Below are 62,080 nucleotides of genomic sequence, written 5' to 3'. Positions count from 1 at the left end.
ACTGGTAAGTTACTGTGTTTAAACAAGATATCAAATGTTTAAATAATTATTAGAAAATTATTTTATTTTTGTAAAGTGTTATTTTCCACTTTAATTCACTAGTTATTTTTTATATTCATATGTTCAGCAGATATGCTTAAAATGTAGATAAATTTGCAATGAAACTATTTATAGAAATCAATTTTAAAGATAAACTGCTCAACATATATTTGCTTCAAACTTTCTTTGTTTCACAAGTTGTTCTGTCCCTGCCATCTGGCTCAGGTTAATTTGTTTTATTTTCATCTTCCAACACGCTCTCTTGGACTCTTCCTAAACCAGGGATCAGGTTTTTGTGCTAGTCAATTTCTAGTACTTGCTCTGAGCCAGGCAGTGGAGGCCCAGTCCCGTGTGTTCCCGTTACCCAACGCAAGTTCATCTCGGAGGCCTTGGAGGCAAAACATTTAAGGGTGAGGGTAAGGGAACCTCTAAGATGTGAGGGTTGAGTGGACTGTGCCGGGAGCATGATAACTGGAGTGCTTGTTCCAGCTCTATAATATTTTGTTTGGCAATAGGAATAGAGGGCACCTTTGCTTGGGAAGGTGCAGGCGTCAATGATAATCCTATACAAGGCTTTGGCCCCTCTTACTCCCAAGCCAAATGATTAATTAAATAGGCTCATGTTTTTTATTTCTATTCCTGCTTTCTATAAAGAAAGCACTCTTAACAAGACTCACAGGGCATCATCTATAAATGTGTATGTGTATGTGTATCTTCTTTCCTAAAGACCGCAGGATGCATGAGGCTCTCTAAGGTTTTCAGGATGCAAACAATTTAAGAAATGTTGCTATAAAGAAGGTTGATGCTCTGGTTTTTAATAAGAGTAGCTATGTAAATAAACCTTTGTCTCACCTTTCTGTAATTGGTTTAAAAGTCCAACAGACAAGCGCACTCAGTAAAGACACTGATAAAGGGGCCTGACCAGGCGGTGGCGCAGTGGATAGAGCGTTGGACTGGGATGCCGAGGACCCAGGTTCGAGACCCCGAGGTCGCCAGCTTGAGCGCGGGCTCATCTGGCTTGAGCAAATAAAAAATGCTCACCAGCTTAGACCCAAGGTTGCTGGCTCAAGCAAGGGGTTACTCGGTCTGCTGAAGGCCCGCGGTCAAGGCACATATGAGAAAGCAATCAATGAACAACTAAGGTGTCGCAACGAAAAACTGATGATCGATGCTTCTCATCTCTCTCCATTCCTGTCTGTCTGTCCCTATCTATCCCTCTCTCTGACTCTCTCTCTCTGTCCCTGCAAATAAATAAAAAAATAAAAAAAACCATTTAAAAAAAATTAAAAAAAAAAAAAAGACACTGATAAAGGGTGGAAGGATAGTTTGAGAATAAACATTTAGAGATGAGGTCTAGAACAACCGGGAAATAGCTCCCATTGACAAAGTGGTTTGATTTGAACAGAGGGCACTGAATCTTTTTTCTGTTAGTGCTGATGTTTATTTTTAATTATTACAGAAATACAATTTGCACCATGAATGGTGCCAGTGAAAAAGAGATGTGTGCTGAATCTCACCCACCAGTCAGCTGAGCCTTAGAGCTGCCATTCTGCCTGTGAGTTACAATAATCACCAGCAATGAAGACGCAGACCTCCTCCTGCTATCTTGTCTCTTCTCCCAGGAAGACCAAGAAGAATTGGCTACATATCAAATTATCGCCTTACTTTTTACCTTCTTGCCTTTTCAGTTTTTATCCTCTCTTAGTTTACAGAATTTTCATAGTAAAAGGCGGGAAAAAAATAAGGATTTGCTTCTAAAGCTAGTTATGAAAAGATTGTGTCTAAATCTGGATAGGAGAACGGATGCTGTAAAAAGCTGTAGTGAGCCTGACCAGGCGGTGGCGCAGTGGATAGAGCGTTGGACTGGAATGCGAAGGACCAAGGTTCGAGACCCGGGGGTTGCCAGCTTGAGCGCGGGCTCATCTGGCTTGAGCAAAAAGTTCAATAGCATGGACCCAAGGTCACTGGCTCGAGCAGGGGGTCGCTTGGTCTGCTGAAGGCCCGCGGTCAAGGCACATATGAGAAAGCAATCAATGAACAACTAAGGTGTCACAATGAGAAACCGATGATTGGTGCTTCTCGTCTCTCTCCGTTCCTGTCTGTCTGTCCCTATCTGTCCCTCTCTTTGACTCTATCTCTGTCCCTGTAAAAAAAAACAACTAAAAAAAAAAAAAAAAAAAAAGCTGTAGTGATACTCATGAAGTCTGGACAAAGAAGTCTCATTGCTGAAGGTTTAGAAGATTCTCATGTAGCAAGCAAGCTACCAGCTGGATCATGATAAAAGGGACGGGCAGCAAGCATGTTTCAAAAAACAAAGAAGAAATTTAACAAAAAAAGAGACACATCTACTGTACAAACTGATTTTTTTTTAAATGGAGCTATATTATTGTAGTATGAGTAGTATAAATTACAAGATTCAAAGCAGTAGTGTAAGTAGACTGTAAAACATGCATGAAATTAGTGACTTGGGTAGAAATCTGTCAGTGCTACAAAAATACATATAAACAAAAATTTTTCTTCCTTTGATAAGTCTACAAGCTATAACATTAAGAGTATTTACATAATTTTATACTACATATGTGAAAAATATACCAAGCTAGAACAACATTGTTCTAAAGTTTGAAACATAATTCTGTCAAATAAAAACATTCTTCATATAATATTTGAAGTTAACAATAAGTTTCTGTGACAGTCAAATGAGTATCCCTCTAAATTTAATTTTGATTAGAATTTCGTTTCAATTGGTACCTGGAAGAAGATAGAAAGTTCTTGTTTTAAAAAATGTGTTAAATTCTATCCCTTTCAACAATCATATCTTGCATTTAAAATATCATCAATCTGATTAAAACTAGGAGCTAGAATTTGCCATAGTCATCAACAAATTTTTGTCTTGAACTTTAATAGTCAAATACCTTTCATTGCTACTTGTTTAACATAAAACCATGTGACACCAGGTTGTAAAATAAATATATTTTGAAGGCCTAATTTAACTTAAAGTAACAATGTCATTTCACATAGCAGTGTATTCATTCACATTTGTTCCATGTGGCACCCAAGCTCCAAGGGGCTGTGCGTGTCCATCAGGCACACTCGGTTGTCACATAAGCCACTCTGGTGGCTCACCCATGACTGCTCATCTGTCTTCCTCTCAGTAGTGCAAGGAGTGGGGGTTAAATGTGTCATATGGAGAAACGAGTATAAAATGGTGCTGACTACATTCTATTAGTTGGTTCTAAAGCTTTAATCAGGCATCAGGTTTAAATTCTGTTCTTATACTTTATCTTCTAAAACTTGGTGATGATTCTGAATCCAGCTCTTAGGCAGAGGGTTCTTGGGAAGGCTGTCTGCATGGGGGTTTAGGCAGGTGCTAAATTTGGGTTTCTTGGAAACCCCACCTTGGGAAATAAACACTGCTCATTCATTCTCAGCTCTCTGCTCATTTCACACCTGTCTGACTTTCTGGACTAGCTCTTTATCCAACCTTTTTTTATTTAATGTAACTCTTACCATTTCTTCTTTATTTCTAATCTAAATTCCATTTGCTATTTCTCTTAGACCTTTCTTCAAATAAGAGAAATACCACCAGCCACCTCCCATGCTTGAAGGCCATCATTAGATTCTTTCTCAGGACCCTTACTTTGATCTTCCATCAAAGGAACAGAGCACAGGTCTTGGCATCAAATCCTGTTGATCGATCTTGGTTCAAATCCTGTTGCTGTCGCTATTGTGTGTGACCTTAATCAAACTGGTTAAGTTCTCTAAGCCCTCCTAATTTCCTCATTTGTGAATTGAAGATATCTTCTTTGAATATTGTAAGGATTGAGATAACAAATATAATGCACCATCATGTACCTATCCTGCAGCAGATACCTGTCTTGTGGTTCTGCTTTTCCCAAACTATAGATATTCTCTTAGAGGACTGAATATTCTAAAAATAAATGTTCTAGAATGGAATGGGACTGTCCAGTTAAATGATAACTTGGCAGTTTTTTCCTAGTCAGGAAAGGAAGAAACTTAACTTGCTTTGCTGGAGTAGGTAGACATTGTGCGAGGGCCTTCCCATGTACCTGGGAGGCAGGAGGTATGTGTTAGTGTCTCAGCTCCATGACTAATTTGTCTATAAATAAAAAGAGCAATACTTTCCTACCTCATGGATCATTACAAGACCAAAAAAAGATGTTGGTTGTAAGTACTTTGAAGATATAAAAGTTTTCTTTGTGTATGCTCAATATTGCATTAGTTGAGATCTAGAATCCCTGTTTTTCATCCTGTCCTGGTTTGAGTCGTTTCTCCCAAAGCCTGTGTGAGATTGGTGTTGCTTCAGTTTTCTCAGCACGAGGCCCAGGGGCTCGAATAGTGCTGGACTCTCTGCAGCACGTGGAGCAGGCCTCAGTGCTCCCATGCTTGATTGTGTTGTGATGTCTACCGCTGGAGACTCATCTTACCTTACATTCCCAATTATGTAATCCTCCATATGTATTTGTGGTACAATCCAACTTTATTCCTGTTCCCTGAAAAAATAATCATAATAGAATAATGGATTAGGAACAATATTTTTAAATATTGGAAAATAAAGGGAAATTTAAGAAGCAAAGATATTTGGTTATACAAATGTGAATGTTATAATAAAGCTACTACCTGACTGGAATTAAACTTTGCAGTACTATAATCTTTTTTCATCAAAATATGCAAGACAGCATCATGGATTGTTAAGAAAAATATTGAGTCCTTGACTTCATCATCAAAAAATTCACACCGTACAAGCTTCTCAATGAAATCATCTGAAGAGAGAAAAGAAAGAATAGTTAGGAGGAAGTACTTGAGGCCGGGGATTTAATTTTCATTTGCAAATGTATATTTCATCAGTGTTTGGCTGTGTTTGGGGTCTGCAAAGGATACTGTCAGCACAGTCTTCTGAAACTAAAGGATATCTTTCTAATAAAAGTATATATATTGCCTGACCAGGCGGTGGTGCAGTGGATAGAGCGTCGGACTGGGATGCAGAGGACCCAGGTTCGAGACCCTGAGGTTGCCAGCTTGAGCGCTGGCTCATCTGGTTTAAGCAAAAGCCCACCAGCTTGAACCCAAGATCGCTGGCTCCAGCAACCTTGGTTGGTCTGCTGAAGGCCCACGGTCAAGGCACATATGAGAGAGCAATCAATGAACAACTGGGGTGTTGCAATGCGCAATGAAAAACTAATGATTGATGCTTCTCATCTCTCTCTGTTCCTGTTTGTCTGTCTCTGTCTATCCCTCTCTCTGACTCACTCTCTGTCTCTGTAAAAAGTAAATAAATAAATAAATAAAAGTATATATTTAATGCCCTAGGGTAAAATGTCTGAAGGAAAAGGTATAAATGAAAAAAATTTTCAGCAGTTCTTGAAAGCCTAGTGAGTTACTTGCCCCAGTTAATGATTGGCACATCACATGTGGCTTATTCGCAAAAACTGGGATTCTGCCAGAATAGGACACATGCTCACAAAGCAGTGCTCCACTGTCATTCTGGATCGCCAGACCTACTATTTGCCAGTTACTTCTGTAGTCCATTTCCCGAAGCTGCTGGCCACCCCACATTCCATCTCCAGCCACCTTGGAGGAATCTCTTTCTTGTAGGTGCGGCACTTGTTTGCACAGATCACTCAAAAAATATTACCTCAAAGCCCTGGCTGGGTAATATGAGGGGTCAGAAGATAAATTATGCATGAATCTTGCCCTCAGGATAAAGACCATTTATGTATACCTATAGTAATGAAAGGAGAAGTGTAGAATAAGAAAGGTGGGAAGCAATCTGATCTTTATCATCAGTGTTTTCTTAGTTCTTAAATTGATGACTAGCGCATACTCATCATTTTGCTGGATCAATAAGAGAGGTACAGATTATGTGCTATGACCGCTCAGAGGATGTAAGGTAAAGATTGTTTTCTCCTGGTGGGTGTCTGGGAAAACTTGACCAAGCAGATACCATTTAAAAGTGACTAAGATTTGGAGAAAAATGGAGGAAGAGAGAGTATGAAAACATGGAAGTGGAAAAGTCTGTTCACAGGCAAGCTTTCAACACTGACAGGACCGAGCAGTGACTGAAGGAAGGCGAGAGAGGGGCTTCAGTCTCCAGAACCCAGGACGAAGGTGGGTGGCACGTGGGGGGAAGAAGGTGACAGTTTTTGTTGAGAACTGAGAGGGATGCCAGGCAGCAGAGGCAGCAGGAAGAGGGACTTTGAAAAAGATGTGGGATGATGGAGGACTAAAATTGTTTACCAGATTATAGGGCTACTGAGATCAAGAGGATATTTTTAAGTGGAAGGAAGCCTTGAATCTAGATTTTAGGGACAGGAGCCAGTAGAAAGGGAAAATTAGAGATGCCACTTTCACACCTCCTCAGGACCTGTACCCCCAGGACCCTGTCAGGGCTGACTCCCTCACTCAGTCCAGGCCCTGTGCAAATGTCACACTGGCGGTCATACTTGCCTACCTGTCTAAAATAGCACCATCCTTGTTGCTCTGTCTCTCAACCAGCATCGTCCTTCACTGAACTTACTACCTGAAATATGTTTTCGTTTACTTATTATCTAGCTTTTCCTCTAGACTGTAGGATTCACGAGGGCAGGGGCTTGTCTTATTTGCAGCTGTGTTCTAGCACCTAGAACCTTCCCTGGGAGAGAAAGTCACCTAGTGAGATAGCATAGAGCTGCAGAATAATGTGATGTGTGTGTCCTACAGGTGCAAAAAGTCCGAAGGCCATGGTGCTCTGCCTGAGGAAGCAAGGAAGTCCTCACAGTTGCTGAGAGATAAACTTTTGAAGGAGTTGTCTAGTCAGAAAGTGGGATTGGAAGTCATTCTAGAGACAAGGACACTAGTTAGAAACTTCTTCCCCAGGGCCTAGATGAGAAATGATAAAGGTCTGGATTAAGGTTTGGAAAGTGGAGAGGAAGAGACTGAGTCAGGAGGCAATGTCTACAGGTGACTCATTGAATGTAGAAGGAAGGGGAGAAGGAGATATTAAAGATGGCTCCAGGGTTTCTACTTTGGGCAACTGGGTGTGTGGTGATGGCATGACTGAGATTGGAAAGGAGAAGGATAGTTTCTGGGGGGAGAATGATATGTTTAGTTTTGAACATGTGATTCTGAGGTGCCTGGGAGACACCCAGACAATTGAATACATGGATCTGCAGCTCAAAAAAGGGCTGGGAAATCATTAACAAAAGTCATAAGCATGTAGCAGACTGACTAGAAAGAGTCCACAGGATTAAGGTTTAAGGGTGAAGCCTGGGAAAGACGGACAGAGTGGGAGAGGACCACGTCAGACCCCAAGGAGCTGTGAGAGTGGCGGAGTGAATCATGATGGCCTTGCAGAAGCCGTGGAGAGACTTTCAAAGACAAATACTAAAGAAAGGGCCAAATGTTACAGCTTGATGAAAATGAGGCTGGGATGGAGGCAATCCGGACATTACTGATGACATCATCAGAGAGGTGAAGCAGAAACCAGGTTAGCATGGGCTGAAGAACAAAGGAGGCCAGGAAGACAAAACAAGCCTACTTTCCAGGAAGGTTAGAGTAGAAAATGGTTACATATTCACTTTTTACTGCCTATTAAACTAGGATTCAAATTGTAAGGTTAATTTAATTTAATCGACACAACTAAAATATAAAGAAACTATTTCCAGAGGGACTTCTATAGGCTCAACTACAAATTAGATTCCCTTCTTGGTGATCATAAAAACCAGCTGTTCTTGGAGAGACTCTCTAGATTGAGAGTTGGCAATAAACCTGAAGGGATTGTCAGAATATAAAAATAAAACAACTTACCATCAGTTCCAACGATATACACATCTACTTTGATCCTGATAAATTCTTGTAAAATCTGTCAAAAAGAAAGTAGACCCTTCTTGTGAAACAGTTTCACTTGTCAGAAATGTGAAGAAAACTGTCTTAATTATACCTAATGGATCACATATTGATTTCAGAACCTGTTATATTTTGAAAAGAGATAATGGTACAAAGACACTAAAGTTAAAAACAAGACTTTGTGACAGAAAGAAATAAATCCAAATGAAAGAACTCTCCTGATGAAAAAGTTAAAAGGGAAAAATGTTCTGCCTAAACTCTGATTTAATTTTAAATTTAGGGAAAAACAAAGGAGTCTTTTCAGTATGCCAGGATGCTGATGTCACTCCCTAATTTTAAAAGGTTTTTTCTATGAGATGATCTTGACTAGAGCTTTGTATATACATAAACATAAGAGAACCCTAGGACCCAGAAGCTGTTCATTATTCCTGTCCACAGTGATTGGATGTGTCTACTATCAACAAATCTTTATCCAACTTCTTGGTCTCTAGGCTAAGAGCAAATACCAGTAGTGATATCATTAAGGTCATGTAAGATGAGAAAAGGAGTTTATATTGTTGATATATGAGACATTGAGCTAAAAATTAGAGCTTTAGAGAAACACAACACACAACACTTAAAGAGTCCCTGTCCTTTGCGCTATCCTACTAGAATAAAAAGTAAATTATTATGTGTGTATTTTTTCCTTTAAAGATGACACAAACACAAAAATAAAGCAAGGAAAGAAAAAGCAAGCAGTCTTGAGTATTATGTGATGTTCTGATTCTCTTTTTAGCTTGACCTGTGGTGGCGCAGTGCATAAAGCGTCAACCTGGAATGCTGAGACCACTGATTCAAAACCCTGGGCTTGCCCAGTCAAGGCACATATGGGAGTTGATGCTTCCTGCTCCTCCCCTACCTTTTCTCTCTCTTCCTCTTCCTCTCCTCTCTATAAAATGAATAAATTAAAAAAATAAGGATTATTTTTTTCACATGTTTATTTATTTATTTACTTATTTTTATTACTATTATATTTTTTTGAGAGAGGAAGGGAGAGAGAGCGACAGGAACATCGAGCTGCTCCTGTGTGTGCCCTGATCGGGGAATCAAACTGGCAATCGCGTTCTAGGACGACACTCCAACCAACTGAATCATCAGATCAGGGCTTAATGTTTTGTTGATTTTTAGAGAGATAGAAGAGGAAGGGAGAGAGAGGGGAGGGAGAAGGGAAGCATTTGTTGTTCTACTAGGTCATACATTTTTTGGTTGCTTGCCGTGTGTGCCATGACCGGGGAACAAATCCACAACCTTGTCGTTTTGGGATGACACTCAACTGACTGAGCTAACAGGCCAGGGCCTAAGATTCTTTTTAAAGAGTTAGAATAAACTGAAGTTGATCCTATTTTCTAATTTTGTGTCCAGTTGACCCACACTTAATAGCTCTTATCTTAGTTCAGTTCTTATGTAGGCAGATTTATGTGAAAAACTAAGCAAAAAAGGAAAGTGTGGAATTTCTTAAATTTTCTTTTTATCTATTTCTGAAATTTTATTAGAAAATAATTTATTTTAGAAATGCAGACAAAACTGTGGAAAGAAAACAGACTGCAACCTGAAACCTGATTGTTTCAGTCCTGCTTTTAAGTGATATGTGACATTGTGACATTTATTCTTTCACATAGCTCCTTTTTTTTTGGGAAACAGACTGTTATTTAGCCAAATGAAATTTCATCAGTTTATAATAAAAGCCCCTATTTCACTTTCTCCCAAGAACTTTTTAAATCTTCTCGTCTTTTAGGACAATTTAGATTCAATGTCCATAAGGCTATGAGGGTGCCATAGGATTGGAATTTCAAAGGAGTGTGAGCAGTTGTCTACTAGCAGGTTCAACATACATTAGAATGTAGGTTTGATTGCCTTCAAAACTGACTGCCAGTCTCATGGGACATGCACTTTTAAAGAGTTCACTGAAAATGTCCACTTGCTCTCCCACTTTTTCCATGAAGTATGCTGAGATTAAAATGTACTTCTACTTAAGGGTATATGGTCTAAAGGAGTATCCTTCCACAAATACAATTTTCACCTTTTGTCACCGATTGATTGTTTCCATTAAGAAAAAAAGTTACCGTTTTGAGACCCCTCATTGAAGAAACATCAAGAAATGACACTGCTGAAAAATCAAGAATGAGACTATGCAGTTCAATTTTCGGGACCGTGATATTGAGAGGAAGATCAGCATTCCAGTCTATCTGGAAGGGTAGGTCTGCAGTATTGATGGGCTGATCCAGTTCTTCTATCTGATTGTTGTCCAGCTCCTCATCGAAATCTTTCAAGCCAGCAATGGTGCATATAAATCCTTTCTGCAAGAGAGGACAGTAACATGCATGATCATCCTGACCAAGAAATACATCTGTAGGCCGAAGATGACCAGTGATTTTCTGAAGCACAGATTCAAAGTTGGGTCAAGCAAATAAGATTGTAAATTTTTTTCTTTGGAGAAAAAAAATTGTTTCAAGAGAATAAAATTTTAAGAAGACCCCCAAAGATACCACTTTAAAATACCACACTAATTGACACATAAAATACCTTATTTATCTGGCATTTTATATAAAAGAATAGAACCAACATCTTGACCTGCATTTAACTAAGCCTTAGCTCTAACGCACAGAACGTGGTCAGGAAACTCACTGGCGTCACTTGCAGCAGGCCTTCCTTCTGCAGTTTTCGGATTTTCTTCACAGCTTTGTTGCGCTTGCGTAGAATTCGAAGTGGACTAAAGCCAACCTGAAAAAGGTCACTGCTGTGTTACAGTGTACTGGATATTTTGATAATTATATAGCATAATTCTAATAACTTTAAGGGGAGAGGCTGAGGGATTGAGACACATAATAGAGATATTTGGAATAAAGTGTAAGTGGTTCAAACAACATCAGTGAGAGCATTGTGCCAGACCTATGGTTTACGCAGTTATCGACACTTATAAACCTCTGTACCATCCAGGATTTATCCACAAATTATCCACAAAAGGGCCTAAACTCTAATTTGAACCTGTTTGTGAGTCCTTAAGGGATTTTATTTCATTTATTGAATATTGGTGGCATCTAATTAGTATTCTGCTCCTATGTAATTTTATTTTATTATAATGTATATTTTATGATATCTATTATAATATATTTTATTTTATAATTTTAGTATTAGATCTGAGGATAACCTTCATTTTCCCCTTTTCCAAGAGAAAGGTGTTTTTATGTGGCAATATGTAGCTCCAGAGTAACAGCTAAGGAGAATTATATTAAGTAATAAAAAAAAATCCTTGACAAAAAAAATGTAATTAGATTGAAAGATACTAGCTTAAGTGAAAAGGACAGTATATAAAGCCATACACACACACACACACACACACACACACAATATGATCCATTATTATAAAAAAATTGGGTAGAGAAATATTTGATGCATAGCAAACTACTACTACTAATAATCAGGGTTAAGGCAGAAGCACTATGCAAGGGACAGAGTTGCCCAGAATGCAGGTTCCGAAGGAAGTGTCAAGCTTGTGTTTCTTAACCTTAAAGATTGCTTCTTTGTCACCTTCTCTCCAGGCCACCGGGGACACTAAGTTGTTATTTTGTGTTAAATATTCATTTATATTATATTTATTAATTTCATTTATATTACAAAATTTGTTTGTTATTCTGAATCTCTTCAATGATAGTCAAATATTAAGTACTCTTGCTGTTTCTGAAGTTGGTTCCTCAAGAAAATCTGTAGGATAATATCTATTAAAAACCAGTAGCCCCAAATCTTGTCTTTTTACTTCAACAGCAGAATTTAATGAAAGATGACTGTATATTAGACACTGTCTGAAGACTCATTTTTCAACATATCGATGGAGCCCTTCTAAGGTAGTTTTTCACCTGCTCTGGGAACGGGGATACAAAGACACTAACCACTGAGCCCCAACATGTGTGTGGCCAATGTCCTTCTCCTGTCACAAAACAAACATTGTGTTTCTATATAGATATTCAGTGGAATTACAAGAAGGAATTGATAGTCTCTAAACTTACTGCATCAATAAGTTTCTGCTTAAAGAAATTAATGTTTGCAAAGTAAATAGGAGATGGGCATCTGAAGATTTTCACGCCTTCCAGTTCATACAGCTGTAAGGCAGAGAAGCAGTGTTAGATGGTGCCCAGCAGATTCATATCAGCATCAGTCAGCAAATCAATGTAAGAAATGGAGCTTCCTTACATCAGAGTAATCTTTTTTATTCTTGTAGATGTTGCTCCTTCCAACATTAGCCAGTGTGCTGCATTTTGGACTGTAGAAAAAATCAACACCATGTGAATCACTCATACACATTTGGGAGGTTTGTGAGGCTAACACTGATGTTTCTAGCATACCAAAACAGGGTCACTTTTCAAAATGTAAAGATTCATCATGTCATCAGAGACCCTGCAGGCCAAGCAGGTCTTGTTTTACTGATTCTTCCACAGCTCCTAAGACAGTGCCTCCCATCGACCATACTCCAGTTCACAAAGTGCTTCTATATGCCTCTGCCGTTTTGATTCTGAATATCAGTTATTTGGTGACATAAGGCAGATATGATTACCCAGCTGAATAGATGAGGACATAGAGAAGTATAATGATTTGCCTATCACCACTTAGTTTGTCCCTATGTTTGGTGAACCCCCACAAAATGAGTGAAGATATAAATGAGTAAATGAATGCGGAAACATCGCAATGTAAGTGTATTCCATCGGTCAATACATTATACAGAACTATGATAACCCTCTGTTTTAGAATTCCTTAGGCTCCTTAGAAGCCTTATTTTTCTGTCACATAACTAATCTACATAGGCTGAGTGACCACATAGTGGTAACATTATATGCAGTGGTTTAAAGAGTTGGGACTGGATGACTATTAAGAATCAATCATTCTAAGTGGCTTTTGTGAAATTCTAGGATGAGAGGGGCCTTTCAGAAATTTTCTTAATTCAGCTCTATGTTTTTCAGGTGGGAGTACAAGGTTACAACCTGTAAAGAGAAACAGCTCTCCACCAGATGTGGAGAATTTTACAATCTTCTCAGTAACATGTTCCTGTGGTTAAAAAGTCTAAGGCAAAGAAATTTACATGATTTTGTTGAATGGAGTGCAGCAGGGAGCAGACCATCAGCAGGTGGGACTGGGCTGATGCTCTAAGCTCAGGCCATTCTATTGCCCTTCATGGGTGAACAGCCTGAGGAAGAACTGACTGGCCAATCTTGATAAATTTGCATGCCTAACAGCTCAACTACTTTTCCCTTAACTAGTAACAAGTTTTTTCTCTTTCTGACACTGGTTGGTCAAAGTCTGCCAAGATACAGAGTGTGACAATCACTCACAATTGGGTCCTGAACACGATGGTCAGGAGCTGAAATGCCACGCTAGCTGCCAGGCCTAAAGCAAGTCCCAGGACAATGACAAAGATGAAGGTCATGATCCAAATTAGCTGCAAAAAGAAGACAACATATACACTACAATTGAGTCTGGTTCAAGTACAACGTCTTAGGTCCATTGCTATGAGAAAGCATGAATTTCTACAGACCACAGTGGAGACTGAAAGTGCTCAGGAGAATGGACCTGCCTCCAGAGGTCATTTCTGCTGGTTTAGGTTCTGAACCACAGAAACACATGCAGATATTTTAAAAATCCAAAGAGAGTGTATCCATTGCTAATCCCATCCTGATCCAAGTAAGGAAATGGATGAGTCTATCACAGTTAAAATTCCAAAACCATCCTGACCAGGTGGTGGTGCAGTGGATAGAGTTCCAAACTGGGATGCCAAGGACCCAGATTTGAAACCCCGAGGTCACTGGCTTGAGTGTGGGATCATAGACATGACCTCATGGTCACTGGCTTGAGACCAAAAGGTCACTGGCTTGAAGCCCAAAGTTGCTGGCTTGAGCCCAGGTCACTGGCTTGAGCAAGGGGCCACTGAAATACCTGGGGCCTCCCAGTCAAGGCACATATGAGAAAGCAATGAACAACTAAAGTGCTGCAATGAAGAACTGATGCTTCTCATCTCTCTCCCTTCTGGTCTGTCTGTCTGTCCCTATCTTCCCTCTGACTCTCTCTTTGTCTTTGTCTCTCTTGCTAAAATAAAATAAAATTCCAGAACCAGCTGCTGTTCCTTAAAATGAGGAAATAGTTGGTGTATAATATACTAATCTCTTACTCTTGTACTGCTGATTTCATTAATGGCTATGATCTCTATAAGAATTTTAGTATGCCAAAGGGGTGTGAAGACCCCCCAACAATTATCTATCAGGAATAAAAAAGTAAACCAAATGTAGTTTATTACTTTATGCTTGTAAAGTACTACAGTATATGTTAAGCATTTTTATGCCACAGACTTTGACCCTAATATAATTATGCATTCTGCTTCTCACAGCAAGTCATGTTGAGAGCAATGAGAGCCTTTATAGAGTATTTCCAAAAGTAATGCTTGTAATTTAAGTTTTTCACAGATTCTCTGGTAACTCACATAAGATGTAATGAAGAAAAGATCAAAGGAAGTTGTTTACTATTGTTTCCTGGAACATTTCCTACTTGCAAGAAGCCCATCTTTTTAAATTAAAATCCCAGAGAATGATCATTAGAGTATGCAGTTTAATGATAGTAAATAAAACAAAGGTCACTTTAACAGGTATACTGAAATAAAATTTCTCTTAGTTTACAATAACATAATCATGCATTTTACATCAGCATTTCGCTGCCTCTACTTACACAATCATACTTATCCTTCCGCCATAGTCTCCGTATTTCCGTGAACTGCATCAGCATTCCCTTTAAGTTCCCGAGAGCCAGAGCTGCCAACACAGACTGTGAAAACATAAACTGCAGATGTGCTTTCAGATAACCAGACACACCAGGCAGAAGCAAAGGTGAAGGCTGAAGATAAGCAAGTCCTTCAGAGGGCCTCCGAACAAAGGGCACGCCCTGTTCCGGTGTGCAGTGCCCAGGTCTGAGACGCTGACCTGTTGCCATGCATGACCTTGTCCCCACCACAATGACAGTGACATGCCATCGATGAGCTGACAACACACACTAGCCTGTACCTGGGGACAGGGAAAGGCAGATCTTAAGATATATGGTGGAAATAAAGTCTTCTCAATCAGAGATCGTCTAACGTGGGTCTTAGAGGTGGAAAGGGGGGTGCTCCTTGTTTAAAAAAAAGGTTTAGGGAGTTTGGGGTCCTAGAATAAGAATGAAAAACTTTGATGCTGTTCAGCAATTGTGCCATTTTGGAAGAAGCCGAAGATCACAGGGAATTTGACAAAGGTTTGAGGCATGCTCTCTGGGACAGCATGACCCATATCTGTCACATTCTCTGTTAGATATATACAGCAGGGGCTTAGTATATGAATGAGCACATGAGCTAATGAATTAATATTTCCAAAGCCCTGATGTTGAAACCACTGGAGAGTAGATTCACTGAGAGATCTGGGCAAAGAACTCGGCTCTGCTGCAGCAACACCGGAGGCTCCTGATTCCCCACCGCTCCCAGTGAGGTCCTAAGTCTCAGAGGCACAATGATGGTCAAGGTGAGAAATGCTGACTGGACAAGAATGCTCCCTTTCTTATCTGGATTTTAACACAATGATAGAAACATATCCCTAGCCCTGGCCCCCTGTTCAAGCTGTCCCATTCCAAATGGACTTGGAATTTGCATGCTGATTGCTTTCATACCACAAAAGCACAGTGTACAAAGAAACACCAAACAAGTTTTTATTTTTATATCTAAAGATCACTTAACTGGCCCTGGCAAGTTGGCTCAGTGGTAGAGAGTCGGCCTGGCGTGCAGGAGTCCCGGGTTCGATTCCCGGCCAGGGCACACAGGAGAGGAGCCCATCTGCTTCTCCACTTCTCCCCCTCTCCTTCCTCTCTGTCTCTCTCTTCCCCTCCCGCAGCCAAGGCTCCATTGGAGCAAAGTTAGCCTGGGTGCTGAGGATGGCTCTGTGGCCTCTGCCTCAGGCGCTAGAATGGCTCTGGTTGCAACAGAGCGGTGCCCCAGATGGGCAGAGCATTGCCCCTTGCTGGGCGTGCTGGGTGGATCCCGGTCGAGCGCATGCGGGAGTCTGTCTGACTGCCTCCCCATTTCCAACTTCAGAAAAATTTAAAAAAAAATCACTTAACTGATCTGGGCATTTTTTATTTTTACCAGTAACACAATTTAATACCTAACTAGTTCATTTTACTCACTGTGAATACAGGAAATTGTTTAGAAGACTACCTATGGTGTTTTAAATAACCTTAAAAAGAAATTGTACACAAATAAATGTTAATTAGAATAGTGAGCTTGGCCTGTGGTGGCACAGTGGATAGAGTGCTTACCTAGAATGCTGACGTCACTGGTTTGAAACCCTGGGCTTGCCTGGTCAAGGCATGTATGACAAGCAATCAATGAATAACTAAAGTGAAGCAACTATAAGTTGTCACTTCTCACTCTCATCCCCTTTCTCTCTCTGTAAAATCAATAAATAAAATCTTAAAACAAAAAAGAAATGATGAAACCTGGAAAAAGTCTGTAATCTAGTTAACAGAACTATAGCAATGTCAATGTACAGTTTTGATTATCATACTATACCTACTGAAATGTAGAAAAGAAGGCTCTTAGCACAAGTGACTTTTAGCAGAACTCACTTTCCCTAAAACAAAGACTTTTAGCAGAACTTACTTTTTTCTGAAAGACTCCCTACCCCTGGCTTTGAGGCGGCTTTCCCAGGCTGTGGCCTTGGGCTGGTTCTGCAAGGTTGCAGGTGTTCCCAGAATGTTTCTCCCTGAATTAATCTTATAGATAAACATTGTAAGAAAGCTTGTTTCACTGCTTTGTTTTACTGCTAGGCTTCCCCTCCTCCCCATACCCCAATCAGTATGTAATTTTGTCTTTAAAAGCTAGCCCTAAACTGTGTTTGGGGCCGCATGATTTGAACAACTTAGGTCTCCGTGTGGTCGCTGGCTTTAAAATAAAGACTCGTTAATTTGGCTGCTTAATTGTATGGCAAAACATCTGTTTCTTGCTGTTCTGATACAACACTATAGAATATGTCATCACTATGGTGGCTGGGGGAGGGTTCCATAAGACTCTATAATGAACCTTTTGCATTGGGGGACTTTAGCATAAAGTATGTCCAGTACCAACAGCAGAAGACACAATTTTCTTTTTATTAGGCATCATTTCCTACCTGGTCAGTATTCCATGGAAAACAATTTGAAACTATTTAAAATGAAATACATACACAATAGAGCCCTTAAAAAATAAAGATGCAGATCACTGAGAAGCCATAGAGAGGAATTTTACTGGTATCTCACTGTTATTAATATAAAGGATTAAATACATGTAAAATACTTAGAACTCTAATGATGGTTAGTTAGTAAGTGCCCAGGAAACATTCATTATTAGCTATCATTGTGGGTTATTTTGTCCCCCATAATGTTGGGTGAAACAAGGTCATTATAGACACATGGTCTAAGAAGATTTTGTCACATGAATCATTTATGGAAAGAGTTTTGATTTACATCCTGGACAATGTCCTTGCGTATTGTTTATTCACAAGAGAGATGAGATTCTATATGGCAATGGTTTCTTTAGTTTCTCCCAGTTGATGTGGGTGAGGGAGAGCCCAGTGCACACTTGGAAGAAATATAAGAGGGCAGAATTCTCTCTGTATGGGGGCTGTATATGCATTTATTTTACTGACATACACATTATTCTATTTTTTATAAAATAGAATATTTTATAAAAATATTCCATTTATGCCATTCCTTTGGAAATCAGGTTAGCATATGGAGAATTCCTATTTTTGGCAAACAGTACTCTGCACTGTTAAAGACAGATTTGGCTAGTGAGGCTTTCTTTTTTGGGTGACTGCACCGGGAATCCAGAAACCCAGGATGAAATTCATATTCCTGCTACCAACCCACAAGAAAAAAGATCTAGATATCAACCAATAAACCCTGGTTGGCTGTCATATTTTTATGTTCTTTGTAGTCACAAGCATAATAGAATGCTCATTGACTAATAATAAACAATAAGCTATTAAGGTTTATCATGTGCCACACCATGAGCTAAGTACTTTACCTACTTATTTTATTTGATTTTTGCAGCAACTCTGTGATGTGGGTGCTATTTCCCTCCCTATTTTACAAATGGGGAACTTAAAGTTGAGAGAAGTTAAGTGCTTTGCCCAAAAGCCCACAGATACTTGGCAGAGCCCGGATCAGAAGCAGGTCCACAGGACTCTAGAGCCGGTTCTACATCCTGCTTCACAATCATATCAACACCACAAAGAACAATGTGTTTAACTGTTGGTTGGTTTTCCTAGAGATCCTGTGCTTTCCAGAGTCTGATGTTAGGTTTGTCATCTGGGTGTGGCAGCAGTTTATAAAACATTCACCTAAAGTTCAGAGATTTCAGTTCAGGAATGGACAGAGGAGCCAAGGACAGAGCATGTCTGTGATCAGCTATATGTTCCCATCTGCCATCCGACAGCTTTGGTCTTGGAGTCAAGCCAAGCTCTGGGAACTGCAGGGTGGATTCCTGAGAACGGGTTGTGTAGCTGATAGCACCGTTCTCTGATTTGATCACCTCAGCCTTTCAAAAACCTCCACTTCAGTCAATTTGTACTGAAGCCACAGTGCTGTGATAAGGTGCCAAAGAACTGTAAAACTTAGCATTAGCAATGCCATTTTAAAGAAGAAAAGTCAGGCCTCTTACCCCCTCCTTTCTGTGGAGAAAGGAAAGAGAAGAATACAGGAGCTTCCTAGCTTAAAAGAACGTCTCGTCACAGTTTAGCTGATTCCTAGAATTCTCTGAAAAGGTGCCTGGGGCCACTTGCCACACAGAGCAAAGAAGTTAGAACTTATCTGAAAACCTTAGAAAACAATGTTTATGTACCTTAATCAAGAATTCCTATCTCAGACTCACCCTAAAGTCATGAGAGTAACGTATACCTCTAGACAAAGGGATCAAAAACCCCTCTTTACCCACTCCAACCTGTACTTAATTTTATATAAAAGCAGGCTCAGAACTGTATTAGGCCCTACATGATTTGGGATTGTGCCCAATGTAGCTAGCCAGCTAACTAACAAACTCCTCAAAAATTCATCTGGACTTGGTGTCTTTATGGAACTCGCAGGTTACATGACAACATCTGGAGGCCCCAGCGAGATTCTGGTGTTCCGCGTCACTGGATAGAGACACCTGGACCGGCTGGCCTCTCTGGAAGGTTGCCTGATCTCGCTGAATCTCTAGGAGAGGCGCCCCCTGAGACGTTCCAGAGCTCCAGTTTCCCTGTGAGTCTCAAACAATTTCTTGGCAGACACCTCCCAGTCCCTAAAATTTGATGATTTGGCACAGAAATCAAGGATTGTAAATTTTACCTCTGGAGGTAGGTAAAGCAAATATTTTGCTTTATTAAATTCTAGATTTCTGTCTGTTTTGAATTCTAGCTTTTCTGTTTGTGACTAGTCAATCTGGAACTATTGTGAAAAAAGATTGGACATGATTGGACTTACGCAATAGGCTCTCCAGGCCAAGATGTTGGCAGAGAGTTAAGTCCTACTTCAAACTTCCTGGGACATGTCTGTTTGTGTTCTCAGAGAAGACATTAGTGGGACTGAGTTAAGTCCTTCCTCGAACTTCCTGGGATACCTTTGGACTGTCTGTCCATTTTGAGATCTCTTTCTTCGCTCTTATTATTTCTGTTTAAAAACCCCTGAGTGATTGGTGTGTAAATGCAGATCTCTGGTGCCTGCACCTGAGTTTCCAGTTTGTGGCTCCACCAATACTATGAGATGCTTAAGCTCCCATGAGGGACACTGCCAGGCAGACACCTGAGTGACTCCTCACGAGGCATTCCCTGTTTCTTGTTTGTCTTGTTCATCAGACTGTGTCTAAAAGGTCAGGTGTTAATATAAATATACGTGGTAAATGGCCTGTTCTGAAGTTTCTCTTTGTTCGTCAGAGAAATCTCTTGTGTCATTTTCTAGTTTGAGCCACCTTCCTTGGATTTGCTAGATCTCTTTTCTTGGATCTAAGACCTCTAGTTTTAAGGCTCTCTGTCCCATTTTCCCCAGAGGAAATTGCTTTTTCTGTTAGCTCCTATCTCTCTTTTGTGTGAGGCACTTAGTCTTAAAGAGGCGATTTCAATTGGAAATTTGTGGCTTAAAATGAGAGGACAAAGTGAAAGGAAATTTGTAAACTCCATATGGTTTAGTGGCCGTCTGCCAGAAGCTGAGGGAAACCTTGTCCATCTCCAGGTCTGACCTAGTCAGGGGTGTATACTGACTGGCCTATACTAAGGAGAGTGAATATCCCAAGGTGGACTCAGCAGATGGTTGTCACTTTTGAAAATCAACTCTGAGAAAACTATTCTAAAGCTCCAAATTATAAAAAATAGCAAAGCAAAATTTATAGAAATATTATATTGCTTAAAGCTAAAACTAACTAAAGACCTAAGAGAGTGCTGGAGGAAGTATAGAGAAGAAAAGATTAGAACTTTTCTTTAGAAGAATCTTAGAGAAAGAAAAGAAAACAAGGCCAGATGGAAATGTTTGGAAGATAACAAACCATAGATGTGGACCTTGCTGGTTATCAGTTCCTTGAAATGAACTAAAGCTTCAGGAAGGAGATTGGGTAATGGGATCATGAGTGATAGGATTATGCGTGATAAGATCATGAGAGATGGGATTATCAAAACCAGACCCCCTGGCTGCTTCTCTCATTCCCCTCCCTAAGACATGAAAGTCACATAGGCCCTCCATAGGTTAGGAGTAGTGACTTGTCGCCCTCCACTGGTGTGTGAGAAGTTGTGTGAAAGAGAATGAATGCGGAATAAATGAGACTGACACTAGGAGAGGGTTCTGACTCTCTCCCACAGGGCCAAAGAGAGCATTGGATCCCCTCCAAATTTCCCCTACCCTTCCCCAATTCCTTCGTGTGGTATAATTGTTGTCTGACATGGGAGGCATGAGGTTCACAGGGGAAACCCACTGCTTTAACCATGATTGTCAAGAATTGTAAGAAAGGGTTCTCAGGGGATTATGGGGTTACTATGTCCCCGTGGAAATTGAGGACCTCATGTGAACTAGAATAGCCTGCTATTGGGAAAATGAGTTTGTAAAATTTGTGTTTTTTGAGTTTGCTACTTTTATTGTTAAAAATAGTGCTGGGCAGTCACTCAGAGCAGGGCAATTGATTGAAAGTGGCAGATTGATTTACATTCCTGCTTTGGATTGAATTACATTCCTGCTTGGGAGGGGCCATTTTTTTGCTAATGTCTTCTGGAGATGAGGCAGAGAAAGAAGCCAAGTTTGCAAAAAGAAAAAAAAAAAAAAAGGGAAAAAGCAGCAGGGATAGTGCCGCCTCCATAGTGTTCAAGACCCCTGCTGTGCTCACTTATGCTCCAAGGAGTGGTGCCAAGTGGCGACTCCTCGCACAGCTCCCGGCGCCTGCTCCCCCTTACACACCAGGAATCCCAGGCACCCCAGCCGGCCGTTATATTGACTTGATGGTGTAAAGCACTGTAGGTCAAAAAGAGTGTTAGCATCTCTTATGCCAGCTGGATAGCTATGAAATAGTGAGTGCATTTTGACCATTCCTTATTTTTCTCAGTAAATTAGTGGTTCATTGAGGGGTGGTAGTTTACAATCCACTATTGTAAATTGTAATAAATTTGAACTATGAGGCATATAAAATTGTATACTCTGCCAAATATGAAGATTTCCTTTTGTACCAAGGATCCATTGTTGTGGAAAAAATATTTTCTATGTTAGAAATGCATACTATTTCAAAAGTCTTTTGTTAATTCTCCCTTTTATTTGCAATTTCATAGCCCTGTGATGTTAAAATCTTGGTTTAAATATTAGGAGCTATGTAATGATTATTAATAATATCTTTTTATACAGTGTATAAATGTTCAGCTTATTATCATTTCTGAAGCAGTTAAAGGGGTAAGGTCCAGTCTGCTCATGAGCATGTAGACCATGGAAGCACTATTGTTCAATATTAAGTAACCAAACCCAGAGTGACAAATATTACTATTGATTAATGGTAGAATTCTCAACATAGTAGGTGGAAAGGAGAAAATAGATGACTAATTGTGGTAGTAGGAAACATTTAACTTTTGTGCCCATATTAAAAGGGCTAAGGGATATGAACAGAAATCTGTTTCTCTTGAGCTTTTTGGACATTTTCTGTTAGGGTGCATAAAGTTACAGCATAAATAAGGTATGTTTTCTTAGAATGTAAAAGGGATTTATGATGAAGTAGAGTATAAGATTTATTTTATGAAGTACTGGTCATTCAGTTGATGGTTTTAACTAGATCTTTAGAATTAGAGGCATGGATGTAATAGGACATAGTTTAAATCCCTTTCTCCCAAGTGACCTATAGAATTAGAAAGTTCAGAATCCCCTTTCTAGGGGAAGCCTCAAGCCCTAACAGGACTGTTAGAATCTGTACTGTACATATACTTCCCCACTTAGGACAACCAAGACCACCTCAAGAAAATGTTTCTGGTTGCCTGGCCTAAGCGGGACCCTAACACCCAAGCAAGAGAGGGAATTTTGGACACTTTCCACCAGTTTCTGTTGTCCAGGATCAGGGAAGATACTAAGAAAAAGAACCATAAAGTTGTCTAAGGTGTCAGAAGTTATTCAGGATCCTGAAAAGACCCCTGCAACTTTCTTAGACTATGGAAAGCTTACAGAGTCTATGCACCTCTAGATCCAGAGGCACCAGAAAATGCTAAGGCAGTCTACTTAGCCTTTAGATAGCATTCAGCTCTAGAAATTAGAAAGAAAATGTATTATAAGTTTTTTAAAAAGGAAGAAACATCAGCTGCTAAAAAAAACTAAGCATTTTGGAAGGGACATTGCTCCTCCCTCACTCACATAACTCTTTTTGGCCCCTAAGATGGCTGATTAGTCAAAGACTGGTAAGATTCCTGAAGGCAGGAACAACCTAAGACAGACACAGTTGAAGAGGGGCCATCAAGAGAAGGCTTAAGAACTAACAAAAGTGAGGCTCAAACCCTTACCCCAACAATGCAAGAAGTCTGCTCCCCTGAAATAGTGGCCATCATTCACTGTCCAGGGCACCAAAAGAGGGGGACTCCCTAGAAACTCAAGAAAAACCAAGCAGCTGATGATACTACCAATAAGATAGCCCTAAAACCAGTAGAGTTTTTAGGAAATTTTAGTAACTTTACTAGAACCCTTGTTACAAAAGGTTTTTTTTGCAACCAATTAGAAAAAGATTTTGCCAGCAGGAAAGACACAACTAAAAATAAGAAGAAATAATTAGAAAAGTTAGACTTAGAATCTACTGCAGATTGTTCGAGTGTTTAGTGTTGTGCCCAAATAAATACTAAGCAAAGTAAAGAAATTATAAAGAGAAACAAGAAGAGAGGAACTTTTCCAGGTGAACATTTAGAAATAAATTTTATGAAGTAATTGACACCTTTCTAGAATAGATAAAAGCTTTTCCTACTAGAAATGAGACCACAGTAACAGTTATTAAGAAATTGCTATATTAAATTATTCCCAGATTTAGCTTGCCCATTAATATTGGGTCTAATAATGGGCCTGTATTTGTATCCAAGATCTCACAACTAGTAGAAAAGGCACTCAATATTAATTGGAAATTACATTGTGCCTACAGGCCCCAAAGTTCAGGGCAGGTATAATGCATGAATTGGATCTTAAAGGAAACATTAACCAAATTTGTTTTTGAAATTGATGAAAAGAGGCCCACCTTACCCTCCTTAGGGCAAGGTACACCCCCTAAAGGGAAGGATTCACTCCTTTTGAAATAATGTTTGGGAGACCCCCCTCCCTTATCACCAAAACCCAGAGAAGAAATAAAAGCTGAGTTAAGTAACCACTTCTTCCTTAAATATGATACTTACAGGGTCTGCAGATTACTCAGCAGGCTGTCCAAAAGACTGTCTAAGAGGCACCTCCAGCACTGCCAGGAGATCCAGTATATCCCTTCCAGTCTGGGTAAAGAAGTACACTACCCAAGGACTGACTCTCACGTGGATGGGTCCACACACTGTGATCCTGACCACTCCCATTGCTGCCAAGGTAGAAGGCATACCTGCCTGGATTCATCACAGCCGGTTGAAGCCTGCAGCCCCAGCGGAGATGCCCTCATGGACAGCAGAGACTGACCCTACCTACCCTTGTAAGTTGACCCTGAGAAGGACAACATGCCTTGCTCCAGCCACGAACCGAGAGCTGGCTGGTCCACTTATGACCGAAGCCTGAGGAACCTCCCCATAGGGCTCCTTATAATTAGACTCTGGGGAGGGTGGGGAACTAGGACAGAGGACTGTGAACTGTGTATTCATATCACAAAGGAAGGCCAAAAGGTCTCCACCACCTTGCTTTTCTATAGCTTCTATGAGTGTGAGGGAACTCAGAAAGGGACCTGTACCTATAATCAGACTCAATATTCATTATGTGACCCAGGGAATGACCAACCAATATCTGTTATAGCTCCACAGACCCTCCTACTGAAGTAGTGTTTGAGGGAAAAATAGCAAAAGGAGGAGGAGTTTGGGGATGGAAGGTTGGGCCAACCATGACTCAAACTAGGGTCTAAGGAAAGCCAGAACAATTCACCTTATGTTTTGATGCATGTGCTGCTATAAATCACACAGAAAAGGGGTGCAGGTCTCCCAGGTAAGAGAGAGCTATAGTGTAAATGAAAAGTATATATGTGCTCATAGCTACTCCTGTGGAATAAGCTGTTACTATTGGTCATGTGTCTGATGGAGTACTTGGGAAAAGTCACCTCTAAAAAGAAAGAAGTATATTTTAAGAGAGGGGTAGCTCTGTCAAACTGCACCACACAGGGGTGTAATCCTTAGAGCTGATCCTAACCAATCCTCTAACCCCCCACTGGAAGGCTGGAGAAGTGCTAACACTTGGCATTGATGGGACAGGGCTGGCTAGATCCCATTGTTCCAATTGTTATTAGAGGTCAGATACTGGACCATCCTGCACAAGCCTTCCAAGTATATGTCTTTTTATAAGGAAGCAACTGAACCTCTACCTCCACCCCCACAGTCAACTAAGAACTTATTCCTAAGGACAGCTGAGGGGATAGCCCATTCCCTAAATGTCACCTCTTTCTATGTATGTAGAGAACTCTTATGGGGGACAAATGGACGTGGGAAACCAAGGAACTAGTTCCCACAGAGGCTAGGCCAAATGTAACGACCCCCTGCACCTCTGATGACAGCCAATGGTATCATAGGGCAGCATAGTATCATATCATTTAAAACATAGTATCATAGGGCAGCACTTATTAGCCAGAGGAGGAGGAGATCTGACTGGATCAGTTGGAGAACTGACTTGCCTTGGACACGGTATTATAATGCCACCTCCAAGCAGAGTGTGTGGTGAGGAAACCAGACAAAGAGAAATCCATTGGCCAGGTTCCCTGAGCTAACTGGAGCCTAGTGGGACCCAGGCAGGGCCAGAGACTGGATGGCACCATGTGGACTTTACTGGATCTGTGGGAACAGAGCTTATACCTGTCTCCCCAAGAATTGGGAAGGAAGCTGTGTAATAGGTATGATAAAGCCTCCTTTTTCGTCTTGCCTCTGAAAACAGGGGAACTTCTTGGCTACCCAGCTCCACAGCCCTTACAATGGGTAAAAAGAGAACTCCAGATAGGAGACTGGAAAAATGTTGAGTGGCCCCCAGAGCAGATAATCCAATACTATGGACCTGCCACCTGGGCAAAGGATGGATCTTGGGGGCACCACACCCCCATTTACATGTTTAACTGGATTATCTGATTGCAGGCAGTTTTGGAAGTTATTACCAATGAGACTGGGAGAGCCCTAACCCTCCTTGCACATCAGCAAACTCAGATGAGAAACACCATTTATCAAAACAGATTAGCACTAGATCAGTGGTTCTCAACCTTTCTAATGCCGTGACCCTGCAATACAGTTCCTCATGTTGCGGTGACCCCAAACCAAAAAATAATTTTGGTGGCTACTTCATAACTGTAATTTTGCTACAGTTATGATTCGGAATGTAAATACCTGATATGCATTATGTATTCTCATTGCTACAAATCAAACATAATTTAAACATAGTGATTAATCACAAAACAATATTTAATTATATATTGAGAAATATTTATTACTAATGGACCTCCTTACCTAGTGTATTGGGGCTACCATTCCGTAAATAGCTGCTTAACTAATGGATCTGTTTTTTCCAGATTAGTGGCAAGTTTTCTATATAGAACAGTGTGAACTACATCATAGGATACACTGCAGTTTCTGCACAGCATGGTATCTTTCAGGGCTCTTTCACACTAAAAAGCAGCGGTTTCTGCGGTGGAATCCACATCTCATTTACTTCAATGAGAGACCCGTGGATTCTGCAGAAGAGAGATCCCCTGTACAGCAGAAATGACAGTTTCCGATACATTTCTTCCTCTCCTATTCAAGTCAATGGGAGGCCGCAGCAGATTCCGCTCAAATATAGAGCATGTTGCTTAATTTTTTTCCACGCTAGAACTTTTCCTAGAGCAGAAAAATTCCAAAGGTGGAATCCGCCACCCCCAATAAACTTCTATAGGAGGCAGATCTTTTACATTGCAGAATCCGCACAGCAGATTCCTCAGTGTGAGGCCTCTTTCAGTCTATTGGGGGTGGTGAATTCCACCTTTGGAATTTTTCTGCTCTAGGAAAAGTTCTAGCGTGAAAAAAATTGAGCAACATGCTCTATATTTGAGCGGAATCTGCTGCGGCCTCCCATTGACTTGGAGAGGAAGAAATGTGTCAGAAACTGTCATTTCTCTGCCTCTTATTGAAATCAAAAGGAGGCTGTGCAGGCGCTAGAGTGGCTCTGGTTGCAGCAGAGCGACACCCCGGAGGGGTAGAGCATCGCCCCCTGGTAGGCAGAGCTTCGCCCCTGGTGGGCTGCCGGGTGGATCCCAGTCAGGCGCATGCGGGAGTCTGTCTGACTGTCTCTCCCCGTTTCCAGCTTCAGAAAAATACAAAAAAAAAAAAAAAAAAAAAAAAAAAAAAAAAGGAGGCTGTGGCGGATTGTGTGGTAACCCGAGATTCTCAGGAGCTCTCTTCCACAAAATTCGCCACACTCCCAATGAAATCAATAGAAGGCAGATTCAATGCCGGAAACCGCTGATTTCAGCAGTTTCCTCATTCAGAATATGGGAAAATAGTGGGAGATATGGGAGATAATTATACATTGGGGAACAGTGTGAACTACATCTGATAGTGGTCTCTTATAGTATAAGACCGATGTAGTTCACTCTGTGTAAATGTATGGTGCTTTGTGTAAGTGTAAGCTGCTTTGTGTACTGTGTAATGATTACACACAAAGCACCTTACACTTACACAGTATTGTGTGTATGGTGTGTGTACTGTTTTTACATTATTAACCTTTTTTACACCAGCAGGCTCTCTTGGCTCTCCACCTCTTGCCTCTCCGCCGGCGCTTGCTGCACCCGCCCACTGATGACGTCAGCAAGCGCCGGACACACGTAATGCGCTGCTATGGACGAGCGGCCACGCTGTGGAGCATTCTCCCCGCTTCCCCCACCCCTTAGGCCCCGGATGGATGATGCAATCACATCACCTCTGCGCATGACCGCAGGCATTCAGTTTGGAACGCACGTCCATAACAGCGTGTGTTCAAGCTGAATAGCGCTGCTGCAGACGGTAGCGTGGCTTCTCAGTGGCTAAAGCCATCGGAAATATGTATTTTCCGATGGCTTTAGGTGACCCCTGTGTTTTGGTCATTTGACCCCCGCCGGGATTGCGACCCACAGGTTGAGAACCGCTGCACTAGACTATCTGTTAGCAGCAGAAGGAGGAGTGTATAGAAAATTCAATCTCACTAGATTGTTGCCTGAAAATAGATGACCAGGGCCAGGCATCTATTAAGGACCTTGTCAAGGTTAAGGACCTTGTCAAGAAGATGACAAAACTGGCACATGTGCCTGTGCGGATAGAACCCCGATAACCTTTTTTGGGGGGTGTTTCTCAGCCTTTGGTGGGTTCAAAACCCTAATAGAAGCAGTCTTACTGCTTATAGGAACTTGCCTGATAGTTCTGTGTCTGTTGCCCCTGCTAGTGAACAGCATAAAGAGCATGATAGAGATCACTGTGCAGCTACAAACTACAAATTAATGATCCTCCAAGGCACTTACACCCCACCTCCACCTCGTAGAGGTGAATGAGTCAAGGATTTGACCCATGATATAAAACCAGTGGGGAATGTGAAAGGTGCCAAAGAACTGTACAACTTAGCATTAGCAACGCCATTTTAAAGAGGAAAAGTCAGGCCTCTTACCCCTCCTTTTTGTGGAGAAAGGCAAGAGAAAAGTGCAGGAGCTTTCTAGCTTACAAGGGCAACTGAGTGATCTAGTCATGGTTAGATAATTCCTAGAATTCTCAGAAAGGGTGCCTGGGGCCACTTGCCACAGAGCAAAGAAGATAGAACTTATCTGAAAACCTTAGAAAACAATGTTTATGTACCTTAATCAAGAATTCCTATCTCAGACTCACCCTAAAGTCATGAGAGTAACATATACCTCTAGACAAAGGGATCACAAGCCCCTCCTTAGCCACTGCAACCAGTACTTGATTTTGTATAAAAGCAGGCTCAGAACTGTATTAGGCCCGACATGATTTGGGATTGTATCCCATGTAGCTAGCTGGCTAATAGCCCCATGTAGCTAGCTGGCTAATAAACTCCTCAAAAATTCATCTGGACTTGGAGTCTTTATGAAACTCGCAGGTTACATTGCAACAGTACCAGGTGTCTTTATGTCTAAACATTAATCAGACTCTGGGCTACGGATAGGAGAAGAGTAAAGTAGATAAGGTCTTTTGGGCATGTACATTCCTAACATTCATAAAATGCCCCCAAGAAAAAAATAAGTTTTTTTGGCCCATAGTGTATTGGCTGAGAAGAGTACTTGAGAGTTTGCAGTTACCTCATTTTCCCACTGAGTTTATGTTTCCAGAGTTTGGGAACCAGGGCCTTTGATTCATCACCCAAAGGAGAGAAACAGCACCCAAAGGAGGGTGTTACCTTTTGTAGCGGCTCCAGAAGACTTCCGAGGGCTACAATGACAATCAGCACAATGGAGGCAGAGAGAATGCCAGCAACCTGTGTGGATAAGAACATTCCCGTCACAAGCCTACTTTCCTCAGCTCGCATTCCCTAGGGACTGGTGCTGGACCCCCTGCCCCACAAGGATCCCAAGATAACTGCATACCTGTGTTTTGCCTCCAGTACTCTCCTGAATCGCTGATCTGGAGAGCGCAGTGCTCGAGGCAAAACCTCTGAATGACCCAGTGACTATGTTACTCAGTCCCAAGGCTATTAATTCCTGAAGAGGGAACAGAAGCCGCATCACTGATATTGTGCACACAGAATATTATCTAAAGTGGCCGAGTTAGACCAGCATGGGCTGCAGATTTACCTGATTGCCATCAATTGGGTAATCGTGTTTGAGGGAATAGACACTGGCCACGGAGAAGGCCACTGCGAAGCCAACGATGGCGATGCTGAAGCTGTCCCCAATGGTTTCCTCAATAATCTTTATGTCAGGTGTGATAGGTGGCTGAAATCTGAAATTAAAGTAAAGCAAGCCTGAATGTTACCAGCCTACCTATAAACCTTCCATAGCATCTATTTGCTCCCAGAAAAAGCCCAAATTCCTTAGCAAAGGCCCAGTCTATCCCCTCTCCCCATTGCTATTTAATCACTATCTTCCCCAGAATTTACACTCCAACCACACCCAGCTTTATTTGTTTGCTTCTCAGAGGCATCACCCATTCTCTTACCTTGGAAGCTTCTAATTTGCTGTTCCCTCTGCCTGAACCATTCCCCTCATCCTCATTTTTTTTTTTTTTTGTATTTTCTGAAGTTGGAAACAGGGAGGCAGTCAGACAGACTCCCGCATGCACCCGACCGGGATCCACCCAGCACGCCCACCAGGGGGCGATGTTCTGCCCATCTGGGGCGTTGCTCTGTTGCAACCAGAGCCATTCTAGCACCTGAGGCAGAGACCACAGAGCCATCCTCAGTGCCTGGGGCCAACTTTGCTCCAATGGAGCCTTGGCTGTGGGAGGGGAAGAGAGAGACAGAGAGGAAGGAGAGGAGGAGGGGTGGAGAAGCAGATGGGCGCTTCTCCTGTGTACCCTGGCCAGGAATCAAACCCGGGACTCTTGCACGCCAGGCTGACACTCTACCACTGAGCCAACCGGCCAGGGCCCTCATCTTTTATTCTAGAAACTCCTCCCTCGCCACCAAGGTAAAGGAAAGAGAGATTCTCTGTGTTTCCCTCACTCTTAATACCTGCCAATCTGCACCCACCCTCAGCCAACTCTCCACCCAGACACTGAGTGGAGACTGTGGCTGCTTTATTATTCTGTGAGCAGAACTGACCCTCCTCATGGTATATATCAGGTGGTCAATAATTGTTGGGAAAAATCAATGAATAAATGCCATCTAGGATGAACCGGGCCTCACTTTGGAGCATGACTAGCAAGAATTTAGCACAAAAGAAAATGCTGGAATCTGTTATCTTATTGTTGAAAAACAACACTGCTTGAATTTGATATAAGATTGTAAATACAGTCCAATGACAGTGGTACACCAGATATAATTTTGTTAGTGTAAACATATTATAATGTACACTTATATCCCCATAAACCTCTTGCAAAATATCTTAGGTAGCACTTGCACTGTTACACCGGGTGGCAAAACATTGCCTATGATGCTTCTACTAGTTACCCATGGATAAAGGCTTTTGAGGAAACACAATCAGGAAGCAATGCAAGAAAGAAAGTCTTTTTCCCTTGAATAACAACCTTTTGTGGAAAACCCTTAGCAAACGGAAGGGCCTTGGACTCTGTGGGGCTCCACAGGACTGTGGGAGCTGGCAGTGGCCTGGTGGGGAGAGGCTTCCATTTAAAATGATGTTGCGTCAGGGTCAAGTTCAACTCACAAAGGACACTTTTATACTTATGCCTCATGAACTTAGAACTGTTAAATGATATTTGTTAATTATAAGTGGTACATACATCTCAAACTCAACAGCAACTTATTCGAATGCACAGCTCGTGTATACATCTAAAGCTTTTTGGAGGTGGGTTAATTGGCTCCATTCAACTCTCTCTCTTTTTTTTTGCAAGAGAAAGAAAGAGAGAGAGATAGACAGAAAGGGGGAAAGATGAGAAGAATCAACTCGTAGTAGCGACACCTTAGTTGTTCATCGATTGCTTCTCATACATCGGAGGGGTGGGAGGGGAGGGGCTCCAGCCAAGTCAGTGACCCCTTGGTCAAGACAATGACCTTTAGGCTCAAGCCAGCAACTATATGATCCCATGCTCAAGCCAGTGACCCTGGGGTTTCGAACTAGGGACCTGATGCATCCCAGGTTGACACTATCCACTCCACCACCACCGGCAAGGCTCCATTCAACTCGTTTTAATTGTTGTTTGCGCTTTGTGACTATCTATGCTAAAAAAATCTTCAGCTTTACTTTGAAGAAGTACTATTATTTCATATTCTACAACTACCATGAATCAGAATGTCAGCTTGGAATACTATTTACTAAGTAAATCTAAAATTAGTAATATAATTAAAATTAAAATTTGTATTTTGTATAAAAATAACCAGAAATCAGCTATTACTCATTTGTTCTAGCCTCTAAACACCCTAGACAGAGTGTTCTTAAAAAGTGAGTTCATTTCTTGGTTCTGTTATTTACCAAACTCCCTGAGCCCAAGGTGATGAAGTGAGTCAGAAGTAAGTCCTAGGCCCTCTGCCGCTAGAACGTGTGAGCTTGCCTACCAAGCTACACTGCCTCTCTGTAGAATATAATGATTAATAAATGTGAATCCCCTCTTCCCCACCCCCATGCACTGTGGAGTGATGTCTATTGAGATTTAAAATATATTCCTGAAGTAAAGTCTCTAAGATTGTAACAGAGCTGCTAATTTTATCTTTTATTTCCAAAACCCTTCTGACAAGATCTCCTTTAATTTAAAAGAGTAATTACTTGAAAACTGCAGTGTGGAAAGAAACCCTGGAAATAGTCTTTCAGCTTCAACCTAATTCTTACTTTAAAGTATTTTAAATTAAAAGTGATGTTTCAGATTCACTAAGTGTAACACATGAATATCTGCTGATAAAAACATGTTTTTGCTTGAAAAAATGTAAACTTGATTTTAAAAGAAGTTGACTATTTTTAAGTCAACAATGCATATATGTATAGAATCTGATTCGTGGCATTCTTAAGCTTGGGAAGGGAGGTAAGTCTTTGTTTTTTAAACATGAACACAACCCTTTGTTGGAAGCAAGTTAGAAGAAATTGATGCCACAGTCAGGGGGCAGAGAGAGAAGAGAGAGCACAGGTATGGATCTCCCTTCTCAATTCAATAAGTGCAATGGGATACACTGTCAACTTCCTCATAGGAATTGGACTTCCCACCCTTCTGTAGCAGGAGTTGCTTAGATCTTGTTTTGAGTTTGATCACAAGGAAGGACAGAGTGTGCTAACTGGATGGCTTGGGCAGTATGCCAGCTGTTCCTTCAGGGTCTCTTTTGAACTGTCAGATCTTGGCTCCAGTAACCTCAAACAAAACACTACATATTGTTTATAATAATTTATGGACAAGGAAATCTGGTTTCACTTGGTTCTTTCTTTCTTTCTTTCTCTCTCTCTTTCTCTCTTTTCCTTCCTTCCTTCCCCCCTTCCTTCCTTCCTTCCTTCCTTCCTTCCTTCCTTCCTTCCTTCCTTCCTTCCTTCCTTCCTTCCTTCCTTCCCTCCTTCCTTCCTTCCCTCCCTCTTTCCTTCCTTCCCTCCTTCCTTCCTTCCCCCCTTCCTTCCTTCCTTCCTTCCTTCCTTCCTTCCTTCCTTCCTTCCTTCCTTCCTTCCCTCCCTCCCTCCCCCCTCCCTCCCTCCCTTCCTTCCCCTCCTTTCCTTCCTTCCTTCCTTCCTTCCTTCCTTCCTTCCTTCCTTCCTTCCTTCCTTCCTTCCTTCCTTCCTTCCTTCTTTCCTTCCTTCCTTCCTTCCTTCTTTCCTTCCTTCCTTCCTGGCTTCTTTGTTTTTTATGAGGAGAAGCAGGTTCAAGTGCCTACTTTTCTACTTTTACTACCTCACTTTTACTTGTGTTTGAGTCCTTGTTCATCTGGTTTGGGAGTTCTTCCCTAAGGAGGGACTTCCTGCAATTAAATACTGCAGACTCTTATGACCTTTGTGGCTCCTTCCTAGAAGGAGAGTATGGAGCTTTCCTTATAAATGCCAGATGTAGGAAGGATTCTGACATGGATAATGAACTTCAGCTGGTTGTCTTCAGTAAGTACTGCTTGCTACCTCATTAGTGCTTGGAGATAACATCATGAAAGACACACTTACCCTCGTGTCATGTTCCCAACCACAGCCACCTTGAACCTGTTTTCAAAGTCAAAGCCATAGGATATACCTGTTGCGATCACAGTCTGCAAAGTTGCAAATTACCCAAGTTAGAAATGTGAGATATACCCAAGAGTCTTGCTTTCCAAAAAAATACCATTGCCAATACCACCCCTTGACCTATTAGATAAGAATCTCAAGCCAAGGCTTTGCTACTTTATAAAAGTCCTGAGGCAATTCTAATATCCCACTAGAGTTGAGAACCATAGCACCAGCCTTCTCTTAAATGGATAGAATATACCAAAGTCATAAGAGAAAATTCTTGAATTCTGAATAAGGATAAAACTGGACTAAATATTAGACCCAGAAACTGAAGAGATGTCATCTGCCCCACTAAAACTTCCTGATCCACAGATGGTAAAGGGCTTTCAACATACAAATAAGAGGCTAAAGAATTATGAAAGAAAGTCTTAAGATGATCAATTACCATGAAGAGTTCAATTGGGATGGGCACTGGAAGTTTGGCTTTGTAGCATTGATTTATTTCTTTAACCACAAATAAAATGAAGAGGATAATCAAAGATGTTACAAGGTCTGCAATATTAGTCTTCTCTATTTGTGTGAATATAGAATTTAGTACCTAAAATTATAAAAGCAAAACAAAACAAAAACCAGTCATGTGCTATACCAATGTATAATTGAAATATGACATTCAATTATTTCCAAATAGATAAAAATAAGCATTGAAACAAAAGAACTGACATAGACTGACAGCGTCTCTGCTCTGCTCTTGAGAAGGGTACCACTGCCTCAGCACCGTGAGGGTTTAGGGATGCTTCTTGCATCTTGGCTGGCAATCTCTTTGGCTTGTGTCAAATTTTCTTGGACACTTTTCACATTTTAAAAAGTGGCCTCTTCTGCTTTTAGGTCTCTTTGGCCATCAATTTTTATTTTACAATCATCACTATTGCTCTATCCAGGGAATAACCTCTGACCCCTGATAGGTTTTCCTCAGCATTTATCCCTTAATTCCTTTCCTTTTTTAAGTTAAGAACCCTCACATTTCTTAGTTTACTCCTCGTGTCACTTTTGGAAATGAGTTACCTGGCTAATTACACGGGAGTAACCTTAATTCTCAAAGCCAGCTGGGTTTCATATCCATGGGATTCGGGCAGCTCAGGCAGACCCAAACGAGTTGCTCCTAGAGCCATCCACTGTTGGAACAGCTCTGGAGGGGAGTGAGAGAGTGTTGGCTCCAATATGGCACAAGTTTTATTTCAGACTCCTAAAGGTTGTCTTGACAGAAGCACCAATAAGCCCAAAGTTAGAAAAAGGAAGAAAACAACAAAGATCAGAGAGGAATAAAAGAAATAGAGATTAAAAGGACAGCAGGAAAAATTAATGAAACTCAGAGCTGGATTTTTGAAAGATAAACAGAATAGACAAATGTTTAGCTAGACTCACCAAGGAAAAAAAAGAGGGAACTCAAATAAATAAAATCAAAAGAGATAAGAGCACTGTCTGTTCCATGGCACATCCTCTGTGGGAGGAAAGAACTGCTGTCCTATTTACACACTGGCCAATTTCCTTTGCTTTATAAACAGCGATGCCTACAATGGTCACAAGAACTTCCATTCTAAAAGAATGAGACCTGCCTTTTAGAAATAAAGAAGCATTATCACTCAATTAACACATTTTTTTCAAAATAAGATTTTGAGGAAATTTAAAAAACTTGGGACAAAATATTAAAGCTTTTAATAACGCATGTAGGTTTTTCTTTTTAATAATACTTAAGAGTCAAATATAAGAGAAACAGTACTTTGTTTCTGTTGTTCACATTAGCTATACAGCAGATGGGGTTGATTTTCAGTGTTGTTCTCTTGTACTAACTTTTCCTTAATGTGAATAAATTTCATAACCCATTTGTTTTTTGGAAGTTGTAGGTAAGCCCCACGGTAAAGGCACGAAAGGAAAGTACTCCCAGAAACATGATAGTGAATTTCACATACTTAAATATTTTTTAAGCAAAAGGAATACTTACTTTGAAAATTGAAAATGGATCAGAGTATGAAAGAACATTCAGCTGAAGAATAAATTTGAGTTGAGAAACCAAAACATGAACAGCGGCGGCTGTGGTAAAGCCACTGATGAGGGACTCAGATAGATATATCACCATGAATCCAATCTGCAGAGCCCCCATGAGCAACTGGAAGGAGAAGGGCAAAGGCCTTTGTTAGTATGGATTCGGAGTACAGCTCCTTAACCTGAAAGATCGGCAACTGAAATGATCACAATGTAAAGGTTCAGTCTGTTCATGTGTGTCTGAAAGTAGCATGAGTCCCAGCCTCCCAGAACACCTTCCCTCCTCCACCTCATCCCCCAAGGTGGAATGGTACATGCTGTTCAAATAGCATGCAAATCTATCACACTCCAAAAGTACAGGCTTATCTGCCTCCCGTTTTAAACTTGCAATATCTTCAGAAGACTTACCTATAAACTCTTCATAGCAGAATCTTATCTAGCCTCAGTCCTCAAAAATTTTCCTAGGTAATTTTAAGTTACACTTTCTAGCTGTATTCTTATTCCCTCAAACAGGCTGCTTGACTTTGGTAAGAAATAAATAACTGCATATTGGACATCCAGGTGCTCAGTTTTAACTGGGGGCAAAAATGATTAAATGCTTCCAAACATCATATTTTGAAACCAAGTGAATGGATGGATTTTCCTTCCCTTGGATACCTGGCCTTCCTTTCCATTCATGTCCCCGGAATGCAGCCAGAACAGTGGACATGCAAAGGCATTATATTCAGAAATGTCTTAGAAAGAACTGACCACACTGTTTGTCAATAAGACACACCACTCGTGCTTTTGTATAAGATGACTCTTTCTTTAAGGAAAGGTCTTACCAATAATACCACTATTCATTAACTTGGGAAACATCTTGAGGAGTCTGTGACATTTTTACTATCAGCAATGGTGTGGCTTGGGAGAGAGGTTTTAGTCACATCCATAAACCTCTTCAACTTTGTCCCATATCTTTGATATGGACAGTTCAAAGTTCAAAACCCCAATCCCTTCCAACTAGATTATAGTCCTTGAGGAATTAGAAAGAAAAATATTCCAAAGCTTCCAGTTTCACTGGTACTTCCATATAGGCATATAGAGTTATATTTAGTGACTATTAATTCTCAGGTATGTATTGAATTCAGCATTTTACTTTTCACCACATGTGCTGTTTCCACTTTTCCCTCTCTGTAGATCCACATTCACTCATCTTTGCAATATGAATCTGCTCTTCCACTTCTGGTTGTGGTGAGTGACCCTTCTTATATTATTTCTTATGGGCTATGGAAGGAGGGCTATAGATCAAATGGAAGAATGGGGAGGGGGTGGCAAGAAGTAGGGAAATCAAAAAAATGTGTGCCAGTCAGGACACACAGATTGGGGAGGGTAGATTACATGAGGAAGTGCTCACCTGTATGATTCCAGAAAGAACTGTGACTGTGGCAGCCACCATCACCTTATGTTCATTTAGTAACGGATCATCATCACTCATTGTGCTATTAGAGAAATTCATAGCAACTGGATTGGCCATTGGGGCTAATCTCATAACTGTTGTTCCCACCATGACACTCAGAACTGGAAACGGACCTAATTAATAGAGGGTGAATTGTGGTCAATAAATGTCTCCTTAAAACAATTGTCTTTCAGTCCTAATTTTCACAAGAAACTATGACTCTTCTGCATTATGCATAATTTGAAACTGATAAAATGTATGGCTAATGGAATTTATAAAGGAAAGGCAGTGTGAGCATTAATGAGCCCAGAAATTCACTTACCCACAGAGATGTGTCTAGAGGTGCCCAAGAAAAAGTAGATTATGATTGGGAAAAAGGCTGCAAATAACCCATAGCTTGGAGAGATGTTGGCCAGCAGAGCATATGCTAAACCTGTATACACACAAATGTCAGGGTCTTTATTTCATGCAAGGGGAATCATAGAAGTTCTCATTAGATTCTTTAAGTATTTAAGATTGGATCCTAAAAATGTTACTTTAACTCAATGTATCAAAGATATAAATGTAAGAGCTAAAACTATAAAACTCTTTGAAGAAAACATAGGTGTAAATCTTCATTATCTTAGATTAGACAATGGTTTCTTAGAAAAGCTACCTATAACATAAACAATCAAATTAAAAACATAAAATGGGTTTCTTCAAAAAGATTAAATGTGTGCTTCAAAGGATACTATAAGGAAAGCAAAATGACAACTCATAGAATGGGAGAAAGTATTTGTAAATAATATCTTGACTAAGGGTCTAGTATCCAAAATATATAAATAAACCTTGCAACTCAACAATAAAAAGACAACCTAATTATCAAAAGCAAAATACTGTATTTAAACAGACATCTCATGAAAGATTTATAATCACCAGTAAACACATGAAAAGATATTCAACATCATTAGTTATTCAAGGAATCCAAATCAAAACCATAATGAGATACCATTTTATATTTATTAGGACAGTTAAAAATGGCAGACATAACTGGTGTTCACAAGGATGTGAAGAAAATTTAAGTCTATATGTTGCTAGTGGGTTGCCATATGACACAGCGATTATACTCCTAGGAGAATTGAAACATACGTTCCCACAAAAACTTGTACACCCTGTTCATTCCTTATAGCGACAAAGTAGAAACAAAAACAACCCAAAAGGTACTGGCTGGATAACAACTTGTGGTTGGAACATTGTCCTGATCCATGAAAGTTGTGGGTTTGATCCCCAGTCAGGGCATATACATGAAGAGATCAATATTTCTGTTTGTCTGTCTCTCCCTTCCTTTTTCCTCTAAAGTCAATAAGTAAATTAAAAAATTAATAAACAAAATGTGGTCTATCCATACAATAGAATATTATTCATCCATTAAAAGGAAATTAGGATCCATATATGCTGAAGCATGGATGAACCTTAAGAATGTGATGCTAAGGGAAGGAAACCAGGCACAAAAGATCTATTCTGTGAATCTATTTTTATAAAATGCCCAGAATAAGCAAATTTATAGAGACAAAAAGTTGTTGCAAGGGGCATTGATGGAGGGGGGAATGGGAGGAGACTGCTAATAGGCTAGAGATTTGGGGGGTGATGGTGGTGGTAGTCAAACCATTCTGGAATTCAATATGATGGTTGCACAACCTTGTGAATATACCAGAAAACACTGAATTGTACACATTAAAAAATGAATTTTATGACAGATGAATTAAATCTCAAAAATATGTATATAAATAAATTATATTTCAAAAAAAAATTTACCTTGCAGTACACACACCAGCCCTGTGCTGATTCCAGAAACAATGTCACTGAGCAGCCATTCCTTTATCCGGTATGCTGGTAACCAAGATGCTATGGGGAACAGAGACAGGGCAATTCTCTTGGCCTTTTGTGTGGAACAGCTGAAAACATTGAAAGCCACAGCTCAGTTAATATCAAATTTTAAGTTTAGTACCTCATTGTAGGTGGAAAACTGATAAAGGTGATAATATATTAAAGAACAAAGTAGTACTTTTCACTAACTTTCCCACGAACTGTCTCCTCCTTATCCGTACCAACAGCCCCTTGGCCACTACCAAAGGATTCTTAAAAAGAAAAATGCTGCTTTTCTTCAGTCATAATAAAGCTTATTTGTCATCCTCAGCTTGAATTGTTCAACATTCCCATTGAGAAAGCTCTGTCCTCCTCTATTAGTCCTCTGATATGGGAAGATGGTGCTGAGAGCTGAGCTGGTGTTCATTTCAGAGCTGACCTTCCCAGCTCTGGCAGCGAAGTTTGGAAACCAAAGATAAGAAGACTTTGAAAGCTAGGGGCTGGAGCCAGAAAGGAGAGCTTAAAAGTTTGAAAAGTTAGGAGAAAGTGTTTCATTTATTTTTAATGCCATTATCTTAAAAAAAAAAATCTCTTACCTACAGCACCCTTTGAGGTGATCCAGAAATGTCTTATGATATCTCTGTTTCTTCTTATGTTCTTCCTCAAAAGCATTTGCAGAATATACTGGCCGGGCCACAACGTACTGATTCCCAATGGGCTCGATCATTTTGCTTCCTCTGACACTGCGGTAAGTGGAAGACCTTTGGAACGATGGGGCCAACCCTCTTCTTGCCTTTAGCAGGTTAAAATGCCAGAAATCATAGAGAGCTTGCTTCTTAAATAACTCGGAGATAATGTGATGCAATTTACAGATGAGTGAGCTCTGGACTGAATGTTACTACCTTTTGAGATCAAAAGAGGCAGGATTAAGGGACCTGGATTGTGTTTTGTGAGAGTAATATTCCAATGAGCTGGACACTGCTCCTTTGGGAAGTAAACAAGAGCTTTTATTTATTTATTTATTTTAAAAGGCCATCAAAAGCAGTAGAAATTGACTCAGTTTACTAATCAGTGAGTGTATTTTTTACTTGTAAAGTAAGATCTCCTCTAGAGAAGAACTTTTAATTTTTTTCCTAGAAACATTTCTAAAGACAAGGCATTGGAGTACTGGGACAGAGTAGATCGAAAGTCTACTCACTGCCCATAATGCATCAAGGCGGCTCCATTGCACCCATCAGAATTTTTGTAATACCATAGAAAAAGTGTAAAATGAAAGAATATTGCCCATTTAAATTATTTTTCTCTTCTTTCTGAGAGTTAAATAGAGGAAAAATTTATAGTTGACGAAACTGGCGCAAAGTATTACTGTACTTGGTTACCTACTTCACTAGTGATGAGATCTTTTTCAGGAAAGATCTTGGGCAACTTACTTAACCTCTCTGTGTCTCGACTATGTAATTGGGATAATAAACTTGAGTTTCAGGATGATTCTGAGGATTAAATGAGAATGTTTTCAAAGCCTCAGTCTAGCCTGTGCCTAGCACACAATAGACATTCATTATATGATAGTTATTATTCTATTTGCATTTTCTGCACAAGATGTTTAAATTTTTTGTTCTTATCTCAATCTATTATATTTCATTAAAAAGATTGATTTTGCAAAAACTTTTAATGCACATTACTTATTTAGTCCTCACAATTCTTTAAGGCACTTGCAGTTATTATTATTGTCTTCTTCTTACAAATGAGAAAATAATAACATACCCCTTCCCACAAAAATCTAAGTATTTTTCCTCAGGCCACACAGCTAGTAGAGTGTCAAAACGTGACTTCTGTTTTCAGACTTCTTTCTTCAACATGCAGCTTCTCTATTGTCCAACGTGAACATAATTAAAGGACATTCTAACTATTAGTATTTTCTTCTCTTATCTTGGTTCTGTATTACTACCCAGAGTTTTCTTTTCTGACCACAATCACAATTATTGATTGAATTCTCTCGAACCAGATTGTATCTTGTTACATGATGCTCTCTCATAGCTCAGGGATTTTTAGCATGTTTGCAGAACTCAAGTGATGACCAGGAATCAGATGCTAGCCTCAAGTTCTGGCCCCACCTGACTGTCTTTGTCCACCCATCACTCTCTACTGACTTCCCTGACCACAGAGGGCTTCTTGTTCACCTTCTGGCTTGATCTTCAAAATTTGAGCCCCTTTGAGCTTTGTTATGACTGTAAACTCCCTTACCTGTTCTTTCTGACCCTCTTCCCACTCACACTGCTGGGTCTCCCTGCTTCTTATGTCTGTCTCCTCTCCCATCTGTCACCTCAGTTCCACCTGTCACAGCTCACTCATGTAGAGTACTTTCTGCCCATTGTCAGGAACCCTTGTACATGGAGTAGAGTTGGCTTACTTATTGTTGGGCACAGCACAGATTTTGTCTTAATTTTCCAATTACCAACAATATGGTTCGGCCATTAGTACTTAAGATCTCATTCATGTTACTGCCTTTTGACACCTCTGCCCTCTTGCAAAGGCTGTCTGGAGTGTCCTTCAAGAACACCTTTAATCCTTAGCTGAAGAAGACTCAGGTACCATCACATGCTGTCAGGAACAGAAAAAGAAAACAAAAAACAAAATAACCTGCCACTATGTTGTTGTTTTACTCATATTTTCACCAACTTGTTCACAAAAACTTTAGTTCTCTTCCTTAAGAAAGATCCTGAAAGTACTTCTTTCCTTCCTTTTGCTGCTGAATGTTTTCTCTTTGCCAAGTCATGGTCTAAATGCTCTGCCAATGACAGTGATGGCAGGAATGACTTCCTTTCTGTTAAGCTTCCTTCCCTGAGGATGCCCACGGCGGGCTCCTTAGTGGGCTCTGTCACACCTGCATGGCTGGATTAAGGGCCTGAACTCGCCCTCCTCACACCAAGAGCTGAATGAAAGGTGAGTGGACAGAAATCAGGGCAACTGACAGAATCTTTTCAGAATTTAGAGAGAAAGACGGAGAGAGACCTTAATGGCCACATTCCAGTCTCGTGGATTCCCCTAGCCGCCATGCCTGCTCCCCACAGCTGCCTCCTCACATTACACATATAACCACATGAGCCACTGAGTCAACCGCCCCATGGGGGCTCTGCTGCCACACCCACCAGGTTACTCTCCTTTTCATCATCTCAGAGATTCCTGACCTGCATTACTTGGGAATTCAAAATTAATTTTTTAACTTAAAAAAAATTAAAAGACCCGAACAATTTACCTTTTCCCCAGAAATTCTTAGAAAAATTTCCCTTGGTTTCTAGAATCACAATTCCAGTTTCAAATATGACACCACATTAATGTGTAGCTTTCTGTATTCTGCTTTCTCTTTATGCACAAAGTTTCTCCCTGAGCTCTGAGGCAGTCAGTGGCTCTTGGGGGAAACTCACTCTCAGAGACCTTTCCTTCTAAGAAATTTAGAATTCAAAGCTTTGTTTGTATACATTTCCACTTTTATTTCCTTTCCTATGATGTGTTCTTTTTAATTTGGGGGGTTTTATTATATATATGGTTATATATATAAAATCTTCGTGCTGGGGCTCAGTCATATACACTTATCTTTCTCTGCTTTCCTTTTCTTTCCGAGCAGAAATTTAATTCTAGGATTAGTTTTTGAAGTTTATTTTTTCCCCACTTTATTCTGGTTTATTAATAACTTGATATTTCTAAGGATTAAGATGGTTTTGGCCAACTCTCCTTTCCTGCCAGCTCCACATCTCCATCTGCAGGCCAAGCAGCAGCCAGTTCTGAGTACTGCCTGCTTGTTGCCTGCACTTTGCCTGCCCCACTCCACTGCGAGGCAGCCATGGCCCTGACCGTCCCACTCCTCGGCTTGATCTGCTCAGCGTCCTGGTCTCTCAGCGGTCTGCCTTTTCTGCTGGAACAGCTGCGAGCCGACATCTCAGAAAAGCAGTGCTGGTGTTTTCCTCTAACCAGTGGTAACATGAAACCGGGAGGCACACAGGTGTGCAGAGCGTTCCTGCCCACCCTTCACAGCAGATTCCTCCACTCTCACAAGGTGGGCTCTTCTTTGTCTGCCCCTCAGTAGGCTCTCAAAATACCCCGTGCCAGTCAGTAAACTTCTGGAAAAGCAGAGGTAAGCAGTTTTATTTCATGAGTTGGCCCATGGACAGTGGGAAACACTTCAGAATCTGGACAGCTATACTTAGAAGAGAAGTAGGAGAACAAGCAGAATAATTGAAAATTGAAGGAAGAGAATAAGCAGAAAAAAATGAGCACCTTGAGAGGGACCGCAATCAGCAACCAAAAGGACCAGAAATCAAGGGCATGTAAATCCCACATTCTGGCTGATGCCAAGCTGGACAGACACTGGGAGAGGATGGCATCAGAACTGGCGGGTCCAGGAGGTGATCAGAGTGACTGTGCTGGGGGTGGGCCATGGAGGGGTGAGTAATAGTGCAGGTGCTGATGAAGAGAAGGCAGGAGGGGTCAGGGCTGAGGCAATAAGTTCTGGATAAATCCTGTGATTCCTGTGTGCCTCAGTCACTTTTGAAACATAGCAGGGTAAGTAATTAATGAAACTATGTTATATATGTGAACCTGAACTGAGTTGCTGTTTTCTTGGAAGAAATAAGTTATCATTTAGAACATAAAAAACACACCTGCTCTTCCTTGTCTCTAGTGACGAGCCTTTGAAAACAACCAGCATCTCACAAACGCTTCCAGATCGTTTCTGAAGACATTGTCTTTCCCTGGAGAGAGGGGACAGCTGACAGGGAGGTGAGTGAAGGCGATGGGACTGAGGTGGGGATCCTGGAGGTGTGGAGGCAGTTCTTCCAGGAAGGCCCACGGCAAGATGACTAAAGGGAAGGATTTTTTTGTTTGTTTGTTTGTTTTACCAAAATAATATGGATAATTCACACAACTCTAGTTCCGGGTCCACAGTGGGCAGGAACATATCATATGTCCTGCATTGCTTATTCAAGACATCTGTGTGTGCGACTTACATGGTCTGATCATGTCTTTTGGGAACTTAGTTTTAGCTTTATCTTAGTTCAGGTGCTAAACTTATTATTATTGTTGACAACTGTTTTTATTGGCAATTATTATTGACCACACTGCTGGAAAACTAAGCCATAGCTAATTCAGGTAGGAGGTACAGCCAGAAAGAATGAGAATGCAGCAGCTCAGCAGACCGGCTCACACCCTGTCTCTGCCATTGCTTCAGTGCACCGCTGTGGGCCACATGTCCGACATTGACTCTTCCAGTGGTGATGCCTTTTCCCGTGGTGTAAACCCAGCATGTGGCTGCACCTCATGACCTTCGTTGTAGGGCTGCTGTCAAGACTGAATGTAAGGTATGTAAGGAGAGACTCTTAGCTTTCATATCACAGGTAAAGGCCTCAGGCTGAGTTTAACGTTGACTTAGTGTAAACACAACATACAACTGCACCTATATGACCAAAGCCAGTTAGAACCTGTCTGACAATGTTAGTGTTGCAATCTTTTCTGTGACTTCCTGTTCACTCTGAGCTTTTCCAGAATGAGCAGTTTTCCATTCTTACCCACTTATTTTAACTTAACTATAAAACATCTGCTTGTCTATGACATAATAATCCTTTGCTGTTTTGGCTCTGGCCTGTCTGTCAAGCTTCTTCACTCCTCCTCCTGCACAATCACAGCAGTTTCCCAGCCCACTCTGATACTTAACATGTCAACACCTCCGCACACATTTAACTGTGTTCTACTCCAACACCTGGCATGTTCCAGTTCATGCTGAAAAATACTCTGCTGTTCCAGACGATGACGTGTTCTTTCAATAAGCATCTATTGGCCTATTGTTTATCAGGAACTTTCCTAACATAGGTATGTAAGATAAAAAGATGCTGTGGAGTCTTTGTGGGATCCTTCAAGAAGAGTGAGTCATTTCTTTCTTGTACATACCTTGTACTGTCATGCACCACATAACGTTGCGGTACATGATGGACAGCAGATATGATGGTGGTCTCATAAGATTGTAATAGAGCTGAAAAATTATTGTTGTCTAGTGATGTCATGGCCTTAACATTGTACACAATGTGCATATTTGTATGGATGCTGGTGTAAAGAATCCTACTGTGCTGCCAATCACATAAAAGTATAGCACACACAATCATTTATATGACATAATGCTTGCCAATGACAATAAAAGACTATGTTACTGAATTCTGTATTCACTATACTATACTTTTTACTGTTATTTTATTTAGAGTGCACTCTTTCTGCTTATAAAAGAGTTTGGTGTGAAACAATGTGCTGTGTTACCTGGCAATGCCCTCTCATAGCCCATGTTTACTGAACCTCATGATTGCATCATTATCTTTTATGCTTGATTTAATCTTGTGTTGCATTTTCCATCATGGCTCTTAAGTGTTCAAACAATGATGAAATCACCTATGATGCATTTCTCAGAATGTATCCTCAGAATGTTAAGTGAAACATGACTATATTTGTATCCCATATCATACTGTGTTGTTGTTTACAAGTTTCTCTCCCTGGTGAGACTTGGTTCCTGAAAAGCAAGGCCCAAATCTTAATAATTTTTTTTTTGTTGTATTTTTCTGAAGTTGGAAACGGGGAGGCAGTCAGATAGACTCCCGCATGCGCCCGACTGGGATCCACCCGGCATGCCCACCAGGGAGCAATGCTCTGCCCATCTGGGGCATTGCTCTGTTGCAACCAGGGCCATTCTAGCACCTGAGGCAGGGGCCATGGAGCCATCCTCAGTGCCCAGGCCAACTTTGCTCCAATGGAGCCTTGGCTGTGGGAAAGGAAGAGAGAGACAGAGAGGAAGGAGAGGGGGAGGGGTGGAGAAGCAGATGGGCGCTTCTCCTGTGTGCCCTCGCTGGGAATCTAACCCGGGACTCCTGCAATCCAGGCCGACTCTCTACCACTGAGCCAACTGGCCAGGACCAATAATTTTTTTTCTCTTGCCTGTAACATAGTAATTGCTCACAAAAGTTTGTTTCACTAAACTGAACTATGAACAAAAGATAGATAAATGATAAATGATGTAGCCCTAAAAGCTGAAGTTTGCATACAGAGGAGGAATGCCCAAAATGGTCGATACAGTAATAAACTGTGAGAAGAAGGGTGTGAATTTGGGTTGAAATTCAGGAAGATTTAATAAAAAAACTGGATCTCAGTTAGACCTTAAGTTTGGGAGAGATGATGAAAAAAACCAGACAGGAATGTGAAAAATCATGTTTAAGGGACAATGATCCAAGCACTGGAACAGAAGACCTTGCTGGCCAACTTCAGAGAAATGTTAAGATGTGCCCTAGCGGTCCTGGCCAATTGGCTCAGTGGTAGAGCGTCAGCCTGGCATGCAGAAGTCCCGGGTTTGATTCCCAGCCAGGGCACACAGGAGAAGCGCCCATCTGCTTCTCCACCCCTCCCCCTCTCCTTCCTCTCTGTCTCTTTTTTCCCCTCCCACAACCGAGGTTCCATTGGAGCAAAGTTGGCCCGGGAGCTGGGATGGCTCTGTGGCCTCTGCTTCAGGTGCTAGAATGGCTCTGATTGCGGCAGAGCGACGCCCCAGATGGGCAGAGCATCGCCCCCTGGTGGGCATGCCTGGTGGATCCCGGTCGGGTGCATGTGAGAGTCTGTCTGACTGCCTCCCTGTTTCCAACTTCAGAAAAATACAAAAAAAAAAAAAAAAAAAAAAAAAAAAGAAAAGAAAAAAGAAAAAAGATGTGCCCTAGCAAGGTGTTTCAGACCCAGAAGGCTCACAAAAGAATAAAGGTAATCACTTGACTTTCTGTAAGGCTTTGTGGTTTTCTAAGCATTTTCTCTTTTCCCCCTTAAGTATTTTCCTATGACATAGACAGAGAAGGAAGGCATTATTACCTCAACTTTACATATGAAGAAATTAAGATCAGAGATGATAAGTAACTCCTCCAAGTCTCACAGCTAGCGAGTGACAGAGCTGGGACAATAAGTTAGTTCTTATGAATGATTCTCTCCAATATATACTCTTTTCTGCCAGTTTGTGTGTGTGTGCGTGCGTGCGCGCGCGCGTGTGTGTGTGTGTACAATGAGCCCTGATCTTAAGAGAGACAAGGCAAGAGGACAAGATTCCAGGTGAGGTGCCTCCGTGCCCTTGCCCATGAACATAAGGGTCCCCCCCTCCCCAGTCCCCACTGTCAACATTCTATGCACAAAATGTGAGCCTGGGTAGCCAGGAGTTCAGTCTTCTTGAAATAAAGTGGTTTAGTCTCTCCTTTGTTCCCTAACAAACTGGAACAGAGGCTAGAGGAAGCTCTCCTTTTTTCTTTGGAGAACCAAAAAGTTCCATATGGAGAAAAGCTAGACTAAGTTATTACTTTGTTATTGTAGTAATTAAAAAATATCCATTCTCATTTTTGAACTGTTTTGTTTTCTACTTGAATATGAGTTATTTAGTAGATAATGACACATTTATTTATTTATATACTTATTCATTTATCCAGGTGGAGCAGGTAAGGTATAAATTAATCCACTATAAACTACTTATTTCTGAAATCAAATAGTTGCTTTCTAATTTTTCAGTAAGAATGATCTTTATGTGGCCAACTTTCACTACACTGTTTCTCTGAATGACAAATTTACTTTGGAAAAATAATTATTTAGTCCAATGATTTAATAAGTTTTTTTCTTACTTACACATTTAAAGAATGTTGTGTGATCTTTTCCAAACATCTTGTTAGGGCTGGCTATCTGTGGGATAAGTACCCCTGCATGGTATAGAGTTGACCCTTGCATATAACTTTTGCTCCCCCAAAACTTAACTACTAATGCCACTGTTGATCATGAGCCTTACCAATAACACAAAGCTGATTCACACATGCTTTATATGTATATTACAGACTATATCCTTATAATAAAGTAAGTTAGAGAAAAGAAAATACTAAGAAAATCATAAGAAAGAAAAAAATACATTTGCAGTATTTGTTGAGAGAAATCCACATATTAAGTGGATCCACAAAGTTCAAACCTGCGTCGTTCAAGGGTCAACTGTAATATTACTTGTGTCTTACAGCACTCTGCTGTTTTCCAAAGATAATTCTTTTTCTCTACTCTCTTCTTTTTCACTGTCTATCCTACTGACTTCTATTCCTTTTTATTCTCCACCCTTTTCCTTCTTGGACTTTTTAGGTGTCTGGCAGATAAATCCCTTACTTCTGGACTAAAAGGCTTTTCTCAATATCTTCTAACAGATGATTCAATTTACTGGAAAAACCTTTTCCTAATAGCCTGCTTTATTTGCCACGCTTTGGAACAAACAGTCTGCCTATCAAGTCAAATGTGGGTGCAGAAATACAGGAATTATGTGAACAATTAAGGCAAAAACCTCTGCACTTGACTTGGGATGAACACACAGAATAGTGTACAGGTGATGTGTTATGTATGGAGTTGTATGCTGGAAACCTGTATGATTTTATTAACCAATGTCACCCCAATAAATTCAATAAAAATTTTAAACAAATTTTAGAAACTTTGAAAAGAAAAACTTCTGCTATCTTTGAAGAAAAACTATTAAAGCCTTAACACTGCATATAATCATTTACTTGGTCAAATCAAATTCTACACAAATATTTACTTCACATTGTCAAGGCTCCATACATTCATGCTTAGCCTATTGTTTTAAATAGGTTTTGATAAAAATAACATTATTTTTAAGAAACGGAAAAACAGTTTGAGTAAAATAATCATAAATTTGGTTCTTACTTGATATGCACTCAATGAAGCACTCAGGAACAGTGGGCAATTTCTGAGATAAAGTAATCCAGTTCTAAGGGCTGGTATCCACTCTCTTAGATCTATAGCCTTTGAATGCATCCATATGTACAAAGGTGTCTATATATAGAATATGTAAGTCAATGGGGGAAATTATGGTTCTGTCAGCTTTAATAATTAACTTTCATTAACTTTTACAACAATGGAAAGACTCCAGTGTGGTCTTGACCTTTGAGACTATGATCTGCAGAAGGGATGATAACAACTTCCTCAAGTTCCGTGTGAGAACATACCCCTCACTGCACATGTGTGTGTGTTTCATTGGTTTGCAGAGATTTGTGCAGCTGATGTGCATGTAGAAGTAAAAAAAAAATTCAGCAAGGGTTATCTTTCTGCCCTTTTATCTACCATTTTAGATTGGAGTTTAGATGGTTGCTTCTTGGCTGGCTGACTCCACGGAGCTCTCAGAAGCTGCACAAGGATGCTGTACTGGTGAACTCATGGTATGATAACAGCCTTTGCTAAGAAGCTGTCCCAACTCTGGGCAACATGCCTCTGTCTGGACTCTGATTCCTGCCCCTCTGCCTTGTGCTATTCCCACTGAAAGCATGAAAGCAGTGACCCCTTTGTTACTGCAGCCAGTGGAATTTGACGTCCTTATCTTACTTAACCTCTTAGCATTTAACCAGCTGAAGACTTTACTTGGAAATCTTCTATAAAATTAAAAACCTTTTTTTCCTTAACCATGATTCTCTTTATATTCCACCTCATGCTTCTCTGCCAACTCCCCTGTGTCCAATCCTGGACTTCCTTTTGCTCTTTCTCTCTGCCTTGATGCCATAAGTGATGGTCCAGTGGTTCCCAGTGACTTTCAGGTCACTAACTCCTGCCCTCTGGATCCACATATTGAACACCTGGATGTCCCGGGGGCACCTTAGTCTTAATATCCAAATATGAACTCTTGATCTTTCCCTCAAATGTGCTCTAGTGTTTATCATACCAGTACAGAACACCTGCCTCTACTCATGCCAGAGACCTGGGAATCACCCTTGACTCTTCCTCTTGCCCATGCCAGCCAATCCACCATCACCAAGTCCAGTGGACTCTACCTCCCAATTGTACCACAGAGCCATTGTGTTTCATCTCCCTCCTACTTCCCTGGCTTAACCCACCACCAGATCTCACAATGCCTTCTTGCTTCCTCTCTTAAACCTTCTCGTGTCTTCACTGTCCAGTGGTCTGAAAGATCACTTCCAGGTAGTCCTCTCCAGGGAGCCAGCATTAATCCTATAACACCAGACCTCCAGAGTCTTGCATGCTGTCGCCCTCCCCAGCTCTCCAGCCTCAGTGGGCCCCCCTCACCATCGCCTTTCCATTCCAGCCTCTGATGCTGTGGAGTTGGCCAGCCCCTGTCCAGCATGTCCTCTGCTGAAATGCTCTCCTCCCCTCTGTCTGGCTATTATTTAGCTTCAGTGTCACTTCCTCAGAGAGAGCTCCTTTGGTCCCCTAATCTAAATTAGCTCCTCTTGTGGTATTCCCTCATAACATCCTTTACTTTTCCAACATAGCATAGCAATTCCAAAATAAACTAATAAACTACTTGTTTAATGGTTGGCTCCCTTGGTAGAATGAAAGCTCCATATAAGCAGGGACTTTGATTGCCTTATTCAGTACTATATCCCCAGTACCCAGAGTGAATCTATAATAGAACTAGTTAAATGACAGTTAAATGAATGAATTATAGTTGATATAACACAACTCTGAAAGAATTTGGATAAGGCACTAGTTTGTTCTAAATTAATCTAACCTGTATTTTAAAGTTGGCTCAAACTTATACCAACTGTGTAATTAAATTAGCTGTGGCATAATTTAAATCTTTTAAAAAATATATTTTTCCCCATTGATTTGAGAGAGAAAGGGAGAGAGAGAAGCACTAGCTTGCCATTTCACTTAGTTGTGCACTCACTCATTGATTGCTTCTCCTATATGTCTTGACCAGGGATCAAACCCTGGCCTTGGTGTACCTGTACCATGCCCCATCCACTGAGCCATCCAGCCAGGGCTCATTTAACACTTTTAATTGGAGCCCCAGCCGGTGGCACAGTTGATACAGTGCAGCTCTAGAGCACCAATGTTGCCAGCTCAAGCCCAGGGTCCCCAACTGGATTCTCATGGGTGCCAGTTTGAGTCCTGGTCAGGGCACAAATGAGAAGCAATCAAAGTCATAACTAAGTGGAAGAAGTTGATGCTTCTCTCTCTCAAAAAAAAAATATATTTTTTGTATTTTTCTGAAGCTGGAAATGGGGAGAGACAGTCAGACAGACTCCCACATGCGCCCAACTGGGATCCACCCGGCACGCCTACCAGGGGCGACGCTCTGCCCACCAGGGGGCGATGCTCTGCCTCTCCAGGGCATCGCTCTGCTGTGACCAGAGCCACTCTAGCGCCTGAGGCAGAGGCCAAGGAGCCATCCCCAGCACCTGGACCATCTTTGCTCCAATGGAGCCTTGGCTGCAGGAGGGGAAGAGAGAGACAGAGAGGAAGGAGGGGTGGGGATGGAGAAGCAAATGGGCGCTTCTCCTATGTGCCCTGGCCGGTAATCGAACCTGGGACTTCTGCACGCCAGGCTGATGCTCTACCGCTGAGCCAACCGGCCAGGGCCTCAGAAAAGCTTTTAATTGTTTTAACAAATGTACAGCATTTATTCAGGACTACTGTGCATTGATCAAATTGTGTTTTTTAGGTTTGGTTGCTGAAAGAACTGGAAAAGAATGTATATAAGATAGAATCTTAGAACCACTGATCAGATTAAAAATGATTTATTTTTAGAACAAATAAGAGTTTTTCAAGGTTAAAAGAATACAAGCTGAATAAAGATAAATCAAAAGCATTCTTTTATACTAGCAATAATCAAACAGAAATATAATAGAAAAAAAGATACCATAGGTAATAGCAACAGAAGCTCCAAAAGTAAGTAAGACTGAATCTTATCTAAAGACATACGGGAACTTTATGGAGAATATTGCAAAGCATCATTAAGGGATGAAAAGAAAAACATATAGCCTAACATTTTCCTGGATGCAAGGCTCAATATCATAAAGACATTTCCCTCAAATTAATCTAATATATAATATGCTAATGTAATAAAAAATCTAAAAGTGGGGAGTCTTACTCTTTCAGATATAAAGATATATTACAAAGCTTTAGTAATTATTACAGTGCTCTATTTGTGCTGATGGAGACAAATGCACCAGCGAAGCAGAATAGAAGGCCCAGAATCATGTGTTTAAACTTGATATATGATTGAGGTGATATTACAGCAGAAAGGACAAGCTAACTATTTAATAAATAGAGTTAAGACAACTGGCTATCCACATGGAACAAGTAAAATTTAGATTCCAACTTCACACCAGATACACAAAAAACTTTTCAAGTTACCTGAAAACCTAAATGTAAAAAGCAAAATTTTAAAACCTTTAGAAGAAAAAAAAAGAATACCATTATAACCTTGGTGGAATAATGGTATTTCTTAACCAAGTCACAAAAATGTGTATATTATAAAGGAAAGTTTAAATGATCTTGTGCAGACTAGGCAATATATTTGCCTCAAGTCTTTAAAAGATAATATTCAGCATATGTAAGGAACTCCTACAAATCAATAAGACAAAAAGCAAAAAGTCAACATGACCTGTCAATTTACAGAAAACTTAAAGTGACAACATATGAAAAAATGTTTGATTTTACTAGTAATTAGGGAAAAGTAGATTAAAACCACAATGAGGGTGGATGACATTAGAGTAATGGTAGGATAGGAAGCGATACCGATAACTCTCCCCCAAAACTCAACAAGATCTTCAATCAGAAACAGAAAAACCTATCCTTGGAGCCTCCAGATGTTTCGCAATACACCCGAAGGTATGGTCGAGCGAAAAATTGGCTAAATATATAATCAAACCCCGAAGGAAATAGGGAGTAAGAAATGCTCCAACTTCCTCACTAACCTAAACAAGGCGGCTTTCACTGGGAACTGAGAATATAGAAACTAAGGCGGGCAAAGGGGGTGAATAGATCCAGGCCGTGGCACAAATGGCCGAACCAGGCTGTGGCACGGAGATCCAAGCCGAGGAAAAACTGTTCCTGTGGCAACCCGGGCAATACAAGCTAACACTGGTGCCAAACCCAGACAAAGAAAGACAAGTGTGGCAGCCATTTTCCCCGATCTCCTGATCAGAGCATGCAGATAGTAGGCAAGAGATTCCTTCCAAAGCCCCGGGAGTGGGCGCCCGTGTTATCCCACAGAAAGGCAGAGTCAGAGGCCTTTGTGTGGGCCAAAAGTGGAACCTCCGGACTGCCCCAGCGCCCTTAAAAAGCCGCACACGGGGAGGGAGCGAGAACTAATTCCAATGCTGGAACTTTTCCGTGTGGGTAGGGGTTTCACTCAGAGGGTGAGGCGGCTGGCCTGATATCCTGGTCTGCGCGCACAGATAGTGAGCGAGAGATTCCTCCAAGTGCCTCGACAGTGTGCGCCTGTGTTATCCCACAGAGGAGCAGAGTCAGGGGCCTTTGTGTGGGCCAAAAGCGGAATCTCGGGCTGCCCCAGCGCCTTGAAAAAGCCACGCATGGGGACGGAGCGAGAACCAATTCTAATGCTGGAACTTTTCCATGCGGGTGGGGGTTTCACTCAGAGTGTGAGACTGCCGGCCTGATATCCTGGTCTGTGCGCGCAGAGAGTGAGCAAGAGTTTCCTCCAAGCGCCCCGGGAGTGGGCACCCAACTGTGTTACCAGACAGAGTGGCAGAGCCAGAGGTCTTTGAGTGGGCGGAAGCCCCACCTGATTATGCTAGCAGCTCTGACTGACTGAGCCTTGCCCAGAGCCCTGTGCTGAGTGGGAATAGAGTGGGGAGTTGCCAGCTCTTTGAGTCTCTTACTATCCAGGCAGAGGCAGCAGCAACCCCATAGCTGGATTATCGGCTACTAATTGATAAGGAAAGACTAGGAGAAAGGCTCCAGGAACATGGACTCTCTCACTGGTGGAGCCTATAAATGCTAATGAACCTCGACTGCCAACGAGACTAAAGCACAATACATGACATCGCCATAGAGACTTACCAACTGCAAACCTCTACCTGAGTGTGCCAAAGGGGCAGACCCGGGGTACAGAGTCACCAACCAAGAAGAGGGAGAGAAAAGAAAAAGCAAGAAGATAACCTCTCAAAATCAAGAATAATCTGCAGACTTTATAACCTATCCCATTTTATTTTATTTGTTTGTTTGTTTCTCTTACCTTCATTCTTGATATTTTTTTTTCCTCCTCCAATTTGGTCGATTAACTCTCTGCTGGTCTTACTCTCTCCTCTCCTTGAACTACACTACCCATAAGTGTTACATCTCCCATTATCTTTTCTTTCCTCTTCCTTTCTCTCTATGAGGGTTGCACTCCAAAACCCTAACTCTCTCTCTCTCTCCTCTTTTTTCTTTTTTCTTCTTTTAGTGGTTCCCTCTTTTCTCTCTCTCTCTCTTTCTTTTCTCCCTCTATATTAGTTTCTTCCTTTCTCCTTTACGTCTCCTCTCATTCAAACCTCAATAACAAACAAATTATCTTATCTGGGACTCAAACTTATGTTTGTGGCATTTTGGGGGGTTTTACTTCACCTTTTTAACTCACTAGCAGTGCTACCATCCCTGGCTCTCCATTTTATCTAGTTCTTGTTCCACTAAATACAATAGTAATTTTTTAATTTGTCCCCCCATTTTCCTGTTTCCCTCTTATTCCTCTCATCATAATTCTTAGTCAACCAACACCTAAAAGCAAATCATTTTATTCTTGACCCAAATTTTTTCCTTATTTGCATTTTGTGGGTCCATACCCCCTTCTTTTTTCTTTCTTTCTTTTTTTTTTTTTTGCCCTTTTATTACTTTTCTCCAATTCAGGCCCTCCATTACAGGCATTGTTTGTTCTATTTAATACAATATAATTCACAATTCACCACAAGATTTTCTCAAGAAAGAGGGGAGAGGAGAGGAGAGGAAAAAGGAGGGGGGGAATAATTTCCTTTTTTTTAATTTTTATTTAATTTTATTTTTCTTTATTTCATTATTAATTTTTAAAAAACTTCAATTTTTTATTTTTTTAACTTTTTATTCTTTATTAAATCTTATTAATACTATCAACAAAACCACCCTCAGATGCCATTAAGGAAGAGAAAATCGAATATCATGGATACAAAAGAAAGAGAGGTAACACAGCTAGATGAGGAAAAATCTATGGAGAAAAAATTTAATATATTGGAAACCTTGGAGCTAAATGACAGAGAATTCAATATAGAAATCCTAAAAATCCTCCGAGATATACAAGAAAACACAGAAAGGCAATTTAGCGAGCTCAGAAAACAAGTCAATGAACACAAAGAATATATTTCCAAGGAAATTGAAACTATGAAAACAAATCAAACAGAGATGAAAAACTCAATTCACGAGCTGAAAAACGAGGTAACAAGCTTAGCTAATAGAACAGGCCAGATAGAAGAGAGGATTAGTGAAATAGAAGACAAGCAACTTGAGGCACAACAGAGAGAAGAAGAAAGAGACTCAAAAGTTAAAAAAAAAATGAGATAGCCCTACAGGAATTATCTGACTCCATCAAAAAGAATAACATAAGAATAATAGGTATATCAGAGGGAGAAGAGAGAGAAAATGGAATGGAGAACATACTCAAACAAATAATAGATGAGAACTTCCCAAGCCTGTAGAAAGAACTAAAGCCTCAAATTCAAGAAGCAAACAGAACACCAAGTTTTCTTAACCCCAACAAACCTACTCCAAGGCACATCATAATGAAATTGGCACAAATCAATATGTTGGCCCACAAAAACAACATCAGCAAATTCAGAAAAATTGAAGTTGTACCAAGCATATTTTCTGATCATAAAGCCTTGAAACTAGAATTCAACTGCAAAAGAGAGGAAAAAAATCCCACAAAAATGTGAAAACTAAACAACATACTTTTTAAAAATGAATGGGTCAAAGAAGAAATAAGTGCAGAGATCAAAAGATATATTCAGACTAATGAAAATGACAATACGACATATCAGAATCTATGGGATGCAGCAAAAGCAGTGATATGAGGAAAGTTCATATCACTTCAGGCATATATGAACAAACAAGAGAGAACCCAAGTGAACCACTTAACTTCACACCTTAAGGAACTAGAAAAAGAAGAACAAAGACAACCCAAAACCAGCCGAAGAAAGGAGATAATAAAAATCAGAGCAGAAATAAATGAAATAGAGAACAGAAAAACTATAGAAAAAATTAATAGAACAAGGAGCTGGTTCTTTGAAAAGATCAACAAAATTGACAAACCCTTGGCAAGACTTACCAAGGAAAAAAGAGAAAGAACTCATATAAACAAAATCCAAAATGAAAGAGGAGAAATCACCACGGACACCGTAGATATACAAAGAACTATTATAGAATACTATGAAAAACTTTATGCCACTAAATTCAACAACCTAGAAGAAATGGATAAATTCCTAGAACAATACAACCTTCCTAGACTGAGTCAAGAAGAAGCAGAAAGCCTAAACAGACCTATTAGTAGAGAAGAAATAGAAAAAATCATTAAAAACCTCCCCAAAAATAAAAGTCCAGGCCCTGACAGCTATACCAGAGAATTTTATCAAACATTCAAAGAAGACTTGGTTCCTATTCTACTCAAAGTCTTCCAAAAAATTGAAGAAGAAGCAATACTTCCAAACACATTTTATGAGGCCAACATAACCCTCATACCAAAACCAGGCAAGGATGGCACAAAAAAAGAAAACTACAGACCAATATCTCTAATGAGTACAGATGCTAAAATACTAAACAAAATACTAGCAAATCGAATACAACAACATATTAAAAAAATAATACATCATGATCAAGTGGGATTCATCCCAGATCTCAAGGATGGTTCAACATACGTAAAACGGTTAACGTAATACACCATATCAACAAAACAAAGAACAAAAACCACATGATCTTATCAATAGACGCAGAAAAGGCTTTCGATAAAATACAACATAATTTTATGTTTAAGACTCTCAACAAAATGGGTATAGAAGGAAAATATCTCAACATGATAAAGGCCATATATGATAAACCATCAGCTAACATCATATTAAATGGCACTAAACTGAAGGCTTTCCCTCTTAAATCAGGAACAAGACAGGGTTGTCCACTCTCTCCACTCTTATTTAATGTGGTACTAGAGGTTCTAGCCAGAGCAATCAGACAAGACAAAGAAATAAAAGGTATCCATATCAGAAAAGAAGAAGTAAAGGTATCACTTTTTGCAGATGATATGATCCTATACATCGAAAACCCCAAAGAATCCACAAAAAGACTACTAGAAACAATAAGCCAATACAGTAAGGTCGCAAGATACAAAATTAACATACAGAAGTCAATAGCCTTTCTATATGCCAACAATGAAACAATTGAGAATGGACTCAAAAGAATAATCCCCTTCACGATTGCAACAAAAAAAAATAAAATATTTAGGAATAAACATAACAAAGAATGTAAAGGACTTATATAATGAAAGCTATAAATCACTGTTAAGGGAAATCGAAAAAGATATAATGAGATGGAAGAATATTCCTTGTTCTTGGTTAGGAAGAATAAATATAATCAAGATGGCCATATTACCCAAAGCAATATACAAATTTAATGCAATTCCCATCAAAATTCCAATGACATTTTTTAAAGAAATGGAACAAAAAATCATCAGATTTATATGGAACTATAAAAAACCCCGAATAGCCAAAGCAATCCTAAAGAAAAAAAATGAAGCTGGGGGCATTACAATACCTGACTGCAAACTATATTATAGGGCCACGACAATCAAAACACCTTGGTATTGGCAGAAAAATAGACACTCAGACCAATGGAACAGAATAGAAAACCCAGAAATAAAACCACATATATATAGTCAAATAATTTTTGATAAAGGGGCCAACAACACACAATGGAGAAAAGAAAGCCTCTTCAACAAATGGTGCTGGGAAAACTGGAAAGCCACATGCAAAAGAATGAAACTGGACTACAGTCTGTCCCCCTGTACTAAAATTCACTCAAAATGGATCAAAGATCTAAACATAAGACCTGAAACAATTAAGTACATAGAAGAAGACATAGGTACTCAACTCATGGACTTGTGTTTTAAAGAGCATTTTATGAATTTGACTCCAAAGGCAAAAGAAGTGAAGGCAAAAATTAATGAATGTGATTACATCAGACTAAGAAGTTTTTGCTCAGCAAGAGAAACTGATAACAAAATAAACAGAAAGCCAACTAAATGGGAAATGATATTTTCAAACAATAGCTCAGATAAGGGCCTAATATCCAAAATATACAAAGAACTCATAAAACTCAACAACAAACAAACAATCCAATGAAAAAATGGGAAGAGGACATGAACAGACACTTCTTCCAGGAAGAAATAGAAATGGCCAACAGATATATGAAAAGATGCTCATCTTCTTTAGTTATTAGAGGAACGCAAATCAAAACTGCAATGAGATACCACCTCATACCTGTTAGATTAGCTATTATTAACAAGACAGGTAATAGCAAATGTTGGAGAGGCTGTGGAGAAAAAGGAACCCTCATACACTGTTGGTGGGAATGTAAAGTAGTACAACCATTATGGAAGAAAGTATGGTGGTTCCTCAAAAAACTGAAATAGAACTACCTTATGACCCAGCAATCCCTCTACTGGGTACATACCTCCAAAACTTAGAAACATTGATACGTAAAGACACATGCAGCCCCATGTTCATTGCAGCATTGTTCACAGTGGCCAGGACATGGAAACAACCAAAAAGCCCGTCAATAGATGACTGGATAAAGAAGATGTGGCACATATACACTATGGAATACTACTCAGCCATAAGAAATGATGACATCGGATCATTTACAGCAAAATGGTGGGATCTTGATTACATGATATGAAGTGAAATAAATAAATCAGAAAAAAACAGGAACTGCATTATTCCATACGTAGGTGGGATATAAAAGTGAAACTAAGAGACATTGATAAGAGTGTGGTGGTTACGGGGGGAGGGGGGAAAGGGAGAGGGAAAGGGGGAGGGGGAGAGGCACAAAGAAAACTAGATAGAAGGTGACAGAGGACAATCTGACTTTGGGTGATGGGTATGCAACATAATTGAACGACAAGATAACCTGGACTTGTTATCTTTGAATATATGTATCCTGATTTATTGATGTCGCCCCATTAAAAAAATAAAATTATTTAAAAAAAATACCCACAATGAGATACATTTCACACTTATCACAAGAAGGGGTGGAACTAGATTTGGTGGAGTCTGAAGTTTATGCGATTCGTGGGGCTCTTTTTAAGGAAAAGAACACGACATACAAATACAAAATTAGCTATGAGGCTTTTAAAGGAGCCCAAGCAAATGAAAGGTCCTGCCATTAAGCTTCATTTATTTATTTATTTTTTTTTTAGAGATACAGAGAGAGGGATAGATAGGGACAGACAGACAGAAATGGAGAGAGATGAGAAGCATCAATCATCGTTTTTCGTTGTGACACCTTAGTTGTTCATTGATTGCTTTCTCATATGTGCCTTGACCGTGGGCCTTCAGCAGACCGAGTAACCCTTTGCTCCAACCAGCGACCTTGGGTCCAAGCTAGTGAGTTTTGCCCAAACCAGATGAGCCCGCGCTTAAGCTGGCGACCTCGGGGTCTCAAACCTGGATCCTCCGCATCCCAGTCTGACGCTCTATCCACTGCTCCACTGCCTGGTCAGGCAAGCTTCATTTATTTCATAGTAAATTTCTTCTGTATGAAATACCTGAAAATGCCAAGGGTCACAGAGGATGTGGAATAATAGGAATGTCAACCACTGTTGTGTGTGTGAATTGTGGCAGTCACTTCAGAGGGCCATTTGGCGCTATCACCAAATTGAAGATGCACATCTTTTAAGACTTGGCAATTCCTCTCTTAAGTATATGTCCTTCAGAAATGCTGATGCATTAAAAAATGTTTAAAGCATCAATGTCTGTAATAGTAGGGCAAGAAGGAAATATCCTAAGTATCATTTACAAGACAATGGGTTAGAAAGTTATGCTTTGTAAAAAAAATGGATGAAAATCAATATATTAGAGCAGTACATAGCAAAATGAACTCCTCTGACAAAGACAAATGGAGTAAAAAAATAAGAAAGAATAAATCCAATATGATTCTAATTATATAAAATTTAAAATATTAGCAAAATGCTTATGATTTGTAGATATACAGCAAATGTACAAGAACAAGCAATGGAATGGTAAAGCAAGACGTTCAGGATAGCAGTTCCCTCAGTGGAGAAAGGAATTTACTGGGGAGGACTATGAAGAGAGCCTCTACTATAGCTGTAATATTTTATTTTATTTTTTTTAATTAAAGATTTCTTTCTTCTTTCTTTCTTTCTTTCTTTCTTTCTTTCTTTCTTTCTTTCTTTCTTTCTTTCTTTCTTTCTTTCTTTCTTTCTTCTTTTTTAAAATTGGAGATATGTACAGTATTAGTTTCCTAGGGATGCCATAACAAAGTCCACAAATAAGTGGCTTTAAACAACAGAACTTCATTCCCCCATGGTTCTGGAGTCAAACATTAAGATGTCACAGGGCTGTTCCCTGTGAGACACTGGGTGGGATCCTTACTTGCCTTCCAGCTCCCAGTGGTGACTGGCAGTCCTTGGTGTTTCTTGTCTTGCTGCTGCGTGACTCTAGTCTCTACCCCTGTTGTCATACAGTCTTCTCACTCTCTGTTCCCTCCTATTATAAGGATCCTAGTCATTTTGGATTAAGAGTCCATTCTATGATACTTCAGTATGACCTCATCTTACCTATCTGCATCTGCAGTGACCCTATTTCCAAATAAGGTCATTCTGAAATACCGGGAGTTAGGACTTTAACATACCTTTTTTGAAGGGTGGAGAGGTGAGGTCAATTTGATCTACAACAAGCATGCAGTAAAATGTACAGTTCTTAAATGTACAGAGAGTTCTTGGGTTATGACACAGTTCTATTTCTACAACAGTGACATGAGCTGAATTTTGGTGTAAGTCTAAACACACCCTGGCCTAAGTCACTTACCTATCCTAACACAGTTGTAAAATAATAATTTAGAACATAAAAGCACAACTAAGCCACAGAAAAAGAAAAGGACATAAATATACAGTACACTGTACTGCAGTAACAGAAAAAATTACAAAAATGAGTAAGCCTAAACATTCACATCTCAATTTTTTTAAAGTTTTTATGGGAGTGAGCATTGTAAACTCTAAACATCATATGTCGAGACTGTTGTAATCCAAGGACCCCCTGTACATTTTAATAAGTTTTGACAAATGTATATACTCACTTGCATTAGTTTTCTATTGATCTTATAACAAATTACCACAGTTACTTAAAACAACAAAAATTTATTATCTTACACTTCTGTAGGTCAGAAGTCTGGCATGGGTCTCAGTGGGCTAAAATCAAGGTGTTGATAAGACTGTGTTCCTTTCTGGTGTCTCTAGAGGTGGATCTATTTCCTTGCCTTTTCTGGCTTCTAGAGACCACTTACATTCTTTGGCTCATAACCTTTTCCTCCATCTTCAAAGCCAGCAATATCACATTTCTCTGCCCTTTCTTCTGTTGTCAGTCTCCCTCTCTGACTATAGCCCAAAAGATTTCTCTGTTTTAAAAAGCTCATGTAACTATATTGATCCCACCCAGTTAATCTTCATATCTCAAGGCCATTAACCTTAATAACATCTGCAAAGTCCTTTCACCATATAAGATAATATGTTCACAGGTTTGGAGCATTAGGACATGGATGTCTTTAGGGCCATTATTCTCCCTACTGCACCATATAATGCCCACCCCATCAAAATAAAGAATATTGCCAGAATACCAGAAAACTCCTTCCTGCTTCTTCTCAGTTGATCCCAGCCAAACTCTAGAGGCAACTTCTAAACTGATATTTATTATTTTTGATTTATTTGGCCTGTTCTAGAACAGCACATAAATGGAACAGACAGTATGTTCTCTTTTGTGTAGCTACTGTCTCATCGCATAATATTTTTCAGGTTTATCTATGTTATTATGTGTATCAGTTGCCCATTCTTTTTTATTGTTGAATAGTATTCCATTGTGTGAATATGCAAAAATTCATTTGTATATCTCTTGTTGATGAATATTTGAGTTGCTCCCAGTTTGAGGCAATTATAAACATTCTTGTAAAGGACATTTTAGACACGTTTTACTTTATTTTGAGTGAAAACCTAGGAGAATTCTGGGTCATGGAATAGAAATATGTTTAGCTCTATATGAAACTCCTAAATTGTTTTCCAAAAGTGGTCCTATCAGTTTAAATTCCCATAATTAATGTATTAGATTTCCAGTTGCTCCTTATTTTTGCCAACATTTGGTATTAGTGATTTTTTTCAGTTCTAACCATTAGGTGAGTGTTTGTTTTATATTTTTTAAAAAATAAGCATACTCCACCAATAACAAAGTAAAGAATATTCCTCAAAAGGTGGCCCAAGTTTCATGAAGTAAACTTTGGTGGTTAAGTTAGCAAACTATTTTTAATACTAT

At 40.2% G+C, this 62,080-nt stretch overlaps 1 protein-coding gene across 4 annotated transcripts; it reads right to left on the bottom strand.

Annotated features, from left to right (window-relative positions):
• Nucleotides 1-2,222: 2,222 nt before the first annotated feature.
• SLC26A3 (solute carrier family 26 member 3) lies at nucleotides 2,223-48,557 on the bottom strand. 4 transcript variants are annotated; one of them, XM_066341378.1, is made up of 22 exons: nucleotides 48,435-48,537; nucleotides 43,349-43,546; nucleotides 39,287-39,592; nucleotides 38,640-38,779; nucleotides 37,168-37,278; nucleotides 36,804-36,979; nucleotides 35,370-35,534; nucleotides 33,816-33,968; nucleotides 33,332-33,414; nucleotides 29,387-29,534; nucleotides 29,180-29,293; nucleotides 28,993-29,070; nucleotides 14,626-14,721; nucleotides 13,242-13,348; nucleotides 12,109-12,178; nucleotides 11,925-12,017; nucleotides 10,546-10,641; nucleotides 9,984-10,217; nucleotides 7,843-7,897; nucleotides 4,678-4,820; nucleotides 4,485-4,550; nucleotides 2,223-2,787 (listed from the first exon to the last, which is right to left on the bottom strand). In XM_066341378.1, exons 3-22 carry the CDS (start codon nucleotides 39,415-39,417, stop codon nucleotides 2,764-2,766), a joined length of 2,283 nt encoding a protein of 760 aa, XP_066197475.1. In that variant the 5' UTR covers nucleotides 39,418-39,592; nucleotides 43,349-43,546; nucleotides 48,435-48,537; the 3' UTR covers nucleotides 2,223-2,763. The 4 variants fall into 4 exon arrangements, with proteins under 4 accessions (XP_066197475.1, XP_066197473.1, XP_066197476.1 ...); XM_066341376.1 differs by having other exon boundaries at nucleotides 39,287-39,433; XM_066341379.1 differs by lacking the exon at nucleotides 43,349-43,546 and having other exon boundaries at nucleotides 39,287-39,433; nucleotides 48,435-48,557.
• Nucleotides 48,558-62,080: the final 13,523 nt, after the last annotated feature.

This window comes from Saccopteryx leptura, chromosome 6 (assembly GCF_036850995.1).
Source record: "Saccopteryx leptura isolate mSacLep1 chromosome 6, mSacLep1_pri_phased_curated, whole genome shotgun sequence".
Lineage (NCBI taxonomy): Eukaryota > Metazoa > Chordata > Mammalia > Chiroptera > Emballonuridae > Saccopteryx > Saccopteryx leptura.
This window is presented reverse-complemented; position numbering and strand designations above follow the sequence as displayed.

What these genes read in the sequence shown, in the direction of transcription:
- SLC26A3 (XM_066341376.1), bottom strand. Translation starts at nt 43,395, where the DNA reads ATGCTGGTTGTTTTCAAAGGCTCGTCACTAGAGACAAGGAAGAGCAG. An exon ending in GTTGGGAACATGACACGAGG is followed by an intron (nt 29,535 to 33,331) that starts GTAAGTGTGTCT and finishes CTTTAATTTCAG; the next exon opens with ATTTCAGCCACCTATCACAC. An exon ending in GCCTGCTGCAAGTGACGCCA is followed by an intron (nt 10,218 to 10,545) that starts GTGAGTTTCCTG and finishes CCTCTCTTGCAG; the next exon opens with AAAGGATTTATATGCACCAT.